Source organism: Petromyzon marinus, unplaced genomic scaffold (genome assembly GCF_048934315.1).
Source record: "Petromyzon marinus isolate PM22_M1 ecotype Great Lakes invasive population unplaced genomic scaffold, UKy_Petmar_22M1.pri1.0 PM_G_Scaffold_2, whole genome shotgun sequence".
In the NCBI taxonomy this organism is placed as follows: domain Eukaryota; kingdom Metazoa; phylum Chordata; class Hyperoartia; order Petromyzontiformes; family Petromyzontidae; genus Petromyzon; species Petromyzon marinus.
Window position 1 is genome coordinate 4,677,670 of NW_027422761.1, and position 72,089 is coordinate 4,749,758.

Here is a 72,089-nt window from a genome sequence, read left to right on the forward strand (position 1 = left end):
TTTAATGAGCCTATTTAATAAGTCTATTTAATAAGCCTATTTAATAGGCCTATTTAATAAGTCTAAGTTGCTGAAATAAGCCTATTTAATAAGCCTATTTAATAAGCCTATTTAATAAGTCTAAGTTGCTGAAATAAGCCTATTTAATAAGCCTAAGTTTCTGAATGAGCCTATTTAATAAGCCTAAGTTGCTGAAATAAGCCTATTTAATAAGCCTAAGTTGCTGAATAAGCCTATTTAATAAGCCTAAGTTGCTGAAATAAGCCTATTTAATAAGTTTAAGTTGCTGAAATAAGGCTATTTAATAAGCCTAAGTTGCTGAAATAAGCCTATTTAATAAGCCTAACTTGCTGAAATAAGCCTATTTAATAAGCCTAAGTTGCTGAAATAAGCCTATTTAATAAGTTTAAGTTGCTGAAATAAGCCTTTTTAATCAGCGTAAGTTGCTGAAAAAAGGCTATTTAATAAGTCTAAGTTGCTGAAATAAGCCTATTTAATAAGCCTAAGTTGCTGAAATAAGCCTATTTAATAAGCCTATTTAATAAGCCTAAGTTGCTGAAATAAGCCTATTTAATAAGCATATTTAATAGGCCTATTTAATAAGTCTAATTTGCTGAAATAAGCCTATTTAATAAGCCTATTTAATAGGCCTATTTAATAAGTCTAAGTTGCTGAAATAAGCCTATTTAATAAGCGTAAGTTGCTGAAATAAGGCTATTTAATAAGTCTAAGTTGCTGAAATAAGCCTATTTAATAAGCCTAAGTTGCTGAAATAAGCCTATTTAATAAGCCTATTTACTAAGCCTAAGTTGCTGAAATAAGCCTATTTAATAAGCCTATTTAATAAGCCTATTTAATAGGCCTATTTAATAAGTCTAAGTTGCTGAAATAATCCTATTTAATAAGCCTATTTAATAGGCCTATTTAATAAGTCTAAGTTGCTGAAATAAGCCTATTTAATAAGCCTAAGTTGCTGAATGAGCCTATTTAATAAGCCTAAGTTGCTGAAATAAGCCTATTTAATAAGCCTAAGTTGCTGAATAAGCCTATTTAATAAGTCTAACTTGCTGAAATAAGCCTATTTAATAAGGCTATTTAATAAGCCTAAGTTGCTGAATAAGCCTATTTAATAAGTCTAAGTTGCTGAAATAAGGCTATTTAATAAGACTACGTTGCTGAAATAAGGCTATTTAATAAGTTTAAGTTGCTGAAATAAGCCTATTTAATAAGCCTAAGTTGCTGAAATAAGCCTATTTAATGAGGCTATTTAATGAGCCTAAGTTGCTGAAATAAGCCTATTTAATAAGCCTAAGTTTCTGAACTAAGCCTATTTAAAAAGGTATATTTAATAAGTCTAAGTTGCTAAAATAAGCCTATTTAATTAGTCTGTTTAATAAGTCTATTTAATAAGCCTATTTAATAAGCCTATTAAATAAGCCTATTTAATAAGCCTATTTAATACGCCTATTTAATAAACATATTTAATAAATATTTAATGAGCCTATTTAATACGTCTATTTAATAAGCCTTTTTAAAAAGCCTATTTAATAAGTCTATTTAATAAGCCTATTTAATACGTCTATTTAATAAGTCTATTTAATAAGCCTATTTAATAAGTATTTAATGAGCCTATTTAATAAGCCTATTTATTGAGCCTATTTAATAAGCCTATTTATTGAGCCTATTTAATAAGCTTATTTATTGAGCCTATTTAATAAGCCTATTTATTGAGCCTATTTAATAAGGCTATTTAATAAGCCTATTTAATAAGCCTATTTAATAAGCCTATTTATTGAGCCTATTTAATAAGCCTATTTAATATGCCTATTTATTGAGCCTATTTAATAAGTCTATTTAATAAGCCTATTTAATAAGCCTATTTAATAAGTATTTAATGAGCCTATTTAATAAGTCTATTTAATAAGCCTATTTAATAGGCCTATTTAATAAGTCTAAGTTGCTGAAATAAGCCTATTTAATCAGCCTATTTAATAGGCCTATTTAATAAGTCTAAGTTGCTGAAATAAGCCTATTTAATAAGGCTATTTAATAAGTCTAAGTTGCTGAAATAAACCTATTTAATAAGCCTAAGTTGCTAAAATAAGCCTATTTAATGAGGCTATTTAATAAGTCTATTTAATAAGCCTATTTAATAAGCCTATTTAATAAGCCTATTTAATAAGTCTATTTAATAAGTCTATTTAATAAGCCTTTTTAATAAGTATTTAATGAGCCTATTTAATAAGCCTATTTATTGAGCCTATTTAAAAAGCCTATTTATTGAGCCTATTTAATAAGCCTATTTATTGAGCCTATTTAATAAGCCTATTTATTGAGCCTATTTAATAAGCCTATTTAATAAGTCTATTTAATAAGCCTATTTAATAAGCCTATTTAATAAGCCTATTCATTGAGCCTATTTAATAAGCCTATTTAATATGGCTATTTATTGAGCCTATTTAATAAGTCTATTTAATAAGCCTATTTAATAAGCCCATTTAATGAGTATTTAATGAGCCTATTTAATAAGTCTATTTAATAAGCCTATTTAATAGGCCTATTTAATAAGTCTAAGTTGCTGAAATAAGCCTATTTAATAAGCCTATTTAATAAGCCTATTTAATAAGTCTAAGTTGCTGAAATAAGCCTATTTAATAAGCCTAAGTTTCTGAATGAGCCTATTTAATAAGCCTAAGTTGCTGAAATAAGCCTATTTAATAAGCCTAAGTTGCTGAATAAGCCTATTTAATAAGCCTAAGTTGCTGAAATAAGCCTATTTAATAAGTTTAAGTTGCTGAAATAAGGCTATTTAATAAGCCTAAGTTGCTGAAATAAGCCTATTTAATAAGCCTAACTTGCTGAAATAAGCCTATTTAATAAGCCTAAGTTGCTGAAATAAGCCTATTTAATAAGTTTAAGTTGCTGAAATAAGCCTTTTTAATCAGCGTAAGTTGCTGAAAAAAGGCTATTTAATAAGTCTAAGTTGCTGAAATAAGCCTATTTAATAAGCCTAAGTTGCTGAAATAAGCCTATTTAATAAGCCTATTTAATAAGCCTAAGTTGCTGAAATAAGCCTATTTAATAAGCATATTTAATAGGCCTATTTAATAAGTCTAATTTGCTGAAATAAGCCTATTTAATAAGCCTATTTAATAGGCCTATTTAATAAGTCTAAGTTGCTGAAATAAGCCTATTTAATAAGCGTAAGTTGCTGAAATAAGGCTATTTAATAAGTCTAAGTTGCTGAAATAAGCCTATTTAATAAGCCTATTTAATAAGCCTATTTAATAGGCCTATTTAATAAGTCTAAGTTGCTGAAATAATCCTATTTAATAAGCCTATTTAATAGGCCTATTTAATAAGTCTAAGTTGCTGAAATAAGCCTATTTAATAAGCCTAAGTTGCTGAATGAGCCTATTTAATAAGCCTAAGTTGCTGAAATAAGCCTATTTAATAAGCCTAAGTTGCTGAATAAGCCTATTTAATAAGTCTAAGTTGCTGAAATAAGGCTATTTAATAAGCCTACGTTGCTGAAATAAGGCTATTTAATAAGCCTACGTTGCTGAAATAAGGCTATTTAATAAGTTTAAGTTGCTGAAATAAGCCTATTTAATAAGCCTAAGTTGCTGAAATAAGCCTATTTAATGAGGCTATTTAATGAGCCTAAGTTGCTGAAATAAGCCTATTTAATAAGCCTAAGTTTCTGAACTAAGCCTATTTAAAAAGGTATATTTAATAAGTCTAAGTTGCTCAAATAAGCCTATTTAATTAGTCTGTTTAATAAGTCTATTTAATAAGCCTATTTAATAAGCCTATTAAATAAGCCTATTTAATAAGCCTATTTAATACGCCTATTTAATAAACATATTTAATAAATATTTAATGAGCCTATTTAATAAGTCTATTTAATAAGCCTTTTTAAAAAGCCTATTTAATAAGTCTATTTAATAAGCCTATTTAATACGTCTATTTAATAAGTCTATTTAATAAGCCTATTTAATAAGTATTTAATGAGCCTATTTAATAAGCCTATTTATTGAGCCTATTTAATAAGCCTATTTATTGAGCCTATTTAATAAGCCTATTTATTGAGCCTATTTAATAAGCCTATTTATTGAGCCTATTTAATAAGGCTATTTAATAAGCCTATTTAATAAGCCTATTTAATAAGCCTATTTATTGAGCCTATTTAATAAGCCTATTTAATATGCCTATTTATTGAGCCTATTTAATAAGTCTATTTAATAAGCCTATTTAATAAGCCTATTTAATAAGTATTTAATGAGCCTATTTAATAAGTCTATTTAATAAGCCTATTTAATAGGCCTATTTAATAAGTCTAAGTTGCTGAAATAAGCCTATTTAATCAGCCTATTTAATACGCCTATTTAATAAGTCTAAGTTGCTGAAATAAGCCTTTTTAATCAGCGTAAGTTGCTGAAATAAGCCTATTTAATAAGCCCAAGTTGCTGAAATAAGCCTACTTAATTAGGCTATTTAATAAGCCTAAGTTGCTGAAATAAGCCTATTTAATAAGCGTAGGTTGCTGAAAAAAGGCTATTTAATAAGTCTAAGTTGCTGAAATAAGCCTATTTAATAAGCCTAAGTTGCTAAAATAAGCCTATTTAATAAGCCTATTTAATAAGCCTAAGTTGCTGAAATAAGCCTATTTAATCAGCCTATTTAATAGGCCTATTTAATAAGTCTAATTTGCTGAAATAAGCCTATTTAATAAGCCTATTTAATAGGCCTATTTAATAAGTCTAAGTTGCTGAAATAAGCCTATTTAATAAGCGTAAGTTGCTGAAATAAGGCTATTTAATAAGTCTAAGTTGCTGAAATAAGCCTATTTAATAAGCCTAAGTTGCTGAAATAAGCCTATTTAATAAGCCTATTTACTAAGCCTAAGTTGCTGAAATAAGCCTATTTAATAAGCCTATTTAATAAGCCTATTTAATAGGCCTATTTAATAAGTCTAAGTTGCTGAAATAAGCCTATTTAATAAGCCTATTTAATAGGCCTATTTAATAAGTCTAAGTTGCTGAAATAAGCCTATTTAATAAGCCTAAGTTGCTGAATGAGCCTATTTAATAAGCCTAAGTTGCTGAAATAAGCCTATTTAATAAGCCTAAGTTGCTGAATAAGCCTATTTAATAAGTCTAACTTGCTGAAATAAGCCTATTTAATAAGGCTATTTAATAAGCCTAAGTTGCTGAATAAGCCTATTTAATAAGTCTAAGCTGCTGAAATAAGGCTATTTAATAAGCCTACGTTGCTGAAATAAGGCTATTTAATAAGTTTAAGTTGCTGAAATAAGCCTATTTAATAAGCCTAAGTTGCTGAAATAAGCCTATTTAATGAGGCTATTTAATGAGCCTAAGTTGCTGAAAAAAGCCTATTTAATAAGCCTAAGTTTCTGAACTAAGCCTATTTAAAAAGGTATATTTAATAAGTCTAAGTTGCTGAAATAAACCTATTTAAAAATGCTATTTAATAAGCCTAAGTTGCTGAAATAAACCTGTTTAATAAGGCTATTTAATAAGCATAAGTTGTTGAAATAAGCTTATTTAATAAGCCTAAGTTGCTGAAATAAGCCTATTTAATAAGGCTATTTAATAAGTCTAAGTTGCTGAAATAAACCTATTTAATAAGCCTAAGTTGCTAAAATAAGCCTATTTAATTAGTCTGTTTAATAAGTCTATTTAATAAGCCTATTTAATAAGCCTATTTAATAAGCCTATTTAATAAGCCTATTTAATACGCCTATTTAATAAACATATTTAATAAGTATTTAATGAGCCTATTTAATACGTCTATTTAATAAGCCTTTTTAAAAAGCCTATTTAATAAGTCTATTTAATAAGCCTATTTAATACGTCTATTTAATAAGTCTATTTAATAAGCCTATTTAATAAGCCTATTTAATAAGCCTATTTATTGAGCCTATTTAATAAGCCTATTTAATATGCCTATTTATTGAGCCTATTTAATAAGTCTATTTAATAAGCCTATTTAATAAGTATTTAATGAGCCTATTTAATAAGTCTATTTAATAAGCCTATTTAATAGGCCTATTTAATAAGTCTAAGTTGCTGAAATAAGCCTATTTAATCAGCCTATTTAATACGCCTATTTAATAAGTCTAAGTTGCTGAAATAAGCCTTTTTAATCAGCGTAAGTTGCTGAAATAAGCCTATTTAATAAGCCCAAGTTGCTGAAATAAGCCTACTTAATTAGGCTATTTAATAAGCCTAAGTTGCTGAAATAAGCCTATTTAATAAGCGTAAGTTGCTGAAAAAAGGCTATTTAATAAGTCTAAGTTTCTGAAATAAGCCTATTTAATAAGCCTAAGTTGCTGAAATAAGCCTATTTAATAAGCCTATTTAATAAGCCTAAGTTGCTGAAATAAGCCTATTTAATAAGCCTATTTAATAGGCCTATTTAATAAGTCTAATTTGCTGAAATAAGCCTATTTAATAAGCCTATTTAATAGGCCTATTTAATAAGTCTAAGTTGCTGAAATAAGCCTATTTAATAAGCGTAAGTTGCTGAAATAAGGCTATTTAATAAGTCTAAGTTGCTGAAATAAGCCTATTTAATAAGCCTAAGTTGCTGAAATAAGCCTAAAAAATACGCCTAAGTTGCTGAATGAGCCTAATTAATAAGCCTAAGTTGCTGAAATAAGCCTATTTAATAAGCCTAAGTTGCAGAATAAGCCTATTTAATAAGCCTAAGTTGCTGAATAAACCTATTTAATAAGTCTAAGTTGCTGAAATAAGCCAATTTAATAAGGCTATTTAATAAGCCTAAGTTGCTGAATAAGCCTATTTAATAAGTCTAAGTTGCTGAAATAAGGCTATTTAATAAGCCTAAGTTGCTGAAATAAGGCTATTTAATAAGTTTAAGTTGCTGAAATAGGCCTATTTAATAAGCCTAAGTTGCTGAAATAAGCCTATTTAATAAGGCTATTTAATGAGCCTAAGTTGCTGAAATAAGCCTATTTAATAAGCCTAAGTTTCTGAACTAAGCCTATTTAAAAAGGTATATTTAATAAGTCTAAGTTGCTGAAATAAACCTATTTAAAAATGCTATTTAATAAGCCTAAGTTGCTGAAATAAACCTGTTTAATAAGGCTATTTAATAAGCATAAGTTGCTGAAATAAGCCTATTTAATAAGGCTATTTAATAAGTCTAAGTTGCTGAAATAAACCTATTTAATAAGCCTAAGTTGCTAAAATAAGCATATTTAATGAGGCTATTTAATAAGTCTATTTAATAAGGCTATTTATTAAGCCTATTTAATAAGCCTATTTAATAAGCCTATTTAATACGCCTATTTAATAAACATATTTAATAAGTATTTAATGAGCCTATTTAATAAGTCTATTTAATAAGCCTTTTTAATAAGCCTTTTTAATAAGTCTATTTAATAAGCCTATTTAATAAGTATTTAATGAGCCTATTTAATGAGCCTATTTATTGAGCCTATTTAATAAGCCTATGTATTGAGCCTATTTAATAAGCCTATTTAATAAGTCTATTTAATAAGCCTATTTAATAAGCCTATTTAACACGCCTATTTATTGAGCCTATTTAATAAGCCTATTTAATAAGCCTATTTATTGAGCATATTTAATAAGTCTATTTAATAAGCCTATTTAATAAGCCTATTTAATAAGTATTTAATGAGCCTATTTAATAAGTCTATTTAATAAGCCTATTTAATAAGGCTATTTAATGAGCCTAAGTTGGTGAAATAAGCCTAATTAATAAGCCTACGTTTCTGAATGAGCCTATTTAATAAGCCTAAGTTGCTGAAAAAAGCCTATTTAATAAGCCTAAGTTGCTGAATAAGCCTATTTAATAAGCCTAAGTTGCTGAATAAACCTATTTAATAAGTCTAAGTTGCTGAAATAAGCTTATTTAATAAGGCTATTTAATAAGCCTAAGTTGCTGAATAAGCCTATTTAATAAGGCTATTTAATGAGCCTAAGTTGCTGAAATAAGACTATTTAATAAGCCTAAGTTTCTGAATTAAGCCTATTTAAAAAGGTATATTTAATAAGTCTAAGTTGCTGAAATAAACCTGTTTAATAAGGCTATTTAATAAGCATAAGTTGCTGAAATAAGCTTATTTAATAAGCCTAAGTTGCTGAAATAAGCCTATTTAATAAGGCTATTTAATAAGTCTAAGTTGCTGAAATAAACCTATTTAATAAGCCTAAGTTGCTAAAATAAGCCTATTTAATGAGGCTATTTAATGAGTCTATTTAATAAGCCTATTTAATAAGCCTATTTAATAAGCCTATTTAATAAGCCTATTTAATAAGTCTATTTAATAAGTCTATTTAATAAGCCTTTTTAATAAGTATTTAATGAGCCTATTTAATAAGCCTATTTATTGAGCCTATTTAAAAAGCCTATTTATTGAGCCTATTTAATAAGCCTATTTATTGAGCCTATTTAATAAGCCTATTTATTGAGCCTATTTAATAAGCCTATTTAATAAGTCTATTTAATAAGCCTATTTAATAAGCCTATTTAATAAGCCTATTCATTGAGCCTATTTAATAAGCCTATTTAATATGGCTATTTATTGAGCCTATTTAATAAGTCTATTTAATAAGCCTATTTAATAAGCCTATTTAATGAGTATTTAATGAGCCTATTTAATAAGTCTATTTAATAAGCCTATTTAATAGGCCTATTTAATAAGTCTAAGTTGCTGAAATAAGCCTATTTAATAAGCCTATTTAATAGGCCTATTTAATAAGTCTAAGTTGCTGAAATAAGCCTATTTAATAAGCCTAAGTTTCTGAATGAGCCTATTTAATAAGCCTAAGTTGCTGAAATAAGCCTATTTAATAAGCCTAAGTTGCTGAATAAGCCTATTTAATAAGCCTAAGTTGCTGAAATAAGCCTATTTAATAAGTTTAAGTTGCTGAAATAAGGCTATTTAATAAGCCTAAGTTGCTGAAATAAGCCTATTTAATAAGCCTAACTTGCTGAAATAAGGCTATTTAATAAGTCTAAGTTGCTGAAATAAGCCTATTTAATAAGCCTAAGTTGCTAAAATAAGCCTATTTAATGAGGCTATTTAATAAGTCTATTTAATAAGCCTATTTTTAATAAGCCTATTTAATAAGCCTATTTAATACGCTTATTTAATAAACCTATTTAATAAGTATTTAATGAGCCTATTTAATAAGTCTATTTAATAAGCCTTTTTAATAAGCTTATTTAATATGCCTATTTAATAAACCTATTTAATAAGTGTATTTAATAAGGCTATTTAATGAGCCTAAGTTGCTGAAATAAGCTTATTTAATAGTCCTATTTAATAGGCCTATTTAATCAGCGTAAGTTGCTGAAATAAGCCTATTTAATAAGCCCAAGTTGCTGAAATAAGCCTATTTAATAAGGCTATTTAATAAGTCTAAGTTGCTGAAATAAACCTATTTAATAAGCCTAAGTTGCTAAAATAAGCATATTTAATGAGGCTATTTAATAAGTCTATTTAATAAGGCTATTTATTAAGCCTATTTAATAAGCCTATTTAATAAGCCTATTTAATACGCCTATTTAATAAGCCTTTTTAATGAGCCTTTTTAATAAGTCTATTTAATAAGCCTATTTAATAAGTATTTAATGAGCCTATTTAATGAGCCTATTTATTGAGCCTATTTAATAAGCCTATGTATTGAGCCTATTTAATAAGCCTATTTAATAAGTCTATTTAATAAGCCTATTTAATAAGCCTATTTAACACGCCTATTTATTGAGCCTATTTAATAAGCCTATTTAATAAGCCTATTTATTGAGCCTATTTAATAAGTCTATTTAATAAGCCTATTTAATAAGCCTATTTAATAAGTATTTAATGAGCCTATTTAATAAGTCTATTTAATAAGCCTATTTAATAAGGCTATTTAATGAGCCTAAGTTGGTGAAATAAGCCTAATTAATAAGCCTACGTTTCTGAATGAGCCTATTTAATAAGCCTAAGTTGCTGAAAAAAGCCTATTTAATAAGCCTAAGTTGCTGAATAAGCCTATTTAATAAGCCTAAGTTGCTGAATAAACCTATTTAATAAGTCTAAGTTGCTGAAATAAGCTTATTTAATAAGGCTATTTAATAAGCCTAAGTTGCTGAATAAGCCTATTTAATAAGGCTATTTAATGAGCCTAAGTTGCTGAAATAAGACTATTTAATAAGCCTAAGTTTCTGAATTAAGCCTATTTAAAAAGGTATATTTAATAAGTCTAAGTTGCTGAAATAAACCTATTTAAAAATGCTATTGAATAAGCCTAAGTTGCTGAAATAAACCTGTTTAATAAGGCTATTTAATAAGCATGAGTTGCTGAAATAAGCTTATTTAATAAGCCTAAGTTGCTGAAATAAGCCTATTTAATAAGGCTATTTAATAAGTCTAAGTTGCTGAAATAAACCTATTTAATAAGCCTAAGTTGCTAAAATAAGCCTATTTAATGAGGCTAATTAATAAGTCTATTTAATAAGCCTATTTAATAAGCCTATTTAATAAGCCTATTTAATAAGCCTATTTAATAAGTCTATTTAATAAGTCTATTTAATAAGCCTTTTTAATAAGTATTTAATGAGCCTATTTAATAAGCCTATTTATTGAGGCTATTTAAAAAGCCTATTTATTGAGCCTATTTAATAAGCCTATTGATTGAGCCTATTTAATAAGCCTATTTATTGAGCCTATTTAATAAGCCTATTTAATAAGTCTATTTAATAAGCCTATTTAATAAGCCTATTTAATAAGCCTATTCATTGAGCCTATTTAATAAGCCTATTTAATATGGCTATTTATTGAGCCTATTTAATAAGTCTATTTAATAAGCCTATTTAATAAGCCCATTTAATGAGTATTTAATGAGCCTATTTAATAAGTCTATTTAATAAGCCTATTTAATAGGCCTATTTAATAAGTCTAAGTTGCTGAAATAAGCCTATTTAATAAGCCTATTTAATAAGCCTATTTAATAAGTCTAAGTTGCTGAAATAAGCCTATTTAATAAGCCTAAGTTTCTGAATGAGCCTATTTAATAAGCCTAAGTTGCTGAAATAAGCCTATTTAATAAGCCTAAGTTGCTGAATAAGCCTATTTAATAAGCCTAAGTTGCTGAAATAAGCCTATTTAATAAGTTTAAGTTGCTGAAATAAGGCTATTTAATAAGCCTAAGTTGCTGAAATAAGCCTATTTAATGAGGCTATTTAATAAGTCTATTTAATAAACCTATTTAATAAGCCTATTTAATAAGCCTATTTAATAAGTCTATTTAATAAGTCTATTTAATAAGCCTATTTAATAAGTATTTAATGAGCCTATTTACCAAGCCTATTTATTGAGCCTATTTAATAAGCCTATTTATTAAGCCTATTTAATAAGCCCATTTATTGAGCCTATTTAATAAGCCTATTTATTGAGGCTATTTAATAAGCCTATTTATTGAGCCTATTTAATAAGCCTATTTAATAAGTATATTTAATAAGCCTATTTAATAAGCCTATTTAATAAGTATTTAATGAGCCTATTTAATAAGTCTATTTAATAAGCCTATTTAATAGGCCTATTTAATAAGTCTAAGTTGCTGAAATAAGCCTATTTAATAAGCCTATTTAATAGGCCTATTAAATAAGTCTAAGTTGCTGAAATAAGCCTTTTTAATCAGCGTAAGTTGCTGAAATAAGCCTATTTAATAAGCCCAAGTTGCTGAAATAAGCCTACTTAATTAGGCTATTTAATAAGCCTAAGTTGCTGAAATAAGCCTATTTAATAAGCGTAAGTTGCTGAAATAAGGCTATTTAATAAGTCTAAGTTGCTGAAATAAGCCTATTTAATAAGCCTAAGTTGCTGAAATAAGCCTATTTAATAAGCCTATTTAATAAGCCTAAGTTGCTGAAATAAGCCTATTTAATAAGCCTATTTAATAGGCCTATTTAATAAGTCTAATTTGCTGAAATAAGCCTATTTAATAAGCCTATTTAATAGGCCTATTTAATAAGTCTAATTTGCTGAAATAAGCCTATTTAATAAGCCTATTTAATAGGCCTATTTAATAAGTCTAAGTTGCTGAAATAAGCCTATTTAATAAGCCTAAGTTGCTGAATGAGCCTATTTAATAAGCCTAAGTTGCTGAAATAAGCCTATTTAATAAGCCTAAGTTGCTGAATAAGCCTATTTAATAAGCCTAAGTTGCTGAATAAACCTATTTAATAAGTCTAAGTTGCTGAAATAAGCCTATTTAATAAGGCTATTTAATAAGCCTAAGTTGCTGAATAAGCCTATTTAATAAGTCTAAGTTGCTGAAATAAGGCTATTTAATAAGCCTAAGTTGCTGAAATAAACCTGTTTAATAAGTTTAAGTTGCTGAAATAAGCCTATTTAATAAGCCTAAGGTGCTGAAATAAGCCTATTTAATAAGGCTATTTAATGAGCCTAAGTTGCTGAAATAAGCCTATTTAATAAGCCTAAGTTTCTGAACTAAGCCTATTTAAAAAGGTATATTTAATAAGTCTAAGTTGCTGAAATAAACCTATTTAAAAATGCTATTTAATAAGCCTAAGTTGCTGAAATAAACCTGTTTAATAAGGCTATTTAATAAGCATAAGTTGCTGAAATAAGCTTATTTAATAAGCCTAAGTTGCTGAAATAAGCCTATTTAATAAGGCTATTTAATAAGTCTAAGTTGCTGAAATAAACCTATTTAATAAGCCTAAGTTGCTAAAATAAGCCTATTCAATGAGGCTATTTAATAAGTCTATTTAATAAGCCTATTTATTAAGCCTATTTAATATGCCTATTTAATAAGCCTATTTAATACGCCTATTTAATAAACATATTTAATAAGTATTTAATGAGCCTATTTAATAAGTCTATTTAATAAGCCTATTTAATAAGCCTATTTAATACGCCTATTTAATAAACATATTTAATAAGTATTTAATGAGCCTATTTAATACGTCTATTTAATAAGCCTTTTTAAAAAGCCTATTTAATAAGTCTATTTAATAAGCCTATTTAATACGTCTATTTAATAAGTCTATTTAATAAGCCTATTTAATAAGCCTATTTAATAAGCCTATTTATTGAGCCTATTTAATAAGCCTATTTAATATGCCTATTTATTGAGCCTATTTAATAAGTCTATTTAATAAGCCTATTTAATAAGTATTTAATGAGCCTATTTAATAAGTCTATTTAATAAGCCTATTTAATAGGCCTATTTAATAAGTCTAAGTTGCTGAAATAAGCCTATTTAATCAGCCTATTTAATACGCCTATTTAATAAGTCTAAGTTGCTGAAATAAGCCTTTTTAATCAGCGTAAGTTGCTGAAATAAGCCTATTTAATAAGCCCAAGTTGCTGAAATAAGCCTACTTAATTAGGCTATTTAATAAGCCTAAGTTGCTGAAATAAGCCTATTTAATAAGCGTAAGTTGCTGAAAAAAGGCTATTTAATAAGTCTAAGTTTCTGAAATAAGCCTATTTAATAAGCCTAAGTTGCTGAAATAAGCCTATTTAATAAGCCTATTTAATAAGCCTAAGTTGCTGAAATAAGCCTATTTAATAAGCCTATTTAATAGGCCTATTTAATAAGTCTAATTTGCTGAAATAAGCCTATTTAATAAGCCTATTTAATAGGCCTATTTAATAAGTCTAAGTTGCTGAAATAAGCCTATTTAATAAGCGTAAGTTGCTGAAATAAGGCTATTTAATAAGTCTAAGTTGCTGAAATAAGCCTATTTAATAAGCCTAAGTTGCTGAAATAAGCCTAAAAAATACGCCTAAGTTGCTGAATGAGCCTATTTAATAAGCCTAAGTTGCTGAAATAAGCCTATTTAATAAGCCTAAGTTGCAGAATAAGCCTATTTAATAAGCCTAAGTTGCTGAATAAACCTATTTAATAAGTCTAAGTTGCTGAAATAAGCCTATTTAATAAGGCTATTTAATAAGCCTAAGTTGCTGAATAAGCCTATTTAATAAGTCTAAGTTGCTGAAATAAGGCTATTTAATAAGCCTAAGTTGCTGAAATAAGGCTATTTAATAAGTTTAAGTTGCTGAAATAGGCCTATTTAATAAGCCTAAGTTGCTGAAATAAGCCTATTTAATAAGGCTATTTAATGAGCCTAAGTTGCTGAAATAAGCCTATTTAAGAAGCCTAAGTTTCTGAACTAAGCCTATTTAAAAAGGTATATTTAATAAGTCTAAGTTGCTGAAATAAACCTATTTAAAAATGCTATTTAATAAGCCTAAGTTGCTGAAATAAACCTGTTTAATAAGGCTATTTAATAAGCATAAGTTGCTGAAATAAGCCTATTTAATAAGGCTATTTAATAAGTCTAAGTTGCTGAAATAAACCTATTTAATAAGCCTAAGTTGCTAAAATAAGCATATTTAATGAGGCTATTTAATAAGTCTATTTAATAAGGCTATTTATTAAGCCTATTTAATAAGCCTATTTAATAAGCCTATTTAATACGCCTATTTAATAAACATATTTAATAAGTATTTAATGAGCCTATTTAATAAGTCTATTTAATAAGCCTTTTTAATAAGCCTTTTTAATAAGTCTATTTAATAAGCCTATTTAATAAGTATTTAATGAGCCTATTTAATGAGCCTATTTATTGAGCCTATTTAATAAGCCTATGTATTGAGCCTATTTAATAAGCCTATTTAATAAGTCTATTTAATAAGCCTATTTAATAAGCCTATTTAACACGCCTATTTATTGAGCCTATTTAATAAGCCTATTTAATAAGCCTATTTATTGAGCATATTTAATAAGTCTATTTAATAAGCCTATTTAATAAGCCTATTTAATAAGTATTTAATGAGCCTATTTAATAAGTCTATTTAATAAGCCTATTTAATAAGGCTATTTAATGAGCCTAAGTTGGTGAAATAAGCCTAATTAATAAGCCTACGTTTCTGAATGAGCCTATTTAATAAGCCTAAGTTGCTGAAAAAAGCCTATTTAATAAGCCTAAGTTGCTGAATAAGCCTATTTAATAAGCCTAAGTTGCTGAATAAACCTATTTAATAAGTCTAAGTTGCTGAAATAAGCTTATTTAATAAGGCTATTTAATAAGCCTAAGTTGCTGAATAAGCCTATTTAATAAGGCTATTTAATGAGCCTAAGTTGCTGAAATAAGACTATTTAATAAGCCTAAGTTTCTGAATTAAGCCTATTTAAAAAGGTATATTTAATAAGTCTAAGTTGCTGAAATAAACCTGTTTAATAAGGCTATTTAATAAGCATAAGTTGCTGAAATAAGCTTATTTAATAAGCCTAAGTTGCTGAAATAAGCCTATTTAATAAGGCTATTTAATAAGTCTAAGTTGCTGAAATAAACCTATTTAATAAGCCTAAGTTGCTAAAATAAGCCTATTTAATGAGGCGATTTAATGAGTCTATTTAATAAGCCTATTTAATAAGCCTATTTAATAAGCCTATTTAATAAGCCTATTTAATAAGTCTATTTAATAAGTCTATTTAATAAGCCTTTTTAATAAGTATTTAATGAGCCTATTTAATAAGCCTATTTATTGAGCCTATTTAAAAAGCCTATTTATTGAGCCTATTTAATAAGCCTATTTATTGAGCCTATTTAATAAGCCTATTTATTGAGCCTATTTAATAAGCCTATTTAATAAGTCTATTTAATAAGCCTATTTAATAAGCCTATTTAATACGCCTATTCATTGAGCCTATTTAATAAGCCTATTTAATATGGCTATTTATTGAGCCTATTTAATAAGTCTATTTAATAAGCCTATTTAATAAGCCTATTTAATGAGCCTATTTAATAAGTCTATTTAATAAGCCTATTTAATAGGCCTATTTAATAAGTCTAAGTTGCTGAAATAAGCCTATTTAATAAGCCTATTTAATAGGCCTATTTAATAAGTCTAAGTTGCTGAAATAAGCCTATTTAATAAGCCTAAGTTTCTGAATGAGCCTATTTAATAAGCCTAAGTTGCTGAAATAAGCCTATTTAATAAGCCTAAGTTGCTGAATAAGCCTATTTAATAAGCCTAAGTTGCTGAAATAAGCCTATTTAATAAGTTTAAGTTGCTGAAATAAGGCTATTTAATAAGCCTAAGTTGCTGAAATAAGCCTATTTAATAAGCCTAACTTGCTGAAATAAGGCTATTTAATAAGTCTAAGTTGCTGAAATAAGCCTATTTAATAAGCCTAAGTTGCTCAAATAAGCCTATTTAATGAGGCTATTTAATAAGTCTATTTAATAAGCCTATTTTTAATAAGCCTATTTAATAAGCCTATTTAATACGCTTATTTAATAAACCTATTTAATAAGTATTTAATGAGCCTATTTAATAAGTCTATTTAATAAGCCTTTTTAATAAGCTTATTTAATATGCCTATTTAATAAGCCTATTTAATAAGTGTATTTAATAAGGCTATTTAATGAGCCTAAGTTGCTGAAATAAGCTTATTTAATAGGCCTATTTAATAGGCCTATTTAATCAGCGTAAGTTGCTGAAATAAGCCTATTTAATAAGCCCAAGTTGCTGAAATAAGCCTATTTAATAAGGCTATTTAATAAGTCTAAGTTGCTGAAATAAACCTATTTAATAAGCCTAAGTTGCTAAAATAAGCATATTTAATGAGGCTATTTAATAAGTCTATTTAATAAGGCTATTTATTAAGCCTATTTAATAAGCCTATTTAATAAGCCTATTTAATACGCCTATTTAATAAACATATTTAATAAGTATTTAATGAGCCTATTTAATAAGTCTATTTAATAAGCCTTTTTAATGAGCCTTTTTAATAAGTCTATTTAATAAGCCTATTTAATAAGTATTTAATGAGCCTATTTAATGAGCCTATTTATTGAGCCTATTTAATAAGCCTATGTATTGAGCCTATTTAATAAGCCTATTTAATAAGTCTATTTAATAAGCCTATTTAATAAGCCTATTTAACACGCCTATTTATTGAGCCTATTTAATAAGCCTATTTAATAAGCCTATTTATTGAGCCTATTTAATAAGTCTATTTAATAAGCCTATTTAATAAGCCTATTTAATAAGTATTTAATGAGCCTATTTAATAAGTCTATTTAATAAGCCTATTTAATAAGGCTATTTAATGAGCCTAAGTTGGTGAAATAAGCCTAATTAATAAGCCTACGTTTCTGAATGAGCCTATTTAATAAGCCTAAGTTGCTGAAAAAAGCCTATTTAATAAGCCTAAGTTGCTGAATAAGCCTATTTAATAAGCCTAAGTTGCTGAATAAACCTATTTAATAAGTCTAAGTTGCTGAAATAAGCTTATTTAATAAGGCTATTTAATAAGCCTAAGTTGCTGAATAAGCCTATTTAATAAGGCTATTTAATGAGCCTAAGTTGCTGAAATAAGACTATTTAATAAGCCTAAGTTTCTGAATTAAGCCTATTTAAAAAGGTATATTTAATAAGTCTAAGTTGCTGAAATAAACCTATTTAAAAATGCTATTGAATAAGCCTAAGTTGCTGAAATAAACCTGTTTAATAAGGCTATTTAATAAGCATGAGTTGCTGAAATAAGCTTATTTAATAAGCCTAAGTTGCTGAAATAAGCCTATTTAATAAGGCTATTTAATAAGTCTAAGTTGCTGAAATAAACCTATTTAATAAGCCTAAGTTGCTAAAATAAGCCTATTTAATGAGGCTATTTAATAAGTCTATTTAATAAGCCTATTTAATAAGCCTATTTAATAAGCCTATTTAATAAGCCTATTTAATAAGTCTATTTAATAAGTCTATTTAATAAGCCTTTTTAATAAGTATTTAATGAGCCTATTTAATAAGCCTATTTATTGAGGCTATTTAAAAAGCCTATTTATTGAGCCTATTTAATAAGCCTATTGATTGAGCCTATTTAATAAGCCTATTTATTGAGCCTATTTAATAAGCCTATTTAATAAGTCTATTTAATAAGCCTATTTAATAAGCCTATTTAATAAGCCTATTCATTGAGCCTATTTAATAAGCCTATTTAATATGGCTATTTATTGAGCCTATTTAATAAGTCTATTTAATAAGCCTATTTAATAAGCCCATTTAATGAGTATTTAATGAGCCTATTTAATAAGTCTATTTAATAAGCCTATTTAATAGGCCTATTTAATAAGTCTAAGTTGCTGAAATAAGCCTATTTAATAAGCCTAAGTTTCTGAATGAGCCTATTTAATAAGCCTAAGTTGCTGAAATAAGCCTATTTAATAAGCCTAAGTTGCTGAATAAGCCTATTTAATAAGCCTAAGTTGCTGAAATAAGCCTATTTAATAAGTTTAAGTTGCTGAAATAAGGCTATTTAATAAGCCTAAGTTGCTGAAATAAGCCTATTTAATGAGGCTATTTAATAAGTCTATTTAATAAGCCTATTTAATAAGCCTATTTAATAAGCCTATTTAATAAGTCTATTTAATAAGTCTATTTAATAAGCCTATTTAATAAGTATTTAATGAGCCTATTTACCAAGCCTATTTATTGAGCCTATTTAATAAGCCTATTTATTGAGCCTATTTAATAAGCCCATTTATTGAGCCTATTTAATAAGCCTATTTATTGAGGCTATTTAATAAGCCTATTTATTGAGCCTATTTAATAAGCCTATATAAGTATATTTAATAAGCCTATTTAATAAGCCTATTTAATAAGTATTTAATGAGCCTATTTAATAAGTCTATTTAATAAGCCTATTTAATAGGCCTATTTAATAAGTCTAAGTTGCTGAAATAAGCCTATTTAATAAGCCTATTTAATAGGCCTATTTAATAAGTCTAAGTTGCTGAAATAAGCCTATTTAATCAGCCTATTTAATACGCATATTTAATAAGTCTAAGTTGCTGAAATAAGCCTTTTTAATCAGCGTAAGTTGCTGAAATAAGCCTATTTAATAAGCCCAAGTTGCTGAAATAAGCCTACTTAATTAGGCTATTTAATAAGCCTAAGTTGCTGAAATAAGCCTATTTAATAAGCGTAAGTTGCTGAAATAAGGCTATTTAATAAGTCTAAGTTGCTGAAATAAGCCTATTTAATAAGCCTAAGTTGCTGAAATAAGCCTATTTAATAAGCCTATTTAATAAGCCTAAGTTGCTGAAATAAGCCTATTTAATAAGCCTATTTAATAGGCCTATTTAATAAGTCTAATTTGCTGAAATAAGCCTATTTAATAAGCCTATTTAATAGGCCTATTTAATAAGTCTAATTTGCTGAAATAAGCCTATTTAATAAGCCTATTTAATAGGCCTATTTAATAAGTCTAAGTTGCTGAAATAAGCCTATTTAATAAGCCTAAGTTGCTGAATGAGCCTATTTAATAAGCCTAAGTTGCTGAAATAAGCCTATTTAATAAGCCTAAGTTGCTGAATAAGCCTATTTAATAAGCCTAAGTTGCTGAATAAACCTATTTAATAAGTCTAAGTTGCTGAAATAAGCCTATTTAATAAGGCTATTTAATAAGCCTAAGTTGCTGAATAAGCCTATTTAATAAGTCTAAGTTGCTGAAATAAGGCTATTTAATAAGCCTAAGTTGCTGAAATAAGGCTATTTAATAAGTTTAAGTTGCTGAAATAAGCCTATTTAATAAGCCTAAGTTGCTGAAATAAGCCTATTTAATAAGGCTATTTAATGAGCCTAAGTTGCTGAAATAAGCCTATTTAATAAGCCTAAGTTTCTGAACTAAGCCTATTTAAAAAGGTATATTTAATAAGTCTAAGTTGCTGAAATAAACCTATTTAAAAATGCTATTTAATAAGCCTAAGTTGCTGAAATAAACCTGTTTAATAAGGCTATTTAATAAGCATAAGTTGCTGAAATAAGCTTATTTAATAAGCCTAAGTTGCTGAAATAAGCCTATTTAATAAGGCTATTTAATAAGTCTAAGTTGCTGAAATAAACCTATTTAATAAGCCTAAGTTGCTAAAATAAGCCTATTCAATGAGGCTATTTAATAAGTCTATTTAATAAGCCTATTTATTAAGCCTATTTAATACGCCTATTTAATAAGCCTATTTAATACGCCTATTTAATAAACATATTTAATAAGTATTTAATGAGCCTATTTAATAAGTCTATTTAATAAGCCTTTTTAATAAGCCTATTTAATAAGTCTATTTAATAAGCCTATTTAATAAGTATTTAATGAGCCTATTTAATGAGCCTATTTATTGAGCCTATTTATTAAGCCTATTTATTGAGCCTATTTAATAAGCCTATTTAATGAGTCTATTTAATAAGCCTATTTAATAAGCCTATTTAACACGCCTATTTATTGAGCCTATTTAATAAGCCTATTTAATAAGCCTATTTATTGAGCCTATTATATAAGTCTATTTAATAAGCCTATTTAATAAGCCTATTTAATAAGTATTTAATGAGCCTATTTAATAAGTCTATTTAATAAGCCTATTTAATAAGGCTATTTAAAGAGCCTAAGTTGCTGAAATAAGCCTATTTAATAAGCCTATTTAATAGGCTTATTTAATAAGTCTAAGTTGCTGAAATAAGCCTATTTAATAAGCCTACGTTTCTGAATGAGCCTATTTAATAAGCCTAAGTTGCTGAAAAAAGCCTATTTAATAAGCCTAAGTTGCTGAATAAGCCTATTTAATAAGCCTAAGTTGCTGAATAAACCTATTTAATAAGTCTAAGTTGCTGAAATAAGGTTATTTAATAAGGCTATTTAATAAGCCTAAGTTGCTGAATAAGCCTATTTAATAAGGCTATTTAATGAGCCTAAGTTGCTGAAATAAGACTATTTAATAAGCCTAAGTTTCTGAACTAAGCTTATTTAAAAATGTATATTTAATAAGTCTAAGTTGCTGAAATAAACCTATTTAAAAATGCAATTTAATAAGCCTAAGTTGCTGAAATAAACCTGTTTAATAAGGCTATTTAATAAGCATAAGTTGCTGAAATAAGCTTATTTAATAAGCCTAAGTTGCTGAAATAAGCCTATTTAATAAGGCTCTTTAATAAGTCTAAGTTGCTGAAATAAACCTATTTAATAAGCCTAAGTTGCTAAAATAAGCCTATTTAATGAGGCTATTTAATAAGTCTATTTAATAAGCCTATTTAATAAGCCTATTTAATAAGCCTATTTAATAAGCCTATTTAATAAGTCTATTTAATACGTCTATTTAATAAGCCTATTTAATAAGTATTTAATGAGCCTATTTAATAAGCCTATTTATTGAGCCTATTTAATAAGCCTATTTATTGAGCCTATTTAATAAGCCTATTTATTGAGCCTATTTAATAAGCCTATTTATTGAGCCTATTTAATAAGCCTATTTAATAAGTCTATTTAATAAGCCTATTTAATAAGCCTATTTATTGAGCCTATTTAATAAGCCTATTTAATAAGCCTATTTATTGAGCCTATTTAATAAGTCTATTTAATAAGCCTATTTAATAAGCCTATTTAATAAGTATTTAATGAGCCTATTTAATAAGTCTATTTAATAAGCCTATTTAATAAGGCTATTTAATGAGCCTAAGTTGCTGAAATAAGCCTATTTAATAAGCCTATTTAATAGGCTTATTTAATAAGTCTAAGTTGCTGAAATAAGCCTATTTAATAAGCCTACGTTTCTGAATGAGCCTATTTAATAAGCCTAAGTTGCTGAAAAAAGCCTATTTAATAAGCCTAAGTTGCTGAATAAGCCTATTTAATAAGCCTAAGTTGCTGAATAAACCTATTTAATAAGTCTAAGTTGCTGAAATAAGGTTATTTAATAAGGCTATTTAATAAGCCTAAGTTGCTGAATAAGCCTATTTAATAAGGCTATTTAATGAGCCTAAGTTGCTGAAATAAGACTATTTAATAAGCCTAAGTTTCTGAACTAAGCTTATTTAAAAATGTATATTTAATAAGTCTAAGTTGCTGAAATAAACCTATTTAAAAATGCAATTTAATAAGCCTAAGTTGCTGAAATAAACCTGTTTAATAAGGCTATTTAATAAGCATAAGTTGCTGAAATAAGCTTATTTAATAAGCCTAAGTTGCTGAAATAAGCCTATTTAATAAGGCTCTTTAATAAGTCTAAGTTGCTGAAATAAACCTATTTAATAAGCCTAAGTTGCTAAAATAAGCCTATTTAATGAGGCTATTTAATAAGTCTATTTAATAAGCCTATTTAATAAGCCTATTTAATAAGCCTATTTAATAAGCCTATTTAATACGTCTATTTAATACGTCTATTTAATAAGCCTATTTAATAAGTATTTAATGAGCCTATTTAATAAGCCTATTTATTGAGCCTATTTAATAAGCCTATTTATTGAGCCTATTTAATAAGCCTATTTATTGAGCCTATTTAATAAGCCTATTTATTGAGCCTATTTAATAAGCCTATTTAATAAGTCTATTTAATAAGCCTATTTAATAAGCCTATTTAATAAGTATTTAATGAGCCTATTTAATAAGTCTATTTAATAAGCCTATTTAATAAGTATTTAATGAGCCTAAGTTGCTGAAATAAGCCTATTTAATAAGCCTATTTAATAGGCCTATTTAATAAGTCTAAGTTGCTGAAATAAGCCTATTTAATAAGCCTAAGTTTCTGAATGAGCCTATTTAATAAGCCTAAGTTGCTGAAAAAAGCCTATTTAATAAGCCTAAGTTGCTGAATAAGCCTATTTAATAAGCCTAAGTTGCTGAATAAACCTATTTAATAAGTCTAAGTTGCTGAAATAAGCTTATTTAATAAGGCTATTTAATAAGCCTAAGTTACTGAATAAGCCTATTTAATAAGGCTATTTAATGAGCCTAAGTTGCTGAAATAAGACTATTTAATAAGCCTAAGTTTCTGAACTAAGCCTATTTAAAAAGGTATATATTATAAGTCTAAGTTGCTGAAAGAAACCTATTTAAAAATGCTATTCAATAAGCCTAAGTTGCTGAAATAAACCTGTTTAATAAGGCTATTTAATAAGCATAAGTTGCTGAAATAAGCTTATTTAATAAGCCTAAGTTGCTGAAATAAGGCTATTTAATAAGGCTCTTTAATAAGTCTAAGTTGCTGAAATAAACCTATTTAATGAGCCTAAGTTGCTGAAATAAGCCTATTTAATAAGACTATTTAATAAGCCTAAGTTGCTGAAATAAGCCTATTTAATAAGCCTATTTAATAGGCCTATTTAATAAGTCTAATTTGCTGAAATAAGCCTATTTAATAAGCCTATTTAATAGGCCTATTTAATAAGTCTAAGTTGCTGAAATAAGCCTATTTAATAAGCCTAAGTTGCTGAATGAGCCTATTTAATAAGCCTAAGTTGCTGAAATAAGCCTATTTAATAAGCCTAAGTTGCTGAATAAGCCTATTTAATAAGCCTAAGTTGCTGAATAAACCTATTTAATAAGTCTAAGTTGCTGAAATAAGCCTATTTAATAAGGCTATTTAAAAAGCCTAAGTTGCTGAATAAGCCTATTTAATAAGTCTAAGTTGCTGAAATAAGGCTATTTAATAAGCCTAAGTTGCTGAAATAAGGCTATTTAATAAGTTTAAGTTGCTGAAATAAGCCTATTTAATAAGCCTAAGTTGCTGAAATAAGCCTATTTAATAAGGCTATTTAATGAGCCTAAGTTGCTGAAATAAGCCTATTTAATAAGCCTAAGTTTCTGAACTAAGCCTATTTAAAAAGGTATATTTAATAAGTCTAAGTTGCTGAAATAAACCTATTTAAAAATGCTATTTAATAAGCCTAAGTTGCTGAAATAAACCTGTTTAATAAGGCTATTTAATAAGCATAAGTTGCTGAAATAAGCTTATTTAATAAGCCTAAGTTGCTGAAATAAGCCTATTTAATAAGGCTATTTAATAAGTCTAAGTTGCTGAAATAAACCTATTTAATAAGCCTAAGTTGCTAAAATAAGCCTATTCAATGAGGCTATTTAATAAGTCTATTTAATAAGCCTATTTATTAAGCCTATTTAATACGCCTATTTAATAAGCCTATTTAATACGCCTATTTAATAAACATATTTAATAAGTATTTAATGAGCCTATTTAATAAGTCTATTTAATAAGCCTTTTTAATAAGCCTATTTAATAAGTCTATTTAATAAGCCTATTTAATAAGTATTTAATGAGCCTATTTAATGAGCCTATTTATTGAGCCTATTTATTAAGCCTATTTATTGAGCCTATTTAATAAGCCTATTTAATGAGTCTATTTAATAAGCCTATTTAATAAGCCTATTTAACACGCCTATTTATTGAGCCAATTTAATAAGCCTATTTAATAAGCCTATTTATTGAGCCTATTTAATAAGTCTATTTAATAAGCCTATTTAATAAGCCTATTTAATAAGTATTTAATGAGCCTATTTAATAAGTCTATTTAATAAGCCTATTTAATAAGGCTATTTAATGAGCCTAAGTTGCTGAAATAAGCCTATTTAATAAGCCTATTTAATAGGCTTATTTAATAAGTCTAAGTTGCTGAAATAAGCCTATTTAATAAGCCTACGTTTCTGAATGAGCCTATTTAATAAGCCTAAGTTGCTGAAAAAAGCCTATTTAATAAGCCTAAGTTGCTGAATAAGCCTATTTAATAAGCCTAAGTTGCTGAATAAACCTATTTAATAAGTCTAAGTTGCTGAAATAAGGTTATTTAATAACGCTATTTAATAAGCCTAAGTTGCTGAATAAGCCTATTTAATAAGGCTATTTAATGAGCCTAAGTTGCTGAAATAAGACTATTTAATAAGCCTAAGTTTCTGAACTAAGCTTATTTAAAAATGTATATTTAATAAGTCTAAGTTGCTGAAATAAACCTATTTAAAAATGCAATTTAATAAGCCTAAGTTGCTGAAATAAACCTGTTTAATAAGGCTATTTAATAAGCATAAGTTGCTGAAATAAGCTTATTTAATAAGCCTAAGTTGCTGAAATAAGCCTATTTAATAAGGCTCTTTAATAAGTCTAAGTTGCTGAAATAAACCTATTTAATAAGCCTAAGTTGCTAAAATAAGCCTATTTAATGAGGCTATTTAATAAGTCTATTTAATAAGCCTATTTAATAAGCCTATTTAATAAGCCTATTTAATAAGTCTATTTAATACGTCTATTTAATAAGCCTATTTAATAAGTATTTAATGAGCCTATTTAATAAGCCTATTTATTGAGCCTATTTAATAAGCCTATTTATTGAGCCTATTTAATAAGCCTATTTATTGAGCCTATTTAATAAGCCTATTTATTGAGCCTATTTAATAAGCCTATTTAATAAGTCTATTTAATAAGCCTATTTAATAAGCCTATTTAATAAGTATTTAATGAGCCTATTTAATAAGTCTATTTATTAAGCCTATTTAATAAGCCTATTTAATAAGTCTATTTAATAAGCCAATTTAATAAGCCTATTTAATAAGCCTATTTAATAAGCCTATTTATTAAGCCTATTTAATGAGCCTATTTAATAAGCCTATTTAATGAGCCTATTTAATAAGCCTAAGTTGCTGAATAAGCCTATTTAATAAGCCTAAGTTGCTGAAATAAGCCTATTTAATAAGCCTATTTAATAAGCCTAAGTTGCTGAATAAGCCTATTTAATAAGCCTAAGTTGCTGAAATAAGCCTATTTAATAAGTCTATTTCTCCAACTTATTAAATAGCCTTATTAAATAGGATTATTTCAGCAACTTAGGTTTATTAAATAGGCTTATTTCAGCAACTTATGCTTATTAAATAGCCTTATTAAACAGGTTTATTTCAGCAACTTAGGCTTATTAAATAGCATTTTTAAATAGGTTTATTTCAGTAACTTAGACTTATTAAATATACCTTTTTAAATAGACTTAGTTCAGAAACTTAGGCTTTTTAAATAGGCTTATTTCAGCAACTTAGGCTCATTAAATAGCCTTATTAAATAGGCTTATTTCAGCAACTTAGGCTTATTAAATAGCCTTATTAAATAGGCTTATTTTAGCAACTTAGACTTATTAAATCGACTTTTTAAATAGACATTTCAGCAACTTAGGCTCATTAAATATGCTTATGAAATATGCTTATTTCTGCAACTTAGACTTATTAGATAGGCCTATTAAATAGGCTTATTTTAGCAACTTAGGCTTATTAAATATGCTTATTTCAGCAACTTAGGCGTATTAAATAGCATTATTAAATAGGTTTATTTCTGCAACTTAGACTTATTAAATAGCCTTATTAAATAGGCTTATTTCAGCAACTTAGGTTTATTAAATAGGCTTATTTCAGCAACTTACACTTATTAAATAGCCTTATTAAACAGGTTTATTTCAGCAACTTAGGCTTATTAAATAGCATTTTTAAATAGGTTTATTTCAGCAACTTATACTTATTAAATATACCTTTTAAATAGGCTTAGTTCAGAAACTTAGGCTTTTTAAATAGGCTTATTTCAGCAACTTAGGCTCATTAAATAGCCTTATTAAATAGGCTTATTTCAGCAACTTAGGCTTATTAAATATGCTTATTTCAGCAACTTAGGCGTATTAAATAGCATTATTAAATAGGTTTATTTCTGCAACTTAGACTTATTAAATAGCCTTATTAAATAGGCTTATTTCAGCAACTTAGGTTTATTATATAGGCTTATTTCAGCAACTTACGCTTATTAAATAGCCTTATTAAACAGGTTTATTTCAGCAACTTAGGCTTATTAAATAGCATTTTTAAATAGGTTTATTTCAGCAACTTAGACTTATTAAATATACCTTTTTAAATAGGCTTAGTTCAGAAACTTAGGCTTTTTAAATAGGCTTATTTCAGCAACTTAGGCTCATTAAATAGCCTTATTAAATAGGCTTATTTCACCAACTTAGGCTTATTAAATAGCCTTATTAAATAGGCTTATTTTAGCAACTTAGACTTATTAAATTGACTTATTAAATAGACATTTCAGCAACTTAGGCTCATTAAATATGCTTATGAAATATGCTTATTTCTGCAACTTAGACTTATTAGATAGGCCTATTAAATAGGCTTATTTTAGCAACTTAGGCTTATTAAATATGCTTATTCCAGCAACTTAGGCGTATTAAATAGCATTATTAAATAGGTTTATTTCTGCAACTTAGACTTATTAAATAGCCTTATTAAATAGGCTTATTTCAGCAACTTAGGTTTATTAAATAGGCTTATTTCAGCAACTTACACTTATTAAATAGCCTTATTAAACAGGTTTATTTCAGCAACTTAGGCTTATTAAATAGCATTTTTAAATAGGTTTATTTCAGCAACTTAGACTTATTAAATATACCTTTTTAAATAGGCTTAGTTCAGAAACTTAGGCTTTTTAAATAGGCTTATTTCAGCAACTTAGGCTCATTAAATAGCCTTATTAAATAGGCTTATTTCAGCAACTTAGGCTTATTAAATAGCCTCATTAAATAGGCTTATTTTAGCAACTTAGACTTATTAAATCGACTTATTAAATAGACATTTCAGCAACTTAGGCTCATTAAATATGCTTATGAAATATGCTTATTTCTGCAACTTAGACTTATTAGATAGGCCTATTAAATATGCTTATTTCAGCAACTTAGGCGTATCAAATAGCATTATTAAATAGGTTTATTTCTGCAACTTAGACTTATTAAATAGCCTTATTAAATAGGCTTATTTCAGCAACTTAGGTTTATTAAATAGGCTTATTTCAGCAACTTACGCTTATTAAATAGCCTTATTAAACAGGTTTATTTCAGCAACTTAGGCTTATTAAATAGCATTTTTAAATAGGTTTATTTCAGCAACTTAGACTTATTAAATATACCTTTTTAAATAGGCTTAGTTCAGAAACTTAGGCTTTTTAAATAGGCTTATTTCAGCAACTTAGGCTCATTAAATAGCCTTATTAAATAGGCTTATTTCACCAACTTAGGCTTATTAAATAGCCTTATTAAATAGGCTTATTTTAGCAACTTAGACTTATTAAATCGACTTATTAAATAGACATTTCAGCAACTTAGGCTCATTAAATATGCTTATGAAATATGCTTATTTCTGCAACTTAGACTTATTAGATAGGCCTATTAAATAGGCTTATTTTAGCAACTTAGGCTTATTAAATATGCTTATTTCAGCAACTTAGGCGTATTAAATAGCATTATTAAATAGGTTTATTTCTCCAACTTAGACTTATTAAATAGCCTTATTAAATAGGATTATTTCAGCAACTTAGGTTTATTAAATAGGCTTATTTCAGCAACTTATGCTTATTAAATAGCCTTATTAAACAGGTTTATTTCAGCAACTTAGGCTTATTAAATAGCAATTTTAAATAGGTTTATTTCAGCAACTTACACTTATTAAATATACCTTTTTAAATAGGCTTAGTTCAGAAACTTAGGCTATTTAAATAGGCTTATTTCAGCAACTTAGGCTCATTAATTGCCTTATTAAATAGGCTTATTTCAGCAACTTAGGCTTATTAAATAGCCTTATTAAATAGGCTTATTTTAGCAACTTAGACTTATTAAATCGACTTATTAAATAGACATTTCAGCAACTTAGGCTCATTAAATATGCTTATGAAATATGCTTATTTCTGCAACTTAGACTTATTAGATAGGCCTATTAAATAGGCTTATTTTAGCAACTTAGGCTTATTAAATATGCTTATTTCAGCAACTTAGGCGTATTAAATAGCATTATTAAATAGGTTTATTTCTGCAACTTAGACATATTAAATAGCCTTATTAAATAGGCTTATTTTAGCAACTTAGACTTATTAAATCGACTTATTAAATAGACATTTCAGCAACTTAGGCTCATTAAATATGCTTATGAAATATGCTTATTTCTGCAACTTAGACCTATTAGATAGGCCTATTAAATAGGCGTATTTTAGCAACTTAGGCATATTAAATATGCTTATTTCAGCAACTTAGGCGTATTAAATAGCATTATTAAATAGGTTTATTTCTGCAACTTAGACTTATTAAATAGCCTTATTAAATAGGATTATTTCAGCAACTTAGGTTTATTAAATAGGCTTATTTCAGCAACTTATGCTTATTAAATAGCCTTATTAAACAGGTTTATTTCAGCAACTTAGGCTTATTAAATAGGCTTATTTCAGCAACTTAGGCTTATTAAATATCCTTATTAAATAGGCTTATTTCAGCAACTTGGGCTGATTAAATAGGCTTATTTCAGCAACTTACGCTGATTAAATAGGCTCATTTCAGCAACTTAGACTTATTAAATAGCCTTATTTCAGCAACTTAGACTTATTAAATAGGCTTATTTCAGCAACTTATGCTCATTAAATATACTTATTTCAGCAACTTAGGCATGTTAAATAGGCTTATTTCAGCAACTTAGACTTATTAAATAGCCTTATTTCAGCAACTTAGGCTTATTAAATAGGCTTATTTCAGCAACTTAGGCTTATTAAATAGCCTTATTTCAGCAACTTAGACTTATTAAATAGGCTTATTTCAGCAACTTAGGCTTATTAAATAGGCTTATTCAGCAACTTAGGCTTATTGAATAGGCTTATTAAATAGGCTTATTTCAGCAACTTAGGCTTATTAAATAGGCTTATTCAGCAACTTAGGCTTATTAAATAGGCTCATTAAATAGGCTTATTAAATAGGCTCATTAAATAGGCTTAATAAATAGGCTTATTAAATAGGCTTATTAAATAGGCTTATTAAATAGACTTATTAAATAGGCTTATTAAATAGGCTTAATAAATAGGCTTATTAAATAGGCTCAATAAATAGGCTTATTAAATAGGCTCATTAAATACTTATTAAATAGGCTTATTAAATAGACTTATTAAATAGACTTATTAAATAGGCTTATTAAAAAGGCTTATTAAATAGGCTTATTAAATAGGCTTATTAAATAGACTTATTAAATAGCCTCATTAAATAGGCTCATTTCAGCAACTTAGGCTTATTATTTCAGCAACTTAGACTTATTAAATATGCTTATTCAGCAACTTATGCTTATTAAATAGCCTTATTAAATAGGCTTATTTCAGCAACTTAGGCTTATTAAATAGGCTTATTTCAGCAACTTAGACTTATTAAAAAGGCTTATTTCAGCAACTTAGGCTTATGAAATAGGCTTATTCAGCAACTTAGGCTTATTAAATAGGCTTATTTCAGCAACTTAGACTCATTAAATAGGCCTATTAAATAGACTTATTAAATAGACTTATTAAATAGGCTTATCAAATAGGCTTATTAAATAGGCTCATTAAATAGGCTTATTAAATAGGCTCAATAAATAGGCTTACTAAATAGGCTCAATAAATAGGCTCATTAAATAGGCTCAATAAATTGGCTTATTAAATAAGCTCAATAAATAGGCTTATTAAATATGCTCTTTAAATAATTATTAAAAAGGATTATTAAATAGATGTATTAAATAGACTTATTAAATAGGCTTATTAAATAGACTTTATTCAATAGGCTTATTAAAAAGGCTTATTAAATAGACTTAATAAATAGGCTCATTAAATACTTATTAAATAGGTTTATTAAATAGGCGTATTAAATAGGCTTATTAAATAGGCGTATTAAATAGGCTTATTAAATAGGCTTATTAATTGGACTTATTAAATAGCCTCATTAAATAGGCTTATTTTAGCAACTTAGGCTTATTAAATAGGTTTATTTCAGCAACTTAGACTTATTAAATAGCCTTATTAAATAGGCTTATTTCAGCAACTTAGGCTTATTAAATAGCCTTATTAAATAGGCTTATTTTAGCAACTTAGACTTATTAAATCGACTTATTAAATAGACATTTCAGCAACTTAGGCTCATTAAATATGCTTATGAAATATGCTTATTTCTGCAACTTAGACCTATTAGATAGGCCTATTAAATAGGCGTATTTTAGCAACTTAGGCATATTAAATATGCTTATTTCAGCAACTTAGGCGTATTAAATAGCATTATTAAATAGGTTTATTTCTGCAACTTAGACTTATTAAATAGCCTTATTAAATAGGATTATTTCAGCAACTTAGGTTTATTAAATAGGCTTATTTCAGCAACTTATGCTTATTAAATAGCCTTATTAAACAGGTTTATTTCAGCAACTTAGGCTTATTAAATAGGCTTATTTCAGCAACTTAGACTTATTAAATAGCCTTATTTCAGCAAATTACGCTTATTAAATAGGCTTATTTCAGCAACTTAGGCTTATTAAATATCCTTATTAAATAGGCTTATTTCAGCAACTTGGGCTGATTAAATAGGCTTATTTCAGCAACTTACGCTGATTAAATAGGCTCATTTCAGCAACTTAGACTTATTAAATAGCCTTATTTCAGCAACTTAGACTTATTAAATAGGCTTATTTCAGCAACTTATGCTCATTAAATATACTTATTTCAGCAACTTAGGCATGTTAAATAGGCTTATTTCAGCAACTTAGACTTATTAAATAGCCTTATTTCAGCAACTTAGGCTTATTAAATAGGCTTATTTCAGCAACTTAGGCTTATTAAATAGCCTTATTTCAGCAACTTAGACTTATTAAATAGGCTTATTTCAGCAACTTAGGCTTATTAAATAGGCTTATTCAGCAACTTAGGCTTATTGAATAGGCTTATTAAATAGGCTTATTTCAGCAACTTAGGCTTATTAAATAGGCTTATTCAGCAACTTAGGCTTATTAAATAGGCTCATTAAATAGGCTTATTAAATAGGCTCATTAAATAGGCTTAATAAATAGGCTTATTAAATAGGCTTATTAAATAGGCTTATTAAATAGACTTATTAAATAGGCTTATTAAATAGGCTTAATAAATAGGCTTATTAAATAGGCTCAATAAATAGGCTTATTAAATAGGCTCATTAAATACTTATTAAATAGGCTTATTAAATAGACTTATTAAATAGACTTATTAAATAGGCTTATTAAAAAGGCTTATTAAATAGGCTTATTAAATAGACTTATTAAATAGCCTCATTAAATAGGCTCATTTCAGCAACTTAGGCTTATTATTTCAGCAACTTAGACTTATTAAATATGCTTATTCAGCAACTTATGCTTATTAAATAGCCTTATTAAATAGGCTTATTTCAGCAACTTAGGCTTATTAAATAGGCTTATTTCAGCAACTTAGACTTATTAAAAAGGCTTATTTCAGCAACTTAGGCTTATGAAATAGGCTTATTCAGCAACTTAGGCTTATTAAATAGGCTTATTTCAGCAACTTAGACTCATTAAATAGGCCTATTAAATAGACTTATTAAATAGACTTATTAAATAGGCTTATCAAATAGGCTTATTAAATAGGCTTATTAAATAGGCTCAATAAATAGGCATACTAAATAGGCTCAATAAATAGGCTCATTAAATAGGCTCAATAAATTGGCTTATTAAATAAGCTCAATAAATAGGCTTATTAAATATGCTCTTTAAATAATTATTAAATAGGCTTATTAAATAGATGTATTAAATAGACGTATTAAATAGGCTTATTAAATAGATTTTATTAAATAGGCTTATTAAAAAGGCTTATTAAATAGACTTAATAAATAGGCTCATTAAATACTTATTAAATAGGTTTATTAAATAGGCATATTAAATAGGCTTATTAAATAGGCGTCATCATCATCATCATCGTCATCATCGTCATCGTCATGATCGTCGTCATCATCGTCATCATCATCATCAACATCATCGTCATCATCATCATCATCGTCATCATCATCATCGTCATCATCGTCATCATCGTCAGCGCACCTCGCGGGGATCCTTCGACGACGCTGCTGTGAAAGACTTCCTTGGCGAACGTGGGACGGTTGTCGTTGACGTCAATGACATCAACGACGAGGTCCACTGGCTTCTCCAGATGACGCCCATTCGTGTCCACAGCGTAGCACTTGAGCTGCAGTCACAACACTGCGGTGTAGTAGTGTATAGTGTAGTAGTGTATAGTGTAGTAGTGTATAGTGTAGTAGTGTATAGTGTAGTAGTGTATAGTGTAGTAGTGTATAGTATAGTAGTGTATAGTGTAGTAGTGTATAGTGTAGTATAGTGTAGTGTAGTAGTGTATAGTATAGTAGTGTATAGTGTAGTGTATATAGTGTAGTGTATATAGTGTAGTGTATAGTGTAGAAGTGTATAGTGTAGTAGTGTATAGTGTAGTAGTGTATAGTGTAGTAGTGTATAGTGTAGTAGTGTATAGTGTAGTAGTGTATAGTGTAGTAGTGTATAGTGTAGTAGTGTATAGTGTAGTATAGTGTAGTAGTGTATAGTATAGTGTAGTATAGTGTAGTAGTGTATAGTATAGTAGTGTATAGTGTAGTAGTGTATAGTGTAGTCGTGTATATAGTGTAGTAGTGTATAGTGTAGTAGTGTATAGTGTAGTAGTGTATAGTGTAGTGGTGTATAGTGTAGTAGTGTATAGTGTAGTAGTGTATAGTGTAGTGTATAGTGTAGTAGTGTATAGTGTAGTAGTGTATAGTGTAGTAGTGTATAGTGTAGTGTATAGTGTAGTGCATAGTGTAGTGTATAGTGTAGTAGTGTATAGTGTAGTAGTGTATAGTGTAGTGTATAGTGTAGTGTATAGTGTAGTGCATAGTGTAGTAGTGTATAGTGTAGTAGTGTATAGTGTAGTAGTGTATAGTGTAGTGTAGTAGTGTAGTGTATAGTGTAGTGTATAGTGTAGTAGTGTAGTGTATAGTGTAGTGTAGTGTATAGTGTAGTAGTGTATAGTGTAGTGTATAGTGTAGTAGTGTATAGTGTAGTAGTGTATAGTGTAGTGTAGAGTGTAGTGTATAGTGTAGTGCATAGTGTAGTAGTGTATAGTGTAGTAGTGTATAGTGTAGTAGTGTATAGTGTAGTGTAGTAGTGTAGTGTATAGTGTAGTGTATAGTGTAGTAGTGTAGTGTATAGTGTAGTGTATAGTGTAGTAGTGTATAGTGTAGTGTATAGTGTAGTAGTGTATAGTGTAGTGTATAGTGTAGTAGTGTATAGTGTAGTAGTGTATAGTGTAGTGTATAGTGTAGTAGTGTATAGTGTAGTGTATAGTGTAGTAGTGTATAGTGTAGTAGTGTATAGTGTAGTGTATAGTGTAGTGTGTAGTGTAGTATAGTGTAGTGTATAGTGTAGTGTATAGTGTAGTGTAGTGTATAGTGTAGTAGTGTATAGTGTAGTGTATAGTGTAGTGTATGGTGTAGTGTATAGTGTAGTGTATAGTGTAGTGTATGGTGTAGTGTATAGTGTAGCATAGTAGTGTAGTGTATAGTGTAATGTATAGTAGTGTAGTGTATAGTGTAGTGTATGGTGTAGTGTATAGTGTAGTGTATAGTGTAGTGTATAGTGTAGTGTAGTAGTGTAGTGTATGGTGTAGTAGTGTAGTGTATAGTATATGGTGTAGCAGTGCATAGTGTAGTGTAGCGTGAGTGGTCCGTACCCGATACTGAGCGATCACCTCCCGGTCCAGGCTCCTGGTGACTGAGACTCTCCCCGTCACGGTGTCCATGACGAACAACCCCACGGGATGCTGGTCGGCGCCGTCCCCCAGCAAGGCATAGCGGATGTCCACCCCGGCGGTGTCGGACTTCACCTGTTGGGGTGCCGTGACGAACGTGGGGGCGGCGATGATGCTGTGACGGCTGCTCCTACGCTGGACTTCTTCCAGCGCTCTCACGCTCACCTCACCCTCGACTCTCGACAATGCCCCACAGACCTCCCACGGCGGTGTGCGGATGTCTCGGCTGTCCGCGTCTCGTCGATTCGTTGACCTTTCCCTGGACTCTGCGCCACCGCCAGAAGCGTTTCTGTCACCCCCCACCGTGCCCCCTACTGAGCGTGGCAGAAAAGAGCTTCCCGGCTCTACGGATTCCTCCTCCTCCTCCTCTACCTCCTCCTCCTCGTCTCTCTGGTCCAGCTCCACCACCTCCACCTTCTCCACGCGTCCTAACCTTAGGCTAGGGTTAGTTTAGGGCTAGTTAAGGGCTAGTTAAGGGCTAGTTCAGGGTTAGTTTAGGGTTAGTTTATGGTTAGGTTAGGGTTAGTTGAGGGTTAGTTTAGGGTTAAGTTAGGGTTAGGTTAGTTAATGGTTAGGTTAGGGTTAGTTTAGGGCTAGTTAAGGGCTAGTTAAGGGCTAGTTCAGGGTTAGTTTAGGGTTAGTTTATGGTTAGGTTAGGGTTAGTTGAGGGTTAGTTTAGGGTTAAGTTAGGGTTAGGTTAGTTAATGGTTATGTTAGGGTTAGTTTAGGGTTAGTTTAGGGTTAGTTAAGGGTTAGGTTAGGGTTAGTATAGAGTTAGTTCATGGTTAGTTTAGGGTTAGTTTAGGGTTAGGTTAGGGTTAGTATAGAGTTAGTTCATGGTTAGGTTAGGGTTAGTTTAGGGTTAGTTGAGGGCTAGTTTAGAGTTAGTTAATGGTTAGGTTAGGGCTAGTTGAGGGTTATGTTAGGGGTAGGTTAGGGTTAGGTTAGGGTTAGTTTAGGGTTAGTTTAAGAGTTAGTTCATGGTTAGGTTAGGGTTAGTTGAGGGTTAGTTTAGGGTTAAGTTAGGGTTAGGTTAGAGTTAGTTAATGGTTAGGTTAGGGTTAGTTGAGGGTCATGTTAGGGTTAGTTTAGGGTTAGTTGAGGGCTAGTTTAGAGTTAGTTAATTGTTAGGTTAGGGCTAGTTGAGGGTTATGTTAGGGGTAGGTTAGGGCTAGGATGAGGTTATACGACAATAAGAATGAGAACGCGCCACGTCCGTCACACAGCGCACCTGCACCAGCAGCTTGGGGAAGGGCCCGCGGTCATTCTCGGGCACGGACACCTTGGGGATGAGCCAGGCCCGTCTCCAGCGACGACGACTCGCACCTTGCCCTGGCTGCTGGAACCTCACCACCACCTCCTCCACCTCCTTCTCCACCTCCACCACCTCCACCTCCTTCTCCACCTCCTTCACCTCCTCCTCGTCTCTCTCTTCCTCCACCTCCTTCTCCACCTCCTCCTCCTCATTTCTCTCCTCCAGCTCCACCACCTCCACCTCCTTCTCCACCTCCTTCACCTCCTCCTCATCTCTCTCTTCCTCCACCTCCTCCTCCACCTCCACCTCCTTCTCCACCTCCTTCTCCACCTCCTCCTCGTCTCTCTCCTCCTCCACCTCCTCCTCCACCTCCTCCTCGTCTCTCTCCTCCTCCACCTCCTCCACCTCCTTCTCCACCTCCTCGTCTCTCTCCTCCTCCTCCTCCACCTCCTCTACCTCCACCTCCTTCTCAACCTCCACCTCCTCCACCTCCTTCTCCACCTCCTCCTCGTCTCTCTCCTCCAGCTGCACCACCTCCACCACCTCCACCACCTCCACGCGTCTCTCCCCGCGCTCTCCCTGTGCGGGGTGCGGTGAAGACGACACCAAACGTCATCGTGAGCGAGGCCACTTCATTCCTTTTGTCGGCTGGTGGAGGGATTCTTAACGACACGGAATTTGGCCAGATAGTGACGCGTGTGTGTACGTGTGTGTGTATGTATGTGTGTAAGTGTGTGTGTACGTGTGTGTCTCTGTGTGTACGTGTGTGTGTATGCGTGTAAGTGTGTGTGTACGTGTGTGCTGGACGGGCAACGCTGTCGTGGGCAGTGCCGTGGGGGGAGGGCGAATTCCGATTGGCTTTTTGTCCCATGTAACCACCACAGCAGCTAATTGGGGGCTCTGGATGGGTGCGAGGGGCTGGTAACCCCTCCACCTTCAATTAATTACCACTAAACCACGTTTAAAATATCTAATTAATAAGCTTGTACACGAGGCCTCGGGGGGATAAGCATCTATGACGTCTCCTGGCGAAAACTCCATTTGGCAGAGCCAGGAGACTGAATCCTTACCCTCGGGGCTCCTCAAGAAACAACAAAAAACCACTGTGTGGCCACGTGGAATGTTCGAACGCTCACTGCGGAGGAGAGGCTGCCACTCCTCTGTCGGGAGCTGGACCGGTAGCGCCTGGATCTCTGTGGTATTCAGGAGGTCCGATGGACCGGCTCTGGCTCCTGCCACCATGAGAGGTGGACAGTCCTCTCCTCGGGGCAGCAGACTGCCAAACAACAGGGTGTGGCTCTTCTTCTGAATAAAAAAATGAATGAGGCGTGGGAGCGTGGCGGTGAGGTGTGGGAAGCTGTAAGCCCCAGGCTACTCTGGGCTCGCCTTCCCATCAACCAGAGGCGAAGAATGGTGGTAGTGGTTACTTATGCCCCCACTGAAAACGAACATCCATGGAGGGATGCAGGCAAGGCCGATGAGTCAGCTGCCTTCTATGACCTCCTGTCACAGGCGCTAGCTAAAGTGACCCCTCGGGATAGTCATCTTGGTCATGATGCGGGCACCTGGTCTGGAGTAATTAGAAGGCATGGACCAGATCAGCTCAATAACAACGGCAGGAGGCTGCTAGATTTTTGTGTAGCCCATGGGCTTGTAATTACCAAATGTGTTTCCATCATCGGCGCATCCACACTACATCATGGATGCATGCCAGGTCTAAGCAAGAACATCTGCTGGACTACAGTGACGGAACAGCGGATGCGGGCCCATGTCCTTGACACCAGGACCTACCATGGAGCTGATCTGCCCACTGACCATCGACTTGTCATCTGTAAGATGCACCTGCCATTCTTCCACTCCGGCGGTGGGTGTACACCCAGGAACCCATTCAAACCCACAGTGGCCTGGTCTCAGCTAGCTGATGAAAGTTGCAAGCGAGAATTTCATCATCGCTTGCGGCTGGGGTTGGCATCGTCCCTGACTCCTCCTGATGTCGAGGGGAAATGGACGAGGTTTAGGACTGTGGCTCATGCAGCTGCAATGGCCGCTTTGGGTACACAGTCCAGACCTTCCCAGAGTCCCTGGCTGACAGAGGAGGTGTTCAAGCTGGCTGAGAAAAAGTGACAGGCCCCCTCTCATCGGCTACAGCATCCCATGTCGGATAATGAGGAGGCTTACCGCAGCCTTCGCTCGGACGTTCGGAGAGCCGTGAGGCGCTGCAAGGATGGGTGGTGGTCGCGGGTTGCTGAGGAGATGGAGTCTGCCTCAGCGGCCCGCGATCACAAATCGCTCTTTAATTACATCATAAAAGTAACCTGCAGCCCCACACCTATTACCATTTTAGGGGAAAGAACGGTGATCCAATCTCCGACCCCCAGCAACAGGTTTTCAGATTTGTTGAGCATTTCTGTGAGGTCCTGGGGGAGGGGAAATCCCTCACCCAGGAAAACAACATGGGACAAAGTGGTGATGACCCTACCGAGGCTGCGTTGCCTCAAATATTGGAGGAAGAAGTCACCCCCTGTGAGTGGCTGGCTGAGGTGCCATCTGTTGAGGAAGTACTGAAGGCGATCCAGAGTCTGAGACCAGGAAAGGCACCGGGCAGAGATGATCTCCTAAGCGAAATGCTGAGGGAGGGTGGCGTTTGTGCACAGACTGCCCTATATGACATCATAACAACAGTCTGGACCACTGGACGGGTTCCGCAGGATTGGAAGGATGCCCTGGTGGTCCCCCTCTTTAAGAAGGGGGACCGCACAGACTGTAACAACTACAGGGGCACCTCACTCCTCAGTGTGCCGGGAAAGGTCCTGGCAAGGATTATTCAGCATCGCCTTGCCAGGCACGCTGAGGAGAGGCTTGCGGAGCCCCAACGCGGTTTCAGGAAAGGGCGGTCCTGCACAGATGCCATATTTTCTGTCTGTCTGCTACAGCAGAGATGTAGGGAATTCCAACAGGACCTACATTTCTGCTTTATTGACCTGGTCAAGACCTATGATACCATCAGTAGGCCTGGGCTCTGGGTTGTTCTTCGTACTTTTGGAGTCCCTGACCCTCTGCTCAAGATCATTAAGGACCTTCATGATGGTGAGCGGGCCAGGGTAAAACTACGTGGCAGGGAGTCAGAGCCATTCCCTGTACACCTTGGGGTGCGACAGGGACAAGTGCTGTTAAGTGCTGTTAGCGAGTAGCAGCACCTATGAAGGCTACCGTCACTGTGGCACACAAGGGGGCGGGTGGCCAGCACCAGGCCCGGCCGCCTTTGTCTCCCCCAGTGCTAGCGATGTTCACCGCTCTACTACACCGCCACACCGGCTACTTATTTGCGGCTGAGTCGGACTGGGGGAGGCCCAGGACCGGTTCAGATAACGGCCGTCACTGGGTGTGGGTTGAGCCGCGAGCGGGAGATAAACTCCCCAAACACCACCAACACCGAGAGAGAGGGGGGGGCACAGGGGGGTGAATGAGAGGGGACCCCAGGGGGTGAATGAGAGGGGGACACAGGGGGGTGAATGAGAGGGGACCCCAGGGGGGTGAATGAGAGGGGACTCCAGGGGGTGAATGAGAGGGGACCCCAGGGGGTGAATGAGAGGGGACCCCAGGGGGTGAATGAGAGGGGACCCCAGGGGGGTGAATGAGAGGGGACCCCAGGGGGTGAATGAGAAGGGACCCCAGGGGGTGAATGAGAGGGGACCCCAGGGGGTGAATGAGAGGGGGTGGGGACCCCAGGGGGTGAATGAGAGGGGACCCTGGGGGGTGAATGAGAGGGGGCCCCAGAGGGGTGAATGAGAGGGGGCCCCAGAGGGGTGAACGAGAGGGGGGGGGACCCCCGTTACCTGAGACTGTTGCTCTGTGATCAGCGCCACCGCCGCCACCGCCAGCAGCAGCAGCTGCAGCATCATCACGTGGCGCTCCATCAGCCTCACCCACGGGGTTCTCTCTTCAGTGCCACACTCACTGATGCTGCTGCTCATGGCGACATTAAGTGGGAAGTGACATCATCAGGTGACATTTAAAGGGAAGTGACATCATCAGGTGATATTAACAGGGAAGTGACATCATCAGGCGACATTAAGAGGGAAGTGACATCATCAGGCGACATTCAAAAGGAAGTGACATCATCAGGCGACATTAAAAGGGAAGTGACATCATCAGGCGATATTAACAGGGAAGTGACATCATCAGGCGACATTAAAAGGAAAGTGACATCATCAGGCGACATTAAGAGGGAAGTGACATCATCAGGCAACATTAAGAGGGAAGTGACATCATCAGGCAACATTAAGAGGGAAGTGACATCATCAGGCGACATTAAGAGGGAAGTGACATCATCAGGCGACATTAAGAGGGAAGTGACATCATCAGGCCATATTAACATATAAGTGACTACGAGATTACGAGTTAAATGTTCTTGCTGTGGTTTTCACACCTGACGGTGATTGCTTGTGTTGCGGTCGAAACGTCGTAAGAATTTTATTGTTTTATTTTTTTTATTATTTTATTGTTTCCCTTCTACGTGGTGACTTTACCGAAAGAACAAAGAATATGAATCGCTGCAGTCACGAAAGATTTAAATAATTAAATAAAGCCACAAGAGATTGTGCCGCGTGCAAAAGAGAGTCGCGTAACCGATCACTCAGGGGTGGGACCTGCGCCTTTAGTGGCACCCCGACGTGAAACGAGCACACGGCACCAACTGTCCCCACTTCCTGAAACGGAACGGGGTTTTACAATCGATGCACGTACAACTAGTCTCAATGATTGTTGCGCAACAGGAGTGCTTCAGGAGAGCATCAGCGAGGTTTTACTGTTCCTCCTCCACTGGAGGGGCGCAGGCTACAGCACAGCGGTTTACCACCAGGCACTCCGTAGTTTGGGTTGTGTGGACACAACATCGCAGGGCTGTGAGACTTCTTGAAGGAGGAGATGTGGCACATCAGCCTGTTGATGTTTTGATTTAAAGCTTTCGTTACTGCAGTAATTCATATTCTTAGCTCTTTCGGTAAAGTCACGTTGAAGGGAAACAATAAAATAATAAAATATATATTGTGTTTTATATATATTTTATTGTTTTATTGTTTCCCTTCAACGTGACTTTACCGAAAGAGCTAAGAATATGAATTACTGCAGTCACGAAAGCTTTAAATCAAGAGTCCATCTATGTTCTGAAAAGAGGAGGGGGGAGACGAAAAATTAATTTATGCTGTCTGAAAGCCACCGTAAGCGTGAACAATCAATTAAGACCTGAAATAAATCCTTCCAATGATTGCTAAGCCAGAGTCCATCTTCTCGGTTGAAATTGTCTCTGTGTTTGTATATGTGGATAGCATCATGAACAAATCTCTCATGGTAGCCAGATGTATTGCAAAGAACCTCTGTCTTGGAGAAGTCAATGTCATGTGAGCCTACTGAATTATAACAGTGATCTGCCATGGCCGAGGTGTTGGTCCTACCGTGTTTAAGGTCTGCTTTGTGTTCACGAATGCGGCCCGAGACATTGCGTTTGGTTTCTCCAATGTAACTACTACCACAGAGGCAACTTAGTTTGTAGACACCAGGGTACTGTATGTCGTGATAGCGAACTAATGCGTATAACGCTCCCACGTTTATAATTAACTTAGGTGGGTGACCCCTATTTATTCCCATGTCACAGGGCTATACCTAATACATGAAAACTTGAAATGAAACTTGAAATAACAGACTGTTGAGGCAATTGCTGTTGGCGAGTAGCAGCGTCTATGAAGGCTGGCACAGCACACGAGCAGTGGGTGGCCAACAGCAGGCCCGGCCACCAGAGACCCACAGGGAGACACAGAGACCGACAGAGACACACAGAGACCCACAGAGACTCACAGAGACCGACAGAGACACACAGAGACCCAGAGACACCCACAGAGACACACAGAGACATACAGAGACCAACAGACACACAGAGACTCACAGAGACCCACAGGGACACACAGAGACCCGTAGAGACCCGTAGAGACTCATAGAGACCCATATAGACCCAGAGTGACTGAGACTCGTAGACACCCATAGAGGCTCAGGGACTCAGAGAGACCCATAGAGACACCATCACCACCATCATCACAACCATGATCATCACCACCATCACAACCACCACCACGATCACACTGCACTAGGTACTCATTTAAAGCCATGCCGACCCATGGAAAGCGGTTTAAATATTCGGCACCGTTATTGGTCGTGAGTGGGGAGGAATTGAACTCTGTTCACTGGGTTCGCAACACAGCGTTGCAAGCCACCACACTGCCGCTCCCCATTAGGACGACGCGCACGGCATTGACAACCTTGATGCTTCCGGTTGCTTGCGATGAAGTGACCGGTTGGCTCAGCCTGCCAAGAGCATCGAGCTGTACCGCTGAGACCATGGGTTTGAAATTCAGGCAACTTGCTTGTGATTTTAAACCAGGTTTCTCAAGCGTATTGCATTTGGCTAAATTCCAGCTGAGAATGAAAATATCAGTTTCACTCTCGTACGTGAAACATTTTTCTCGGTGGCAGGGCGTGTGGGGAGGTGCTGCTCATGACTGTTGGGGGGGGTGGTAGTGACACGTGGCCCCCCAATGATCCGATCAAAATCCCTCATTTCGATCGGATCATTGGGGTTTACAGTGAGGGAAAAAAAGTATTTGATCCCCTGCTGATTTTGTACGTTAGCCCACTGACAAAGAAATATAATTTTAAGAAATATAATTTTAATGGTAGGTTTATTTGAACAGTGAGAGATATAATAACAACAACAAAATCCAGAAAAATGCATGTCAAAAATGCTATAAATTGATTTGCATTTTAATGAGGGAAATAAGTATTTGACCCCCTCTCAATCAGAAAGATTTCTGGCTCCCAGGTGTCTTTTATACAGGTAACGAGCTGAAATTAGGAGCACACTCTTAAAGGGAGTGCTCCTAATCTCAGCTCGTTACCTGTATAAAAGACACCTGTCCACAGAAGCAATCAATCAATCAGATCCCAAACTCTCCACCAGTCAACGCCCTACCTGGTTGATTGACGTTGAGAGACCACGCCCACCAACGTGATCGGCAAACGTGGTCGATTCCCACGGCTACACAGTAGGAATCGATTAATGTAGGTTCGTTTTAGACCACTGTTGATTCCCATGTTATCCCAATGCAAATCGATTTTATTAGCCTAATCCACAAATAAATCGATTCCCATGTTATCCCAATGCAAATCGATTTTATTAGCCTAAGCCACAAATAAATCGATTCCCATGTTATCCCAATGGAAATCGACTCATACATCCGTAACTCTACTATAATCGATTCCTAATGTTATCCCATTAGGAATCGGCGCGAGTATAGTTAATCGAAATTTAAATCGATTTTCTCTGCAGGTGACTTGGCGTGGAGTGAATGGGTATGCGGAAACTCTTCGTCCTGCACCTCGTCACGTGGTGCAGCAGCCTCGTCACGTGGTGCAGCAGACACGGTGAGCCGAGCCGATCGATACATCATTGGGTGCCAGGTTGTGGTGGACGTGGGGAGCGGTGGTGCAGTGGTTAGCGCACTGTGTGTGTGTGGGGAGCGGTGGTGCAGTGGTTAGCGCACTGTGTGTGTAGTGGGGAGCGGTGGTGCAGTGGTTAGCGCACCGTGTGTGTGGGGAGCGGTGGTACAGTGGTTAGCGCACTGTGTGTGTGTGGGGAGCGGTGGTGCAGTGGTTAGCACACTGCGTGTGTGTGGGGAGCGGTGGTGCAGTGGTTAGCACACCGTGTGTGTGTGGGGAGCGGTGGTGCAGTGGTTAGCGCACTGTGTGTGTAGTGGGGAGCGGTGGTGCAGTGGTTAGCGCACCGTGTGTGTGGGGAGCGGTGGTACAGTGGTTAGCGCACTGTGTGTGTGTGGGGAGCGGTGGTGCAGTGGTTAGCACACTGCGTGTGTGTGGGGAGCGGTGGTACAGTGGTTAGCGCACTGTGTGTGTGTGGGGAGCGGTGGTGCAGTGGTTAGCACACTGCGTGTGTGTGGGGAGCGGTGGTGCAGTGGTTAGCACACTGTGTGTGTGTGTGGAGCGGTGGTGCAGTGGTTAGCGCACTGCGTGTGTGTGGGGTGCGGTGGTGCAGTGGTTAGCGCACTGTGTGAGTGAGTGTGGGGAGCGGTGGTGCAGTGGTTAGCACACTGTATGTGTGTGGGGAGCGGTGGTGCAGTGGTTAGCGCACTGTGTGAGTGTGTGTTGAGTTTGTGTGCGTTGGGGTGGTAGCTGTGAACACAGTGGGGACTGTGGTTAGTAGTGAGTAGTACATTATTATACAGCAGTGCCTTAAACTTGTTATTAGATTCAAGTATAACGTTGCAATGACTTGTTTGCTAAACATAACTTAACATTTTTAATGACTGAGTTGAGTTTTGCGTGCGCTGGGGTGGTAGCTGTGAACACAGTGGGGACTGTCTGTGTACTCAGTAGTGAGTAGTACATTATTATACAGCAGTGCATCTCATACACACACACATCTCATACACACACATCTCATACACACACACATCTCATACACACACACATCTCATACACACACATACCTCATACACACACACACATCTCATACACACACACATCTCATACACACACACATCTCATACACACACACGCATCTCATACACACACACATCTCATACACACACACATCTCACACACACACATACACACACACACATCTCATACACATACACACACACATCTCATACACACACACATCTCATACACACACACACATCTCATTCACACACACATCTAATACACACACACATCTCACACACACACATCTCATACACACACATCTCATACACACACACATCTCATACACACACACATCTCATACACACACACATCTCATACACACACACACATCTCATACACACACACACACACGCATCTCATACACGCACGCATCTCATACACACACACACACATCTCATACACACACACGCATCTCATACACACACACACATCTCATACACACACACATACATCTCATACACACACACACAACTCATACACACATACATCTCATACACACACATCTCATACACACACATCTCATACACACACATATCTCATACACACACACACATCTCATACACACACACATCTCATACACACACACACATCACATACACACACACACATCTCATACACACACACACATCTCATACACACACATCTCATACACACACACATCTCATACACACACACATCTCATACACACACACATCTCACACACATCTCATACACACATACATCTCATACACACACACACATCTCATACACACACACATTTCATACACACACACACATCACATACACACACATCTCATACACACACACTCGCATGCATCTCATACACACAAAGACCCCCGTATAGCCTTAACAGACTCGGGGCAATCGCTGGGAGCCAACACCTATGAAGGCCGGCCCAGCACACGATGGGGTGGGTGGCCAAACACCACGCCCGGCCGCATTTGTCTCCCAAGTGGCGATGTTCACACCCTGCACCAAGTACTCATTTAAGGCTGAGTTGACTTCAAAGACGGAAACAGGAATACTTCTTCACAATTATGGCAAATCGCCTGATGAAGCTGGTTGTAATAATCAGCGTAACATCATACTATAATGGTAAATGTTCTGGGTTTACTATCCAATACACAACCAGTGTGCTGAAGCAGTAACTTATTGGCACGTTTTGTTTACGTGAAATATGCTCTGACTTTAACATAGCTATTTCTGTGACCAGTTACAAGCTAATCACTCAGCTATTTCAATGCTAAATTCTATGCTAATTGCTTTGTCAAGGGGTACCTCTGACGATGTGTATACTTGAACTTAGTTATTTCAATGAGCCATTTCAATGCTAAATTATATGCTAATTCCTTTGTCAAGGCGCTTGGTCTTTTTCTTCTCACACAGCTTAAAGGTCGTGATCTAAGCGTGGCTTCTCTCACTCCAGCGCTGTCCTCCAGACAGTCTCGTCCCTTCACCTGATGAAGGCCGCTTGTGTTGTGGCCGAAACGTCGTGATTTTTTGTTATTTTATTTTCACCTACGTGACTTTACCCAATAGAACCAAAGAGTATGGATCCTAGCAGTCACGAAAGCTTTAAATCTAGAAGTGTGTGGGTGGTCTGACTTAGTCCACTAGGGGGCGGTAGGGCGCCACCCCACCAGGCAGCTGGACATGAGAATGATTTTTCGAATAAAAAAGACTTTACTATAACCGTTGTTGTGTTGACATAACTTAAAACTATAATCATTCTTTCAACGTGAATTGCCCGAGTAACATTTTTAGTAGTTCGTATTAGAAACAGCCGCTGCAACGCCGCGCGGTCTGATTTCTGCCTCGTGGGAGGTCTCGAGACCTTTTACCATGGGGTTTATATATTGCAGAACTAATGGACAACCTGAAGTGCATTTCTAGGAGAAAAACCCAGACCAGCCTGTGCATTATGCCTCAAGTTACGTTCGTGTCAAATGAAGACTTGATTTTACAATTTTTAATTTACTGAAATAAGTTTTGATCAAATTAATGTACTTTTTAATCACAAGTATGTTTTTTCTGTTCTGTATGTACATGGACACAGTTCAACATTCAAAGCATTACAAGGGACAATATCCTCTAAATGCAATGGGTTTTATTCCGCTCTTTGGCTTTTACAAGCAGCCACTTGTGAGCCCCGTATTTAGACCGCTTCGAATCACACCTTGGCACAGTAATGAGCAATGTCACCCAATTCTGTCAAATGCGGTGTCCAACGTTTTGCCCCACGTGCCGTCGTCAGGTGCTGCCAGCCCACATCACCGTCTGTTGTAACGAGAATGGACCTTGCAGGTCGATTCCAACCAGCTGATTCGTCCGACTGACGCGGAACGGCCTCAGGGGTACCTGGTATCGCCCTGGTTTCGGCCCGCATTGCTGACACGCGCGGCAGCCCTGCACCCAGGCGGCCACGTCTGGTGCTAACTTGGGCCAGAGATACTGGCGACGCAGGGTCTCCCGAGTGCACCGTTCCTCATCATGGCCCCCGAGCGGGTGGTCGTGCACCAGTCTTAGCAGCTGGGGTCGCACCTGGGCGGGAACACAGATGCACCCAGGCTGGCCGGCTTCGGTTACCACGCACAACCGGGCATACAAACCACTCCAGGGTCCTGGTAGGGCGTCCCTCTTCTCCCGTAGGGCCGCTTCCACCGCCGCCAGATCCGGATCCCGCAGCTGGGTCCGTCTCAGCTGCTCGTCGTCCAGGCCCGGGAAGGCGCAGCCGACGTCCTCCTGGATCCGATCGGGTGGGGTTGAGCGATCCGTCAGGCCCTGGGGTGTGGGCCCCATGCCCGCCGGGTGGTCCTCCGGGTCCCTGGTTCCTCCTGCCGGGGTCTCTGTTGCACATACTGCACTCTCTCCCGCGAGGGGGGTTTTAGTTTCGGCGCGCCCTCTGGGGCCCGCTGCTTGCCGGCAGCATCCCCCCGCGAAGCATGGGCAGGCTTCCCCCGTCCTTGTCTCGGCGCACACCGCGGGTCGCCTCGACAGGGCGTCCGTGTTGGTGTGCATACGCCCAGCACGGTACTCGATTTGCAGGTTGTACTCCTGCAGCTGCGCCAGCCATCGGGCCATCTGCCCCCACGGTTCCTTGAATGTAAGGAGGAACTGTAGGGCATAATGGTCAGTGCGTACCCGACATTTTCTGCCATACAAGTACGGCCGGAACTGTTTACATGCGAAGATCACGGCATACAGTTGTTGACGGGTCACACAATAGTTCAGCTCGGCCCCGCTCAGGGTCCGGCTGGCATATGCGATGACTTGCCCTGTCCCATCCTGCACCTGCGACAGCACCGTGCCCAGCCCACTGCCGCAGGCGTCGGTGTCCAAAATAAAGTCAGTGGTGAAATCGGGGAAAGCCAGGGTGGGAGTGTGGGCGAGGTGGTCTTTGAGGGTGGTGTCTTATTTTTGCGTGGGGTAACGCGCCGCAGGTTCGTGCCGCTCCCGACACCAATATGCGGGGGCTGCTGCCCCCCGCCTCCTCTGTTTCATTCTCGCTACTACCCCCCGACTGCTCTGTCGGGTTCGGGCTACTGACCTCCAATTCCTCACCCCCCTGTACCCCCGACTTTGCTGCTGCCCGCGTAGGCATGATTCAATTAGTGGGGCTGCCTGCTTTATGCTTACGACGCTCTACGCGGCTCAGTGGCGGACGCGCTGCTGTGAGCACGCCCGCGAAGTAAAACCCCGTCTCGTGCGTAAACAAAAGGGTACAGCGCGCCGACGCGTGACTCCGCAGCCGGCGCTTAGCCCCCCGGGATCTGTTCGCGCACACGCCCTACGTACCCAGGCACTAACCAACCCAGCTCCGCTACCTGCCCGGCTCTGTACACCAATCACACGTGAGGAACTTGGGGTTAGGGGTTAGAGGGCAGAGGTGTCCACCGTGCGCGCACCGCTGATTGGAGGGAGTCACTCCGCCCCGATTTAAAGGCCGTCTAAACAGCCACATGTGTATGCGAACACTAGGCGCTTCACCCTTCTCTTCGCCGTAAACAGCCGTGCATGCACGCGAACGCAAGGCACTCCACCCTCCTCTTCACACTCACAAAGACCACACGAGACCGTTTATACTCTACTGGCTATTTTATTCCCCGTGAGTAACTCGCTAAACTACGCGTGATTGTGTGGGTCAGCAGACCCTAACTAGCCTATCCTTCGTGGATCCTGGACTCAATTTATCCTGCCTGGCGCTCCACTTTCTACCCTCTGACTAATTAGCCCAAACTCACCTCTCTCTTACTTACGCTTACTTCCAATCTGATGCGCCGGAAGCTGTAGAAGGGCGATGCTGTGGGTTGTCCCCATGGAGGATTGTGCCTGGCTGCGTTGAAGCTCGTCACATGGACGACTCGAACGGCTGGCTCCAACACCCCGCTGACTTCGATGGCTTGAAGGAAGGACTCTGATCTGACTGCCTGAATCCCCCTCCTTTTATCCTACCTATAACAAAGGCATTCCGCTGTTTCGCCCCCGTGGTCTCCCATCCAATCAGGAGCCCGGATTTTCCCGCCCTTTTGACCGTCGGATCCCAGCTCTGGTGACGTCACCGTAGTGGTTCCCTCGACGTCTGCTTTCCGCTACCCGCCCACTGACTCGTGTTGTGTGTGCGCACTTCCATCCGCGGTGGCTCAACAGCCCCTGCCATGACCATGCCATTACAATCCAAGGTCACGGCACCGCAGTGTCCATTAGCCTTAGGGGTAGGTCGCCCAATTCCCCGGCCGTGGGAAACCATGAAGCTTGATCTCAGTAGGGGCTTCTGGACGAAAACCCGTCGGCCAGGTGACCTTCCCTCCCGGCTCTACGTGGGGTATGCGTGCGTTCATGTGGGGGGCGGCGAGGGGCGCGCAGCGTCGGCGTCGTCACTCTCCGGTGGCGGCATCACGGCGGTGGGCACGGTCCCGACGGAGCGGCTCCGCTGCGGCGGCACCACAAGTCTCACACACACACAGAGTCACACACACCACACACACACACACCACACACACACACAGAGTCACACACACCACACACACACACCACACACACACACAGAGTCACACACACCACACACACACCACACACACACACAGTCACACACACAGACACACACCACACACACCACACACAGACACAATCACATACCACACACACAGTCACACAACACACACACAGAGTCACACACACACAGAGTCACACACACCACATACACACACAGTCACACACAGGCACACACCACACACAGACACAAACACAATCACATACCACACACACAGTCACACAACACACAAACAGACTCACACACACACACACAGAGTCACACACACAGTCACACACACTACACACACACAGTCACACACACAGACACACACCATACACACCACACACAGACAAAGTCACACAACACACAAAGTTACACACACCACACACACCACACATACAACACACACCACACACACAGACTCGCACACCACACACACAACGACACACTACACAAAGACACAACAACAACCGCCATTCGTCACTAAGTGGTGGTGACGTCACCACGACGCTTGTGCCAGGCAATGTGCACCTTGAGGCCACGTGAAGTGTCGAACGCCCGCTGGCAGGAGGTGACAGGGCAAACCCAAAGTGCCACGGGTCGACTGACTAAGATGACTGAGATGACTGGCTGATGCACCACCTGTGCCCCCTACTGTGCCAACCTGCTGTGCTTTAGCCACCCGGCGCTCCGCTCGTTGTTATGAGCGTCGCTCCTCCACCCTCCGTTGTTGTTGGAGGGCGACTGCCTCCAACTGCCCAGTAGCGTCCTTCACGAGCCTCCTCCACAGAGGCCGATCTTGACACCGCTGGTACCAGTCATCGGCAAGTCCACTCAGCTCCACGTCCTCCTGTACCACATCACTCCATCTTTTCTCTAGCCCATGCCGCGCCCATTTAGCCCCCTCGATCCGGCTGAACAAAAGCTATTTAGGCATGCGGTGGCTGGGCATGCGGTCTACATGACCCAGCCAACACAGCCTTACCTGCCGGAGGAGCTCACAGATGGGACCTTGTCCAGATCTTTCAAGTATTTGTGAGCTCCTCACACAATCCAGCCTGGTTAAACCCAGGATGGATCGTAGGCAGGCAAACCTAAATGTTTCTAACTGGCGACGATGTTCCATTAGAGGGGTCCACGTTTCGCAAGCGTAGAGAAGGGAGGGAATGACTGTGGCCGAGAAGACCTGAAGTTTCGTGCGGAGCGACAGACCAGGTAGTTTCCACACAGTGTTGTGCCGGACTGATTCGGAGTGAGACCTCTGCTGTTAAACTGGAGCCGGTCATGAGCACACTGCCCAGGTATGGAAAACTCTCCACTCTCTCCACAACTGCCCCATCACCGATTGGGAGTTGTGGGGGTGGAGTGCCCGATGGTACAAAATACCCAGGCAGCTGCTTTGTTTTGGTGGGGTTGATGGTAATGCCCCACAACAACCGCGATTCGCCACTAAGTGGCGGTGACATCACCACGACGCTTGTGCCAGGCAATTTGCACCTTGAGGCCACGTGAAGTGTCGAACGCCTGCTGGCAGGAGGTCACCGGGCAGACCCAGGTGCCACGGGTCGACTGACTGAGATGACTGGCTGATGCACCACCTGTGCCCCCTACTGTCCCAACCTGCTGTGCCTTAGTCACCCGGCGCTCCACTCGTTGTTGTGAGCGTCGCTCCTCCGCCCTCCGTTGTTGTTGGAGGGCGACTGCCTCCAACTGCCCAGTAGCGTCCTTCACGAGCCTCCTCCACAGAGGCCGATCTTGACACCGCTGGTACCAGTCATCGGCAAGTCCACTCAGCTCCACGTCCTCCTGTACCACATCACGCCATCTCTTCTCTAGCCCGTCCTGCGCCCGTTTAGCCCCCTTGATCCGGCCGAACAAAAGCTGTTTCGGCATGCGGTGGCTGGGAATGCGGGCTACATGACCCAGCCAACGCAGCCTTGCCTGCCGGAGGAGCTCACCGATGGGACTGTGCTCAGATCTTTCAAGGATTTGTGAGCTCCTCACACAATCCAGCCTGGTTAAACCAAGGATGGATCGTTGGCAGGCCAGCCTAAATGTTTCTAACTGGCGAAGATGTTCCATTAGGGGGGTCCACGTTTCGCAAGCGTAGAGAAGGGAGGGAATGACCGTGGCCGAGAAGACCTGAAGCTTAGTGCGGAGCGACAGACCAGGTAGCTTCCACACAGCGTTACGCAACCGATGAAAAGATATTGCCGCTCGACTGATTCGGAGTGAGACCTCTGCTGTTAAACTGGAGCCAGTCATAAGCACACTGCCCAGGTATGGGAAACTCTCCACTCTCTCCACAACTGCCCCATCACCAATTGGGAGTTGTGGGGGTGGAGTGTCCGATGGTACAAAATACCCAGGCAGGTGCTTAGTTTTGGTGGGGCTGATGGTAAGGCCCCACCTCTTAGTGGCACGCTCCAGTCTCAGCAGCAGCGTCTCCAATCCTCCTCTGACTGAGCAGCTATTACCAAATCATCAGCATACATAACGTGGTTGAGCAATAGGGAGCCATCCCTTGACCGCACCCGGGCATCGATTAGCCTCCCATTATATCTGTACCATATGGAGATTCCCCCAGTACAGCTATTGAAGGCTTCACGAACTACGTGGTCAAAATAGATGTTAAATAATGTGGGAGCCAGAGGACATCCCTGTCGCACCCCAAGGTGTACAGGGAATGGCTCTGACTCCCGGCCACGTAGTTTTACCCGGGCCCGCTCACCATCATGAAGGTCCTTAATGATCGTGAGCAGAGGGTCAGGTACTCCAAAAGCACGAAGAACAACCCAGAGCCCAGGCCTACTGATGGTATCATTGGCCTTGACCAGGTCAATAAAGAGAGTTAAACACACACTGACACACACACACTGACACACACACACTCAGACACACACTGACACACACACTGACACACACACTGACACACACACCATGATACACACACTGACTGGAGGAGGTGGAGCGTGGTCAACACATCTACGCCTGAAACATTTTAGAAAGAAGCGGAGAATACGGAACAACCCACCTGTTGTCCATTTAGATTTTCGCGTTGCCTCTAATCTTCAGTCTTGCTGTGTATCCACCGTCTGCTGGAGCTCGCCTTCTATAGCGAGAATATCCATCATCTCCAGTTTGTGTGTCTTTAATAAATTGTCTCGGATATTTCTTGCTGCTCTCTATGTCCTATATACATGCTGCTGCATTGACATTAAGGTTTCCGCATGGCCCATGAATCATATTTGTGGTCACTACTGCAAACAGATTTTGGGTCTTCCTCTGGATTTGGAAACTCGGCAGATATAACATTGATTTGGATTGGATGATTTTTTTCTTTCAGCCAGATTAAAATATGAGCGTGGGGAAGTCATCTACATGATTAGACCTCCTTTGCCGGTACCAAAATATAATAATAGGGTTTTTCCCCTTTTATCTGGCAACAAAACTGAAACCTTTTTACAAGGATTCATGTTACAGCATTAACCACAATACCTGCAGTCAAAATGCAAACAAAACACACGCACTATGATAATATGTAGCATTGTCCTTGAAACCGATTGGTCCACACCAATTGGTGCTCGACCAGAGGACGCCAAAAGGTTTCAGTTTTGTTGCCAGAAAAAAGGGGAAACCCCTATGATGTGGAAGTCCTCGCTTCTGCCACTCAGTTGAGTACATCCAGCATCTTGATTCTCCAAAAAACACGACTCTCAGTGAATGCTCTCGATGAATTTAACTTGCTTTTGTCTGAACACCCTGGCTGTGAAGTCGTATTGACGGCTGGGTGTCTGGCCGAACGAAAGTTATTATTTTTTTGGTTTTATCTCAGGCCAAGTTGGATTACATGTAAAGGTAATAAATAAGTCGGGACAGCCATACGCTCGAATGTATGACATGGCACCTTGAGCATATTCGTGCATGCGTCTAGGGCTTTCTGTGAACGTAGCAGACGCCTGGATGCTACAAGGGGGGGATGATGTAGCGCCATTGTTGGGCTGTATGCGTATTACCACGGGAGCTGACCTGTTATAGCGGACGAGCGTCAACAGGGGGTGGTGTACAGACTAGGTGTGATGAACAGGGCCCCCAGACCCCAAGAGGGGGGCTGGGGGATGTTCCAGGGCCCCCTAGAGAGTCCCAGAAGGCTTGGCCAGGGGCAGAGAGACCCTGGAACGGGGATAAAAGCCGGACCCCTGAACGGGTTTGGCGGTCCTCGTCCACCTGAAGATCTGAAGAAGACTCTGAGCGCTACCCTGAAGACCCTGAAGACCCTGAAGCGAAGAGCCCAGTGACCCTGGCTAGGGTTGGGTTCAGACATAGCCAGTGTTGGGTTAGCGCTAGAACCAAAGTAAGGGCACCGTAGTGTGGAGGGACTGCCTCCTGAGGTTATCGGCTGTGAGGGGTCGTCACCCCTCTGTGTTGTGGTTCCCTTGTTGAATAAACGTGTTGCCTCTAGCGAACCGTCTCGCCTCGTCTTGGACCCACTGCACGTGTCACCTGTGGTAATGAAACCTCTTGTCGCGAAAAATTAGCGGCGTGCGAAAGTGAAAGATGTTAACGAAGTAAAAATAAATGTTGATTTAAAGCTTTCGTGACTGCGAGGAATTCATGTTCTTGGTTCTTTCGGTAAAGTCACCACCATGTAGAAGGGAAACAATAAAATAATAAAAATATAAAACAATAAAATTCTCACGTTTCAACTGCAACACAAGCAATCGTCGTCAGGTGTGAAATCCACAACAAGAAATTTTGAAAAAAGTGGTGGGTTTTTTTAACGTTAGCACCACGGAGAGCGATTTGGTAGTTTGTTCAGAAGGACGAGTCCATCTATGTTCGGAATAGAGGAGGGGGGAGACGAAAATAATGTATGCTGTCTGAAAGCCACCATAAGCGTGAACAATCAATTAAGACCCGAAATGGTTTATCAAATCTTTCCAATGATTGCTAAGCCAGAATCCATCTTCCCGGTTGAAATTGTCTCTGTGTATATGTGGATAGCCTCATGAACGAATCTCTCATGGTAGCCAGATGGCTTACAAAGAACCTCTGTCTTGGAGAAGTCAATGTCATGTGAGCCTACTGAATTATAAGTGATCTGCCACGGCTGAGGTGTTGGTCCTACCGTGTTTCAGGTCTGCTTTGTGTTCACGAATGAGGTCCGAGACATGTCGTTTGGTTTCTCCAATGTAACTACTACCACAGAGGCAACTTAGTTTATAGACACCAGGGTACTGTATGTCTGGAATCACACCTTTTACAGACGGAACCAGATCACGGATTTTATGTAATGTGTTGAATCGGACCTGGATCTTGTGTTTATTCAAGATTTTGGCGATCTTTTTTGTGATCCCCGCAATGTAGGGCAAAGTGATGGTTTTGAAAGGCTCCTCAAGAGGGTCCTTCTTCACGGTTGGAGTGATAGCTTTGCGGATTGTAGTCGGAGTAACCATTAGCCTTAAGAGCGTGGTGTACGTGCTTGAGTTCACTGGCTATGTGTTCCTGGTCGGATATGCATTGGGCTCTATGGTGCAGAGTCTTGATGAGGGAATTCTTCTGGGATGGATGGTGGTGGGAATCCGGTTCAGGTAAGCATCCGTATGGGTAGCTTTCCCATAGACGGAGTGGCTCATTGAACCGTCAATTTTTTTTTACCAATTCCACTTTACAGTAACATTGTAGACACGGCACAATATATATTTCTGAATCTTTATTTTTACCAACATTTTAAAAAATATTCTCCCATAAGGCAAAATTCTGAAATATTGGATTTTTTACAAAGCCTTGTGAATTCACCTTGTATCTGAACAAGTTCAATTTGTGCAAATATTTTTTTTCAAACGTATAAATAAAAAAGACATTGCTTACAAATATCAGCTCTATGTTTTCAAGTAAATACATTTTGGGTAGTGAATAAATTATAGACCTAATAAGCTACACATGACGAATTGTAGGCAATTATAGTCATAATCAAAGAAATTTTTAAACAATCACGTGGTCCCTGTAGTCGCCGTTAGAGACAAAATCTGCTTGAAACGGTTCATCAACATATATGAATACATTGATTCGAATAAGCAGAGTTAATTTCCTATTTATGGCAGGCATATGAACAAAATTGAATTACTGCAGTGAAATATACTGCATCAGGTTACATGGTATTAACAAGCTATTTTAAAAATACGCACCGCCTGCTTAACAGTGTATGTACAACGTACTATTGTAGTGTCATTCAAAACGAGTAGGCCGTTGCATGCTGGCGTCTGGGTCAAAATGTAGTAAATTATAAACATTACCTACAAATAATAGATCACGGAGTTTAGATCGCAACACAAGCAATCGTCATCAGGTGGGACAACCACAGCAGCAAGAAGACAAAACTGCTGAAGTAGGCGCCTACTTCAGCATCTTCTTCTTGTTGTGGTTGTCCCACCTGATGATGATTGCTTGTGTTGTGATCTAAACGCCGTGATCTGATGTTTCTACCCACATGATGACTTTACCGAAATAACGAGAGAGTGTGGATTCCTGCAGTCACAAAAACTTCGAATCAAGATTGCCTACAAACTACACAACTGAGATGACGCATCAATCATCGCCCCCTACTGACAGGCTCTTGTCCACATGCAGGCCGGTGCAGGGCCACCACCTTGTGCCACACAGGGGCAGCTGTTACTTGGGGATGCTCTTCGAGTGTTTCAGACAAGATACAAAACTCCGAGTTGCCGAGGCGATTAAGCGAGCAAAGCGTAAAAGCAATTATCATGAGAACATCGTGAATGCTTGGGAGCTTATTGGCTCTCGCTCCTGGTGAGAGATTGACCCAACCCACAGGTCCACAAAAACTGGCCACTCTTACTCTGCAGGTTGAACCTAGGAAATCAGTGTTCAACTTCATATTCTTGTCATTAAAGGCCTGTGACAAAGGTGCATCTATTGGAGCGACATCGTCTCTGGCTTACACATCTACCGAGTCTCCACTTGACTTTGGATTGTCTCGGAGGAAGTCCACCCACACCTCCACTTCCACAAACTGCTGGGAGTTGCCTCGCTCTGCCTCACAGTCAGAATTCTCCTCCTGCTTCACGTTGCCTCCATCAATGTGAAGGTCCCATTTTGGAGTTGAATCTTCATCTTCACATTTCACCTTCACTTCTTCCCTCTTCACCATCACTTCTTCATATTTCACCTTCACTTCTTCCCTCTTCACCATCACCTCTTCATATTTCACCTCGATACCTTTAAAAGTGTCCAAGCTGTTATTTTCTTCCGGTTCGTGTTTCATGAGGGATGGGCTTATTGCGGCACTTTGACTTTCACAAGCTGATTTCAGACTCCACTCCTTGTGGATCTTCTGATGCTTTTGTGTTTTCTGGTGTACTTGAAGATGTTGTTGCTGTGCAAACGCTATCCCGCACGGAGTGCACCTGAAGGGTTTCTCTCCTGTGTGTGTTCTCTGGTGTACTTGAAGATATGAATCTGCAAACGCCTTCCCACACACACTGCACTTGAAGGATTTCTCTCCTGTGTGAGTTCTCTGGTGTTCTACAAGAAGAGATGAACGTGCAAACGCCTTCACGCACACACTGCACTTGAAGGGTTTCTCTCCTGTGTGTGTTCTTTGGTGTATTACAAGAGTAGATGAATGTGCAAACGCCTTCCCACACACACTGCACTTGAAGGGTTTCTCTCCCATGTGTGTTCTCTGGTGTATTACAAGAGCAGATGAATATGCAAACACCTTTCCACACACACTGCACTTGAAGGGTTTCTCTCCCGTGTGTCTTCTCTGGTGTGCTACAAGAGTAGATGACTGTGCAAACCCCTTCCCACACACACTGCACTTGAAGGGTTTCTCTCCTGTGTGAGTTCTCTGGTGTTCTACAAAAAGACATGAACGTGCAAACGCCTTCACGCACACAGTGCACTTGAAGGGTTTCTCTCCCGTGTGTGTTCTCTGGTGTATTACAAGAGTAGATGAATGTGCAAACGCCTTCCCACACACACTGCACTTGAAGGGTTTCTCTCCCGTGTGTGTTCTCTGGTGTTCTACAAGAAGAGATGAACGTGCAAACGCCTTCACGCACACACTGCACTTGAAGGGTTTCTCTCCCGTGTGAGTTCTCTGGTGTTCTACAAGAGCAGATGAACGTGCAAATGCCTTCCCACACACACTGCACTTGAAGGGTTTCTCTCCTGTGTGAGTTATCTCGTGCTGTGTGAAATCTCCAGTACGATCCGTGCTGTATGCACACCGGTCGCATTGGAGCCTTGTCCTACCGAGCTGCGCTGAGCGCATTTGCTCCATCAGACCAATTCTGCGGAGGAAGCGTCAGAGGAAGCTTCAGCTGCAGACAGAAAAAAATAATATCCACACCATCTGCACGTCAGTATCGAGGCACAGCGGAATGCATATATAGTCACGTGTGACTTACATGTCTATATTCATATATTCATGATGTAGTAAAAACGTTTCCGAAATTCATCACAGGGCTGTTATGGCACACAATGAGAGGGCAAATGGTTATAAATATGCCTGGAAGCCCTCGTATCTTCAAAATGAATGTTAACCCAAAACTCCAAGCACACAATTTCGGCGGTCTGGCTACAAAAGGAATATTTATGAGAGCTAAATTCAGCGGACATAGCAAAGGGTGTTGAAAACAATACTATTTGTGTTAGGCAGAAATTCATAAATTAATGTTCAATCACAACTTAGAGGTATGAATCCAGGCTCAGATGTCCTTGAATGCTGGGATGAACAGTTCCGACTTCAGCTGAATGTGTGTGCTGTGTAAACTTCCTGTTTCCATTATTATAAAGAGTTCCAGAGGAAAACAAAAGTAAACTATTGTTACGCAATAACCTCCGTGTTCAACAGAGTTAATAGACGTTACTGCAAACACAAACTGTACAGTCACTGGGTAAACAGGCGGTGGCGTGTCTAGAATCATGCCTGGCCACCTTCATCTGCTCGGCATCAATGCTTTCTCACTCCACCAAGTAATTAATCGAGGATCAATGAACATATCCGAGGCTAACTGGAGTTTGCGTGTCTCTCTCCGTGGTGAGATGTTAACTACCTCACCTGGTGTACAGGAAGTCGTGGGTTCGATCCCGACCCTGACGCCTGCTGTATAGTTGGAGTTTGCGCGTCACTCCGTTTAGCGTCTTTGACCGATAGACATTGACACACGTATTCTTGTTTCTTTCGGTAAAGTTACGTAGATAGAAAATAACATTAACAGATAATACAATTACATTAAATAAAGACCACTTGTGTTGCAATCAAAACGTGGAGTTTTTTTGCTTTATTTACTATTTTTTATTATGTTATTTTTATTTGATTTTCTATCTACGTGACTTTACCGAAAGAACCAAGAATATTAATTCCTGCAGTTACCAAAGTTTTAAGTCAAAACATTCACACACGTTGACAAAGCCTCACCTTGTGTTGTGGGCAGGTCGCTTCTGATAACAAGAGCGGTATAGCAGCTCAAGCGGGCTTGGCCTGGTAACAAAAGAAAATAAAAACTGTGTGAATATTGACAATAAAACAAAGTTACAAAGTGGCGAGCCGGGTGAAGACAAATTCAACTTAAGCGAGATAATTAAAGTAAATGCAATCAGGCGAGGGCAGGAGGCAAGGCCCCGCGTGGCTAGGCCCCGCGTTGTAAAGTTCCAACCTGGACATCGATTCCCATGCTCGCTGCTACTCAATTGACATCCCTACGAGAGAGAGCGAGGCTCTACCTTGGTAAACAACAACCACCACCACCACAACAACCACAATCGCAATGAGAATTTCTCACCTCGGATTTCAGTGCAGGAAGCGATAGCTTCCTGTTACCTCGTGACGTCACACGGTAGCAGGTGACATGACATCACTTCCGGGGAACGAGACACGCTCCTCCCACAATGAGCTTCACCATAAATAAATTAGAGTGTAAATAAATTATTTTAATGTACCATTCGATATATAGGTGCTGAACCCGTCGCAATAAACTCGCGACGGCTTTAACGGAAACATTATGTTAATGAGCCGCCGGTCACTGGGCGTAGCTTTGCCCAAATAAGGATTGGCACTGGACCGATAACGGCAGTGACCCAAGCGGAGGTGACGTCACGCTCAAGAGCACGGTGAATACCTTGGTGACATGACGTCACTAGCGAGGTACACCTCCCCCTGGCGTTTCACGCCGATGAAGTAATGCAGAGTGGTGACGTCACAGAGGGGTTGGAGTTTAAGTTGATTTAGATTCATTTTCATTCCTCCCTCCCTTGGGTGCGTGGGCTCAGCCACAACAACGTGGACATTATTGTGTGTACACTGTGTGTGTGTACACTGTGTGTACGTATATATACACTGTATGTACATACACAGGGTATACACTGTGTACAGTGTGTGTACACTATGTGTGTGTGTACAGTGTGTGTATACACTGTGTGTACTGTGTGTGTACACTGTGTGTACTGTGTGTGTACACTGTGTGTGTGTACTGTGTGTGTACACTGTGTGTACTGTGTGTGTACACTGTGTGTGTGTACACTGTGTGTACACTGTGTGTGTGTACACTGTGTGTACACTGTGTGTGTATACACTGTGTGTGTGTACACTGTGTGTGCAAGCCAACTGTGGACCGGTTTTGGTGGACAATGTCTCAACAGCAGTGGGGCTTGCTTCAAGCCATGGTTGTGAACATCCAGAAGTTAATCAGCAAGGAGCATTTCTAGTCCAAGTTCGACAAAATCTACATCAACACGTAAGACAAAATTATAATTCGTGTTGTAGAGAATGTATCTCCTCTGCGTGTAACTTTAAGGTGGTGTGTCTTGTAACTGATTAATGATCCGAGTGTGCTTCCTATTTCAAAGACAATGAGTTGCTCCAGAGGCAGACACTTCGTGAAACACAAAAGTACCATTTGACCTGTATCACAAGAACAACGGGTCTCACCTGAGTTATCTGTACAGGTTGCTTCCAAAACACACACACGCACTTTGTCCTAACATCACTTATTCAATGTTTGACCCTTATAATTAAAATGTTGCATGTACACACAAAATCAGACAAGCGTTCAATCGAAATAATTGACAGGAATTTTAACAAAATTTAATTACTGCAGTGAAATATACTGCATCAGATAACATCTGATTAAGAAGCTATTTGAAAAAAATATGCAGCGTCTGTTTAACAGTGGATGTAAAACATACTATTGTAGTGTCATTCAAAACGAGTAGGCCAATGCATGCTGGCGAATTCTAAACATTAGCGACAAATTACATAACTGAGATGAAACATCAATCATCGCCCCCTACTGACAGCCTCTTGTTCACATACTCTTTGGTTCTTTGAGTAAAGTCACGTAGGTAGACAAAATAATAATAGATCACGACGTTTCGATCGTAACACAAGCGGTCATCCTCAGGCCGAAAAAATAATAAATGCAGGCCGGTGCAGGGCCACCACCCTGTGCCACACAGGGGCAGCTGCTACTTGGGGATGCTCGAGTGTTTCAGACGAGGTACGACACAAAACTCGGAGATGCCGAGGCGATTAAGCACACACCGTGTAAAAGCAATTACTATAACATAGTGAATGCTTGGGAGCTTATTGGCTCTCGCTCCTGGTCAGAGATCTCCCCAACCCACAGGTCCACAAAGACTGGCCGCTCGCTCTTACTCTGCAAGTTGAACCTAGGAATTGAGTGTTCAACTTCGCATTCTTTTCATTAAAGGCCTGTGACAAAGGTGCATCTATTGTAGCGACATTGTCTCTGGCTTACACACCTACCGTGTCTACACTTGACTTTGGATTGTCTCGGAGGAAGTCCACCCACACCTCCACTTCCACAAACTGCTGGGAGTTGCCTCGCTCTGCCTCACAGTCAGAATTCTCCTCCTGCTTCACGTTGCCTCCGTCGATGTGAAGGTCCGATTTTGGAGTTGAATCTTCATCTCCACATTTCACCTTCACTTCTTCCCTCTTCACCATCACCTCTTCCCTCTTCACCATCACTTCTTCCCTCTTCACCATCACCTCTTCATATTTCACCTCGATAACTTTAAAAGTGTCCAAGCTGGGATTTTCGTCCGGTTCGTGTTTCATGAGGGATGGGCTCATTGCGGCACTTTGACTTTCACAAGCTGATTTCAGACTGCACTCCTTGTGGATCTTCTGATGCTTCTGTGTTCTCTGGTGTACTTGAAGAGTTAATGAACCTGCAAATGCCTTCCCGCACACACTGCACTTGAAGGGTTTCTCTTCTGTGTGTGTTCTCTGGTGTGTATTCAGAGTAGATGAATCTGAAAATGTCTTCTCACACACACTGCACTTGAAGGGTTTCTCTCTCGTGTGTGTTCTCTGGTGTACTTCAAGATTTGATGAACGTGCAAACGACTTCCCGCACAGAGTGCACCTGAAGGTTTTCTCTCCTGTGTGTGTTCTCTGGTGTTTTTTAAGAGTAGATAAATCTGAAAATGTCTTCCCACACACACTGCACTTGAAGGGTTTATCTCCCGTGTGTGTTCTCTGGTGTGTTACAAGATTACATGACTGTGCAAATGCCTTTACGCACACACTGCACTTGAAGGGTTTCTCTCCTGTGTGTGTTCTCTGGTGTTTTTTAAGAGTAGATAAATCTGAAAATGTCTTCCCACACACACTGCACTTGAAGGGTTTCTCTCCCGTGTGTGTTCTCTGGTGTGTTACAAGATTACATGACTGTGCAAACGCCATCCCGCACATCGTGCACCTGAAGGGTTTCTCTCCCGTGTGTGTTCTCTGGTGTATTACGAGATTATATGACTGTGTAAACGCCATCCCGCACATCGTGCACCTGAAGGGTTTCTCTCCCGTGTGTGTTCTCTGGTGTGTTACAAGAGCAGATGACTGTGCAAACGCCTTCCAACACACAGTGCACTTGAAGGGTTTCTCTCCCGTGTGTGTTCTCTGGTGTATTACAAGATTACATGACTGTGTAAATGCCTTCCCGCACACAGTGCACCTGAAGGGTTTCTCTCCCGTGTGTGTTCTCTGGTGGTTCTGAAAAACTGATGACCATGCAAATGCCTTGTTACACACAGTACATTTGAAGGGTTTCTCTCCTGTGTGACTTCTCTGGTGCCGTGTCAAATTTCCAGTCCGGTCCGTGCTGTATGCACGCTGGTCGCATTGTTGACTTGTCATACCGAGCTGCTGTGCTGACTGCCTTTGCTCCATCAGACCAATTCTGCAGAGGAAGCGTCAGCTGCAGACAGAAAAAAAGAATATCCACACCATCTACACGTCAGGTACAGAGGAATGCACACGTGACGTACACGTCTATACTTATTAATATATTCATGATGTAGTGAAAACATTTCCCAAATTCATCAGATTTGATGAACGTGCAAATGCCTTCACGCACACACTGCAACTTGAAGGGTTTATCTCCCGTGTGTGTTCTCTGGTGTACTTTAAGATGTGTTGACTGTGCAAACGCCTTCACGTACAGAGTGCACCTGAAGGGTTTCTCTCCACGGGCTGTTAGGGCACACAATGAGAGGGAAAATATCATTAATATGCCTGGAAGCCTTCATATCTTCAAGATGAATGTTAACCCAAAACTCTAAGCACACAATTTCGGCTGTCTGACTACAAAAGGAATATTTATGAAAGCTAAATTCAGCTGACATAGCAAAGGGTGTTGAAAACAATACTATTTGTGTTATGCAGAAATGAATGTTCAATCGCAACTTAGAGGTGTGAATCCAGGCTCAGATGTCCTTGAATGCTGGGATGAACAGATCCGACATCAGCTGAATGTGTGTGCTGTGTTCGCCTCCTGTTTCCATTCTTATAAAGAGTTTCAGAGGAAAACAAAAAAAAACTATTGTTTTGATATAACCTCCGTGCTCAATAGAGTTAATAGATTTTACTGCAAACACAAACTTGACACTGTCACACACTGCCATGAGTAAACAGGTGGTGGTGTGACCAGCACCATGCCTGGCCACCTTCATCTGCTCAGCATTAATTCTTCCTCACTCCACCAAGTAATGAATCGAGGATCAATCAACATAGCCGAGGCTATCCGTGTCTCTGTCTCTCTCTCTCCCCGTGGTGAAGGTGTTCCCCTCCACACATTCAGAGTCAACAGCGGCACGCGCTTAGCGTCTTTGACCGATAGATACATTGACGCACGTATTGTTGGTTCTTTCAGTAAAGTCACGTAGATAGAAAATAAAAATAACAGATTAAATTCAATAAGATAAAGACCACTTGTGTTGCGATCGAAACGTCGTGGGTTTTTTGCTTTATTTTCAATTTTTTATTTTTCATTTAATTTATAATCTGTTATTTTTATTTTATTTTCTATCTACGTGACTTTACCGAATAAACCAAGAATATTAATTCCTGCAGTCACCAAAGTTTTAAGTCAAAACATTCACACACGTTGACAAAGCCTCACCTTGTGTTGTTGTGGGCAGGTCGCTTCTGATAACAAGAGCGGTATAGCAGCTCAAGCGGGCTTGGCCTGGTGAAAAAAATAACGAAAATAAAAACTGCGTGAATATTTACAATAAAACAAAGTTACAAAGTGGCGAGCCGGGTGAAGACAAATTCAACTTAAGCGAGATAATTAAAGTGAATGCAATCAGGCGAGGGCAGGAGGCAAGGCCCCGCGTGGCTAGGCCCCGCGTTGTAAAGTTCCAACCTGGACATCGATTCCCATGCTCGCTGCTACTCAACTGACATCCCTACGAGAGAGAGAGGCTCTACCTTGGTAAACAACAACCACCACAACCACCACCACGAGAATTTCTCACCTCGGATTTCAGTGCAAGCGCGGATCGGCAGCCTCCTGTTACCTAGCGACGTCACACGGGTAAGCAAGTAACATGACGTCACTTCCGGGGTAAGAGACACGCCCCTCCCACAATGAGCGGCTCTGTAACTGAATAAATTATGTTAATGAGCCCAGCCCATATGTCGAGGGAAGGGGCGTCGCTGCTGTACCCGTCGCAATAAACTCTCGACGGCTTTTAACGGAGACATTATGTTAATGAACCGCCAGTCACTGGGCGTAGCTTTGCCCAAATAAGGATTGCCACTGGATTGATATCGGCAGTGACCCAAGCGGAGGTGACGTCACGCTGGACTACCGCCGAACACGTTACACACACGGTACACACACAGTACACACACACACGGTACACACACACGCACGGCACGCCCACACTCCTTCCGTCATGTGACTAAGGTTGACGCGCCGCCCCGTCTCCCGAGGTGACCTCTTGGCTCTCTCGTCTCTCCTCGACACGTAGATTCATTTCTTACTCTTACCTAGAAGCGTCATTGTCTGTCTGTCTCTGTGGACGCAACTTGCGAGGAATTGTACTCACACACTGTGGGGTTTACGTTTCAAATAAGGTGCCCAGATACCACGCGATAAGCCCCGTGGTGAGCCAGTGCTATTCCTATTTCCAATCCATCAACATGAAAGTAGTTAAATTAACAATTTATTACTAATCTCCATATATATCAAAGGCAAAGTTGTGAATGTGTGCATCTGTTCAAATTGTTTAGCGTACTTCCCGACACGCACCAAGCTTGAAATTTGCCATGTGGGTAATTTCCAGACTGTACACCATGCAAACATTATAAAAATACACTTTTGTATATTTTTGGGGGGGGCACGCAATAATGGATAAGCATGAAAACACCACGATACATAGGACTTACTTTGATTAGAATCTTGGAATTGTGTACATGTTGAAATTGTTAAATGAGCATTTTGAGCACACTGCTGTTTTAATGAATGTTCATGATTCTGAGAATATAAGTGTAATCCTGAGCATCATAATGACCATATTGGAATTGTCATCATGAATGGGGGTACAATTATTTTTTATAACAATAGGAATGCGGTTTTGAGCATGACTATTGATATTTTGGACTCATTTATGACAATAGATTGATGATTAAATTTCGATTTTGTTTTGCTCATCAATCAGGATATTGTTAATGATGCGCATGCCCATAAATTGTTGAAATGACTAGAAATGCAAGTTGTGTATACTCTCCAACCCCATTCCTCTACCTACCCATTCCCTTGACGGGCTCCGTGCCCACTTAAACCCATGACGATGGCGGTGATGATTTCACCTCTCGCTGTAACAATCAAAGCACCTCCAACTTCTGGATGCAAAGGTGCTGGTTGGTGCAACGCCAAAACACATCGTCAACGCCGCTCCCAAGCCCGCCCTACATCAGTTACATCGTTAGAATCAACAAAATAAAAAGTTCCACAGAGGAAACTAAAATGACATTACGCAATCCCCAAAGTTGCACGCGGTAGGCTACACGACTCGGAGAACAGCGTCAGACTTCAAGACTTGCATCGCCATCATCATCACCATTCCTCTCCACAAGTCATCGCACGTCAATATTCAATAAGCTGCACACACGTGCACGTCACCTCTCGACCCGCCACCTGCACAGTTAACGCGATCAGACCCGGGGGTCAAATAAAAATTGTATCTTTGGTGACGTATTGCAATCGGTGTAATTTTAATGATGTACGTACAGCAACTGGTGTACGTACATCAAATTATATCATTGACAACGGGGTCCGCTTTTGCGATATCTGCGTGCGGTCTTTTAATTTTATAGATACGTAGTCAGTTCATTAGTATGGGGTTCCTCTATAAGGAATTGTGAAATGCATTACTTAACAATACGATTCCAGGCCGCACTTAGCTTGTAGCAGTCAGAGCAGTTAAAATGACTGTACATTTTAGATTTAAAGCTTTCGTGACTGCAGTAATTCATATTCTTAGTTTTTTCGGTAAAGTCACGTTGAAGAGAAACAACAAAATAACAAAATATATATAAAACAATAAAAAATTCTCACGACGTTTCGACCATAACTCAAACGGTCATCATCAGGTGTGTCGGTTTGCATAAATTTATTTTGAAACGGCATATTTATTTATATATATAAAAAAATAACGTTTGCGTTACGCGCAACGATTGGCAGTTTGCCAGGACTAGTCCATCTATTTTTTGAAAAGAGGAGGGGGGAGACGAAATTTGTTTTTTATGTATGCTGTCTGAAAGCCACTGTAAGCGTGAACAATCAATCAAGAACTGAAATGATTTATCAAATCTTTCCAACCGAGAAGATGGATTCTATCTTAGCAATCATTGGAAAGATTTGATAAATCATTTCAGTTCTTGATTGATTGTTCACGCTTACAGTGGCTTTCAGACAGCATACATAAAAACAAATTTCGTCTCCCCCCTCCTCTTTTCAAAAAATAGATGGACTAGTCCTGGCAAACTGCCAATCGTTGCGCGTGATGCAAACGTTATTTTTTTATATATATAAATAAATAAATATGCCGTTTTCAAAATAAATTTATGCAAACCGACACACCTGATGATGACCGTTTGAGTTATGGTCGAAACGTCGTGAGAATTTTTTATTGTTTTATATATATTTTGTTATTTTGTTGTTTCTCTTCAACGTGACTTTACCGAAAAAACTAAGAATATGACTGTACATGTTAAATACATTTGATTAAAACAATTTAATTTAACGTAGGTATAAAATAAATGTAATTTAAATAAAATAAATGTAATTTATTTTAAAAAATGTATTTAAATAAAATAATCTAGTTTATAAAAAAAATTATTTAACGTAGGTATAAAATAAAATTAATTTAAATAAAATAATGTAATTTATTTTAAAATTAAATTAAACGTAGGTATTAAATAAAATAAATGTAATTTAAATAAAATACATTTAATTTATTAAAACATTTAATTTAACGTAGGTATAAGATAAAATAAATTAAAATAAAAAAAGAATTTATAAAAAATTAACGTAGGTATAAAATTAATTTAATTTAAATAAAATAAATTGAATTTATTAAAAATTTAATTTAACGTAGGTATAAAATAAAATTAATTTAAATAAATTTAATTTATTAAAAATTTCAATTTAATTTTACGTAGGTATGAAATAAAATAAATTTAAATAAAATTTAATTTATTACAAAAATAAATTGAACGTAGGTATAACATAAATTTAAATAATAAAAATATTCATTCATAAAAAAATACGTAGGTATAAAATACATTTTAATTAAATTAAAATTTAAATTAAACTTAACGTAGGTATAAAATAAAATGTAATCAAATTAATTAATAAATAAATTCCATTTTCTACCTCCGTGACTTCACCGAAAGAAGCAAACAGTGTGGACCCACGTGACATCAAGGCTGTTCTAGTCTAGGCAAGGCCTCAGGGTGTACCGGGCCTTTCACAACAACAGCCACAGCAGCAACAACGGTTCTCTTGAGAAAATGCTTTAAAAAATAAAGTCAACGTAGCTTACCTTGACACTCGCGAACTTTAAAGATTAAAATAATTAAAACAAAACTAGACACACGCACATGGGCGCCCGGCGTTCAGCGTGTAGGGCATTAAAAATGGTAGCATCCTCCCGCGATCTGATTGGTCGCAGCGTGCCAAAGTGGGGAAGGGGGGGAGGGCCAGCAATCCGATTGGTCGAGAGGCAAACCTGGGCGCGTCTCCGGCGATAGTGCGCAGCGATTGGTCAACGGTTGCCCTATGCTAATTTTGGTATGCTCATTAATTTTAATATGTATGCTAATGCGGTTTATTTATCCATACTCATTAAGTTTAATGTTTATCCTAAATTAGTAAAAAATGTATGCTCGTTTAGTTAACATTCTATGATAGTACCGTTATATATTTTTTATGCTATAACAGCAGTGCATACTGGCTGTGGTGGTACCTGCTATGATTACAGTAGTACATACTGACTGTGGTGGTACCTGCTATGATTACAGCAGGTATACTGTGGTGGTTACCTACTTTCACTACAGCAGTGCATACTGCTGTGGTGGTACCTGCTATGATTACAGCAGGTATACTGACTAGTGGTACTTCCTTTGATTACAGCAGGTATACTGACTGTGGTGGTACCTGCTATGATTACAACAGGCATACTGACTAGTGGTACCTGCTATAGTTACATCGGTGCATACTGTGGTGGTACCTGCTTTCACTACAGCAGTGCATACTGACTGTGGTGGTACCTGCTAAGGTTACAGCAATGCATACTGTGGTACCTGTTATGGTTACAGCAGTACATACTGTGGCGGTACCTGCTTTCACTACAGCAGTGCATACTGACTGTGGTGGGTACCTGCTAAGGTGACAGCAGTACATACTGCTTATATGCTTTATCACGTGTCGTGAATGTGATAGTTTCATCCCAGAAATGGTGTCCTTGACCGGCCCAGAGCAGACATTTCACTTTGCCTTAGAACCTGGGGTGGCACAGCATTAGCAATTCCAAGTTCTTTAGGTGACCAATAGCAACGAATCATGTGGCAAACATTTGAAATGAGTGGGTTATGACGTACTGTACTTCACTCTTATCGACCACTAACATAAGTCTGTGTTACTGGCGTTGTGCTGCCTTGGCTGGTACCAACTTCTTCTTTGACCACGTGGACCACGCGGATGAATGGTCTACGCGAGTCGAGCGACCGATGGAGAAGACCTATGGGGGCACACGGCGGGAGACTCTCAGGCGAAATCGTGGAAGTCGCGTGACAGAGGCCACACGTGGAGGATAGACGCATGCTGGCGAGACGTCGTCTTCAGTTTAATTTAAGTTTCACGTGTCAGGTGTAGAGCCCTGTGAGCCGTGCGGCTCTTGACTCGGGTGCAACCGCAACAAAACAAAAACGTGAACATATTCATGTTGTGGGTCACTGTTGACGATGTGGGTCCCTACTGACGAGGTGAGTGTCCATATTCATGTTGTGGGTTACTGTTGACGATGTGGGTCCCGATTGAAGATATGGGTCCGGATTAAAGAGGTGAGCGTCCCTTTTGATGTGGGTCTCTATTGACAAGGCGAGCATCCCTGTTGACAATGTTGGTCCCTGATGACGATGTGGGTCCGTGTTAACGGTGTTAGCACTGAATTGGTCCTCGTCTAATAGCCAATATGTTCTACCATGTGTAAACCCATAAGACAATAAATGTTACAATACATAGCATGTATAAGAATTAAAATTCATGTCAACCACCACTCACCCTCCCCTCGACTCACTCCCACGCTCAGCCCTCCACTAGGGTACCCCCCCCCCCGCCCCCACCGGTGGCAGAGGGCCTTGTTGGACCCAAGACACCTCTCCTTCTTTCCACAGAGCTACAAGACAATCAGAGTCTAGTCGTCCTACACATCGTCAGCATGACGGATGAGGTGAGCTACGTCTGGCTGTGTGTGGCGCTGAGCGTGAAGATTTTCTTCTCTTCTGCAGCGTGCGTCCACGTCAACTTTCACCATCAAGCGCGCCCAGACTCCTCCATGGCTCCGCTATCTCTCCTGCCCTCGTCCTCCTGCTTCCGCTCCGTCCGATCGCCCCCCCCCCCTCTCCTCCCGTCCCTTGCCGCCTCTCTTCACACGCGAACTCCGACCTCCCTCGCCTTCCACGTCAGGAGGTACGCCCGAGATCACTCGTCCTGCCCGCACCAATGGCTCACGCATCGTCTGACAGCGTCTCCGTTCAGGCAGGTAAGGGCACCATCACAGCGTAGCGGTTAGCTCACGGCCAATACCAGCGACAATTAGGGGCCGTCCGTGAATGACGTCACGCACCTAGAGGGGGGGGGCGGGGTCAGAAGTTCATGATGATGTGTGACAAGGGGGGGGGGAGGGGTTTGAGAAATGTGACGTCACATCAAATTGCGCAACTTTAAATAACTATAAACACGTTCTACTTAAATAGACTTTGTAATAAATGTTTTCTACCTACATCAGAGTGCAGCGCCACATTAACTACGCACTACAATGACAATAGTTTAAAGCGATTTGAAGCATGTTTTATATATTTTTGGGGGGGGGGAGGGGGGGCAGAGCTTTGTGACGTCATATTTGAGGGGGAGGGGTCTGACTTTTTGTGACGTCGTGTGACGATGGGGGGTCAAAAATCCTCTAAAATCACGTGACGTCATTTAAGGTCGGCCCCTTACCTGAAGCAGTCCCGAGCGTCACTTAGGTGGACTCAGCCATAATTAAGGAGGTGGTGAGGTGGGTGGGGGTGCTAACATCAGAATTTGAGAGACGAGCGGCCAGCCGTGGTTCTGTCCACACCAGCCCCTGGTGGTGTTCCATTGCGACCCTCACCGGTGCTCGCTAACAGCGCACGCCCAGTGGGAGTCGATGAGTCCGTGGGTTTCTGTGCGAGTCCGTGGGTCCACGTGTGGGTCTGTGGATGCGTCAGTCTACATTGGGGAGCCTTTGTCTTTGCAGTTTGGGGACTAGTGCAGCCCTAGTGTGTAGTAGTGTATAGTGTAGTGTATAGTGTATAGTAGTGTAGTGTATAGTGTAGTATATAGTGTAGTGTATAGTAGTGTAGTGTATAGTGTAGTGTATAGTAGTATATAGTGTAGTGTATAGTAGTGTGTAGTATAGTGTATTGTATAGTAGTGTAGTGTATAGTAGTACATATTGTAGTGTATAGTGTAGTGTATAGTAGTGTAGTGTATAGTAGTACATATTGTAGTGTATAAGTGTATAGTGTAGTGTACAGTGTAGTTTATAGTAGTGTATAGTAATGTATAGTGTAGTGTATAGTAGTATAGTGTAGTGTATATAGTAGTGTATAGTGTAGTGTATATTGTAGTGTATATTGTAGTGTATAAGTGTATAGTGTAGTGTATAGTAGTGTAGTGTATAGTGTAGTGTATAGTGTAGTGAATAGTGTAGTATACTAGTACAGTACTAGTGTGTAGTGTATAGTGTAGTGTACAGTAGTGTAGTGTATAGTGTAGTGTATAGTAGTGCATATTGTAGTGTATAAGTGTATAGTAGTGTAGTGTATAGTAGTGTATAGTTTAGTGTATAGTGTAGTGTATAGTGCAGTATACTAGTACAGCACTAGTGTGTAGTGCAGTGTATAGTGTAGTGTATAGTAGTACATATTGTAGTGTATAGTGTAGTGTATAGTAGTGTAGTGTATAGTGATGTATAGTAGTACATATTGTAGTGTATATTGTAGTGTATAGTAGTGTATAGTGTAGTGTATAGTGTAGTTTATAGTAGTGTACAGTGTAGTGTATATTGTAGTGTATAGTGTAGTGCATATTGAAGTGTATAGTGTAGTGTATATTGTAGTGTATAGTGTAGTGTATAGTGTAGTGTATAGTAGTGTATAGTGTAGTGCATATTGTAGTGTATAGTGTAGTGTATAGTAGTGTATATTGTAGTGTATAGTGTAGTGTATATTGTAATGTATAGTGTAGTGTACAGTGTAGTGTATAGTAGTGCATATTGTAGTGTATATTGTAGTGTATAAGTGCATAGTGTAGTGTATAAGTGTTGTGTATAATAGTGTATTGTATAATGTATAGTAGTGTATATTGTAGTGTATAAGTGTATAGTGTAGTGTATAGTAGTGTATAGTGTAGTGTATAGTGTAGTGAATAGTGTAGTATTCTAGTACAGTACTAGGGTGTAGTGTATAGTAGTGTAGTGTATAGTAGTGCATATTGTAGTGTATAAGTGTATAGTAGTGTATAGTGCAGTGTATAGTAGTGTATAGTGTAGTATACTAGTACAGCACTAGTGTGTAGTGTATAGTGTAGTGTATAGTAGTGTATAGTTTAGTGTGTAGTGTAGTGTATAGTGTATAGTAGTGTATAGTAGTACATATTGTAG

The 72,089-nt window shown here is 37.9% G+C and overlaps 1 protein-coding gene across 1 annotated transcript; it reads right to left on the reverse strand.

The window, feature by feature from the left end:
• Positions 1-32,738: 32,738 nt before the first annotated feature.
• LOC142912361 (cadherin-1-like) lies at positions 32,739-39,729 on the reverse strand. Its single transcript, XM_076060530.1, has 4 exons — positions 39,592-39,729; positions 35,732-35,944; positions 34,423-34,575; positions 32,739-32,783 (listed from the first exon to the last, which is right to left on the reverse strand). The coding sequence occupies exons 1-4, from the start codon at positions 39,727-39,729 to the stop codon at positions 32,739-32,741; spliced, it is 549 nt and encodes a 182-aa protein (XP_075916645.1).
• Between the last annotated feature and the right edge of the window lie 32,360 nt (positions 39,730-72,089).

Coding starts and splice junctions, on each gene's coding strand:
- LOC142912361 (XM_076060530.1), bottom strand. CDS start 39,729: ATGAGCAGCAGCATCAGTGAGTGTGGCACTGAAGAGAGAACCCCGTGG. Junction 34,576..35,731: donor TCCCCAAGCTGCTGGTGCAG/GTGCGCTGTGTG, acceptor GCACCCCAACAG/GTGAAGTCCGACACCGCCGG. Junction 32,784..34,422: donor AGGTGATCGCTCAGTATCGG/GTACGGACCACT, acceptor TCGCCAAGGAAG/TCTTTCACAGCAGCGTCGTC.